At 41.3% G+C, this 71,894-nt stretch overlaps 3 protein-coding genes across 4 annotated transcripts in view; 1 reads left to right on the forward strand and 2 right to left on the reverse strand.

Moving 5' to 3' along the window:
• Positions 1-1,137: 1,137 nt before the first annotated feature.
• On the forward strand, positions 1,138-16,855 carry Ccdc90b (coiled-coil domain containing 90B). Its single transcript, XM_041652935.1, has 9 exons — positions 1,138-1,514; positions 5,941-6,060; positions 6,851-6,954; positions 8,446-8,547; positions 9,942-9,983; positions 10,065-10,136; positions 11,005-11,058; positions 12,900-13,014; positions 16,311-16,855. The coding sequence occupies exons 1-9, from the start codon at positions 1,415-1,417 to the stop codon at positions 16,364-16,366; spliced, it is 765 nt and encodes a 254-aa protein (XP_041508869.1). The 5' UTR covers positions 1,138-1,414; the 3' UTR covers positions 16,367-16,855.
• A 2,524-nt stretch (positions 16,856-19,379) lies between these two features.
• On the reverse strand, positions 19,380-56,878 carry Ankrd42 (ankyrin repeat domain 42). The gene is made up of 13 exons (XM_041660192.1): positions 56,824-56,878; positions 55,524-56,561; positions 49,933-50,096; positions 47,057-47,164; positions 43,209-43,328; positions 41,655-41,790; positions 40,830-41,030; positions 37,165-37,290; positions 35,129-35,234; positions 31,712-31,887; positions 25,968-26,094; positions 23,786-23,930; positions 19,380-19,732 (listed from the first exon to the last, which is right to left on the reverse strand). Exons 1-13 carry the CDS (start codon positions 56,876-56,878, stop codon positions 19,646-19,648), a joined length of 2,589 nt encoding a protein of 862 aa, XP_041516126.1. The 3' UTR covers positions 19,380-19,645.
• Positions 56,879-63,130: 6,252 nt separating this feature from the next.
• Positions 63,131-71,894, reverse strand: part of Pcf11 (PCF11 cleavage and polyadenylation factor subunit) — a 25,681-nt gene continuing 16,917 nt past the window's right edge. For both annotated transcript variants that reach the window (XM_041644021.1, XM_041643937.1), the window contains exons 10-16: positions 68,789-68,908; positions 68,243-68,348; positions 66,970-67,153; positions 66,076-66,231; positions 65,513-65,605; positions 64,858-64,893; positions 63,131-63,655 (exon numbers count right to left, since the gene is read on the reverse strand). In XM_041644021.1, coding sequence (XP_041499955.1) covers positions 63,440-63,655; positions 64,858-64,893; positions 65,513-65,605; positions 66,076-66,231; positions 66,970-67,153; positions 68,243-68,348; positions 68,789-68,908 — 911 coding nt within the window. In that variant the 3' untranslated portion in view covers positions 63,131-63,439. The remainder of the gene's footprint in view (positions 63,656-64,857; positions 64,894-65,512; positions 65,606-66,075; positions 66,232-66,969; positions 67,154-68,242; positions 68,349-68,788; positions 68,909-71,894) is intronic.

Raw genomic sequence — 71,894 nt, forward strand, 5'->3', positions numbered from 1 at the left:
TCTTTACTCCCCCAATAACTGTTCCTTTTCCTCTCCCCTGGCGCTTTCCAAATAGCCCTCCCCTTCAATTTCGTGCCATACGTATACACACCCCCTAGACTGCATATGTAAGGAAAAGCATGGGTTTTTGTGTTTGTGGGTCTGGCTCACTTTGTTTATTATGCTGCTATCTTATTTTCCCCACAGATGTCATGAGTTTGATTTTCTTGGTGGCTGAATAAAACAAATTGTGCATATGATACATTCTTGTTGTTGGTGGACTCCTGGGCTTCTTCCACAGCTTGGCTATTGCAGATACTGCCAATATCTCGCTCTGGGCGGGGCGAGAGAAGCTGTTGTTCAAACGCTCACGATGCTCATATATTACTGTTTGTTTTCTATGGAAGTCTATTTTCTCCATTCTCCTGCTCTAGTCTCTCCATTACACACTCTGAAGGAGCGGAAACCCTTGTAACCCCCACACAGCCTAGCAAAAAATTCCTGTACAGTAAGAATTTGAAACTGATTTAATTTTATGTTCTTCGCAATATTGATCCTTAACCTAGCTGGCATTCGCATATTTCTGAGAATGAAATTGAAAAATTAAAATTTAAAGTCTACTTTGAGTCCCTAGAGTATTAGGGGTGTGCTACTGTGCAGCAGACGGCAGATGTGCCTCCACCTCTGTTCCCTATAACCGCCTACAGAACCGTTTGTTTTCTATGTGGGGTCTACTGAAGCGCTTGCTGATGGAAAACAAGTTTTGTTTTTAATGAACTTCAGTGCTTAGAATGGTGACCGGGAGGTAGCTGATTCTCACAAAGTTAAAAACTAAGGAAGCCGCTGATAACGTTATTTTCAAGATTTTTACCAAATGGAGCCATTACTATGGTAATTGAAGTGGGAGAGGCGTAAATCGTAAACCTACCGACCCAGTAAGAGGAGAATTTTCGTTTCCCTTGAAGAAAGGGCCTAAAACAGTTGGTCCTCCAAGGCACCAGAGGGCCAAGTAGAAAGACGGGAAACTGCAAAACGGCGTTGAGGGATGGACTTGCACAAGTCTCCTGGAGGAGGTTACAGCGCGGTCCCTCCCTCCAAGGCTGAGGAGCGAGAACTGCAAATCCCAGGATGCTCTGCGGGTACACAGTCTCCGGAAAGCTTGCTGTGGGATTGGAGCTCAACGCCGGCAAATGGGTGCCCGGAGAGGGCTGGGGAAGGGGCGACAGGCTAAAGGGGTACGCTCGGAGTCGTTCGTGAAGTGTGACTGTGACGAGGCTCAGACTCACGTTGGAGACCCCGCAAACAGATGTTTTTATTAAGAGAACGGAAACTATATTTCCCAGCATTCTTATGGTGAGAGAACTACATTGTCAGAAAGCCTCTGCGGGATTCATCTGTATTCCGTTTCCGCTTACTGACGCGGATCTCCGGGAATATGAGGAGCCGCTGGCTTTGGCGGCTCCTACGCCCTGACGGCAGTCGAGGCGGCTGGACTTCAACGCCCCGCGGGCGTCTGTCGCCCGCCCTGCGGAGAGGTGAGAGAAGGAATTGCTCAGGGAAACGATTCGGGCGGGGCGGGGTGGGCGTACTCGAGAGGACACGCCCCCTGCCGGGCCCCGCCCACAAGGTTTATCTAGTTTACTTCTTTAAGATTTTCTGTAACTCTCGTGTTATTTCCAGATAATCTTTATTCCCACAAAGGATCAAATGTCTCTCTTCCCCGGTGGATATATTTTGAAATCACATCACAAAAAACACAACCTCAAAAGTCCAGAGCAGAAGTACACAGGGCTAAAATGGAATCATCTGAGCCCAGCTGTTGTTTTTAACAAAATCCCCATCGGTCGATTTTACCAGTAAAGACTCAGGAGCCAATGCTGGGGTGAAAGCCTGCTAGTTCAGAGAGGCAGAGATGGCCTTCCTCGTCCTCTGATGTCCCAGAAGCCTTCTCTCTCCTACCTCCTCAAACAAAACCTCCTCAAACTCCATTGTCCCTCCCTTCTACTTCCTGTGCATCTCTTTATCCATCATCCTGACTCACTCGTATTCTCTTTTCTTTTCCTTAATAAGCCTCTGTTCACTTCCTATCTGCGGGTTGCTTGCTCCACCTCTTGACCTATGACTGACTGCCTTAAATCCTGTTTACAAGAAAGCTCTTGAATTAAAGGTGTGTGCTAGGGCTGAGCCACACCACAACTGGAGACAGGTTTTCCCAGTACATATAGCAATCTCGAGGTTCACAGTGTGATCAAGTACCCTGCAGCCCAGCAATCTGAGGCAACGTGAACAAGTCTCTGACCCACATTGCACATAAAATGCAAACACAACACCTTTCATCCAGCACATAGCTTTAGGGCACCTAGAATTGTCGGGCACTGGGAACTCAATAGAGACCGAGAACAGATGTGTCCCCTGCTCTCAAGGTTTACTTCCGTGGTTAGCTTACTTTCTGTAAAAGAGGCAAATAGTAAATACTTTAGGCTGTGTGGCTGATATAGTTGAATACCACTTCTCTGTTGTTGAGAGCAGTCGTAGATAATAGTTCCAATAAAGTTTTATTTATGGAGACAACTCTGAAGACTGGGTGTTGGTAGCCAGATAGCAGCAGCTCACTAATGCCTGGTTGAATGGGGGAACTTACAAATCAGTGGTTTCATAATATGAAAATTGTGAATGGCGTTATGAGAGAATGTTACAAGGTACTTTTAAATCCACTAGGAGAGACCTGACCTCGGGAATCCTTGCACAGGTCCCACCAGAACAGACATTTGTGCACGGCTCTGAAGAGTAAATAGGAACAGGCAAACGAGAGCTTTCGGAACACAGACTGAGCAAAGGCCCCAAGAAGGGAAAGCAAGCAGATGGCATGCTTGTATAGTTAAAGTCTAGGAGCCAGAGTGCATAATAGGACGTGAGCTTAGCTGTGCCCTGCGGAGAGTTGTTGGCAATGTTAAGGTCTCTATCCCAAGGAGCTAATGTTTGTATGAGCATTCATTATTTGTTGACTGAAATCAGGAACTGTACCAGTTTGACTACCCATGAGACCTAAAACCTAAGATATCATACTAGACTCTGAGCATCACTTTCCTCCATCAATAAAATGAGAATTTTAAGAATTTGGTAGTAAGCATGAAAACATTAAAGTGTGATGTAAGTATTCCTAATTCTTTCTAAACTAGAATGAACTTCTAGTGAGGAAGCGGTAATTAAGGGTAACAAGCATTACTCCTAACGTAGCTGTATAGGGCAGCTACTGAAATCTACAGGTCTGATTTTTATTTTTCTCTCCTTTGGGTGTGACACACAAAAGCACATTTTTTACCCCTTTCCTAGATGGCACTCAGCCAAAAGAAGGCTGACTGTGCTAGTCTATTTTTAAAGCATAGGTCCACCTTTTCCAGCTGCTGCTTTTATTGGTTAAACAGAATTCAGATGTGAAGCTTTCATTTTTCTTTTTTTTTTTTTTTTTTGGTTTTTCGAGACAGGGTTTCTCTGTGGCTTTGGAGCCTGTCCTGGAACTAGCTCTGTAGACCAGGCTGGTCTCGAACTCACAGAGATCCGCCTGCCTCTGCCTCCCGAGTGCTGGGATTAAAGGCGTGCGCCACCACCGCCCGGCTCATTTTTCTTAATAACGCCTATTTCCTGCCTTCCAGTCGATAAAATCAGTGAAGACAGCAGGAACGCCTGACTTCAGTGTGTATTGCCCTGTGTGGCACAGACCTAGTGCTTAGTCTACATTTGTTGACTATAAAGATATTTAAGAAGAAATCACATATGCCCTATAAATCACTAGCATAAAGTAATGCCTGAAATTGAGGCTGTCATTTAAGTACCTAGATATATAAGTACCTTGGGATAAATGAGGCAGACCACACAAGGTGATGGAATGTGAGCTTTGTAGTCAAAAGAACCCAAATTGAAACCCTATTACCTGCCATGGGGTCTTTAACCTAAGCAAATTCCTTTGCCTTTCTTAAGCGAGGTATGGTTTGGTCTAGTTTGATCTGGTTCCATTATGTAGCCCAGGATAGCTATATAACGGTCCTTCTGCCTCAGTCTCTGTGCTAGAATCACCATATCCAGCGTGAGGTACCATATCCAACTCTAATAAGTGTTTTGTTTTGTTTTTAATTTAAAGAAGTGAATAATACTACCTTGCCTTGGCAGCATATAAGTTATCTGCTATAATACCTTGCATTTGACTATTACACTGACAGTTATTATCTTAATGTATCATAATAGTTTTATATGTGCAGAATTCATCTTCAGAGGAAATACTTTTAATAAAATTAATCAGTAACAGAGAAAAGGACTAATCTGTGTCTAAGTGAAGCTTTGGGAATTAAATGGAGCAGGACCAAAAGACTTCAGAACTGACCAGTAAATGCTCCAGGACTTAAAATCAGATTCATTGATCATGACTCACCTGTGTATCAAAGTGCTGTATGACAGAACTTTTCCTGGGTAGACACAACACACACATCTACTCACTCCAGTTAGAGAGCCCATGACAGACCAAAGTACAGATAATACCGAAGTCCAACTTGGTGACCCATGAGTTTTATTGTGGTTACTTACAGGATGGGTGAGGGCTTGCTTATAGGAGCAGAAATGACTCAGAGACAACTGTATCAGCAGCTGTCCCACCCCCACCCCAGCCTGGGTGACAGTGGACAAACCTGGGGACTTAGAGCACACTGCACAGCCTGCAGGCAGCTCAACAGGTTGGAGAGTGTCCTTTCCCAGTGCCTCGGTTGGTCTAAACCTCCTCCAGGCAGCTCAGCTGGTCTCTGCTTCTTTGGGGCATCTGTTCTAGTCTGAATCATCTTTGGAGCTTTTCTCCTCTTTCAGTTTTGTTTGCCCGAGCCTTCTTGGCAATTTGACTTCTCCTAGAATCGTCTACACAACTTCCTTCCATTCCAGGGGGACTCTCAGGTTATATCATTTACCCTGGCAGGAAGGGGGGCCTAGTGAATCTGGTCAGTTTCAGGGATTTCCTGAAGGTATTTTGAGTTATTTTACCTTCCTGTTTAAGAAGCTTCTCTACAAGATGGAATGTTCCAGTCTCAGAGGAAACTGTTGCACAAGTGTCCTTAGGGGTCCTAAAGACTGAGTAACAAAAAGTACAGCCCACAGCAGCACAGGGCTCATAGTCTAGGTCAGAAAGAACAGCCAACATGCTAACTGTATCTGAGCTGAACACGTAGGAAATAGGTGATATGGGTCCATAAGAGAACAGAGGTTACATTAGATAAGAACATACACATAGAAAAGTTTCACAGCACTAAGAAACTTGCAGGCACCGCAGAAAGTGGGGATACTTTTGGTAATTAGAATATGTCACGTTAGGATCTAGACCAACTCTGAAAACACTTCTGAATGATGAACATGTTACATGTTTGCTATGCACAGAATACATCAGAGACTTTTCAGATGAAAAGGGTTCAGAAGTGTTGACTGAGTTTTCTGTCCTGCCTGTTTCTGCAGTCATTAAGTCCCAAAGAAATCACACAGAGGTCTACATTAACTATAAACTGATTGGCCCATTAGCTCAGGCTTCTTATTAACTCTTATAACTTATATTAGCCCATTATTCTTGTCTGTGTTAGCCATGTGACTTGGTACCTTTTTCACTGTGGCAGTTACATCTTGCTTGCTCTGTGGCTGGGTCAGGACTGCACACTAGGACTTCTTTCTTCCCAGAATTCTCCTGTTCTCATTGGCCTGCCTCTACTTCCTGTCTGGTTGTCCTGCCTATACTTCCTGCCTGGCTACTGGCCAATCAGCGTTTATTTAAAATAAAATTGACAGCATACAGACCATTGTCCTATACCACAGAAGAGCCAGTTAATCTGGGTGAGATTACAGGACTGTATTTATGTAGGTGAAGAGAGCTCTTTAGAAGCCTAAGTGTGATATCACTATACATTATTACAGGATGACACTGTCTCCTCTTTTCAGGTTTCTTGACAACCATAACTAAGGCAAGTTATGACAGGAGGCCAGTGGACATAACTCCTCTAGAACAACGAAAATTAACTTTTGATACCCACGCGCTGGTGCAGGACTTGGAAACTCACGGTGAGAAATGAGTACTCGGAAAAGGAAAGCAGCACTCATATAATAAATTCCCAAGTCAAGACAGTGGCACCGTTACCAACAGTGAAGGGGGATTTTTGAAAGAGAGGTGGCCACTGTACACACAGTATTTTATAGTCACTTAGAATCACAATGTTGGGAAAAGGCATACTGTGACGAGAGGCACTGTATGATATTATATGCACAAAATAAGTTCATTGAAGTAAAAAACAACAAAAAACTTTTAAAAGGCTAATGCTAAAGTCTGGATGGAAGTATAAATGTTGAAGAATAAAAAATTGAAGAATTTAATATTTCCAGATATGGTAATGTATTACAAGTGAACAAGTGATTAATACTGCAGAATGGCATTTGAAACCATTAAATCTGCTTACTGAAATTCTAGATAAGGCTAAATGGTAACGAGTTCTTAGGAATCAACAAAAGAAAGATTAGTAATTTCATAGAAAACTAGGCAAAGGCCACGTAAAACAGTACACCAGAAATTAACTAAAAATGTACATGAAAGTGTTAGCCGCACCATCCACAAAGTACAAATGGAAGTCATACCACGTATTGCCAGTTATATAATCTATCAAAAGAGACTAGACATGCTGGGTTTTGCTGTCCATCTAGCTCTGTTGGGAACTAGAGCACTGTTAGATAAGATAGCATCGTCTGTCATATTTCCACTGTAACTGCTTTAAGTATAACAGTTGGGGTGCTGAAAGGGTGTTAGCTCTCTCTTCTGCTAGTCATGCCATGTTTAAATTGTAGGTTTCCTTGTATACAGGGTTTGACAAGACGCAGGCGCAGACGATTGTGTCGGTCCTAAGTACGCTATCGAATGTCAGCCTGGACACCATCTATAAGGAGATGGTGACTAAAGCCCAGCAGGTAATACGTTCTTTGTCTTATCGCTCCTGTCGTTTCCAGGGAAGGAGGAAAGGAAGAATTGGAAAGGCCTTTCACAGTCTGTCTAGAAACAGGACTGGAGTGTCCCTCACAAGAGTATGGTGTACCAAGTGTGGAATCTGGCCATCTTCCCTTGAGCGAGATAAATGTAGTGTTTCAGTCAGGAGATGGTGGAACACCTTTTCCTTTGGAAAACCCTCCAAAATAGAAGAGCTAACCTTTTTACGTGACACATTTACTGTTTTTATGTATGCATGGTTAATCTTCACAAACTTCGAAAGCTAGAAGGGACTAACGTCGCTAGAAAAGACTTTATAAATTACCTGGCTAAAATGTTTAAATCTGAGTGGATATGAAGTTGAAATTTTTGTTTGTTTGTTTTTCCAGACAGGGTTTCTCTGTGTAGTTTTGGTGCCTATCTGGAACTAGCTTGTAGGGGCCGAATTATACAGCCCATATTTTTATATTGTATGGCAGTCAGAATTGTGGGCAACCTACAAGGCACAATTTGCACCTGTCACACAGAAGGTGGTCACCTAGCTTTTTGATAGTAAAACAACCTGACACCATTTTAAGCAATTGGTCAGGATATGTTAATGTTTTGGGTTTTTTTTTTATTGTAATTTGAAAATGTTAAACTTAATTTTACCCATTTGTACAGGGTTTATTACAGAAACTAATAAAGTATTCTCTAAGTATTTTTTAAAGTTACGTAGAGCAGGACCTTTTCTCCAAAAATCACATTTAAAGTTCTTTATAAAGCAAATGCATATGATTCTTTCCTGTAGGAGTTACCTTTTCTTTCATATTTTCTCTGTAGTGTCAAATATAGGAGAGTCCAGGAAATTTAAACAAAACTAAATATGCTCTCCTGATAAAGGGAAATATATAGCTTATTTTCTTTAAAACCATACCTCTGACTCCTATTTGATATCTTAGTATTTTCATGTGGTAGAAAAGTCTCTCAAAATCAAAACAACAAATATTTAAAAAAACAGAACCAAGGGGCTGGAGAGATGGCTCAGCAGTTAAGAGCACTGGCTGCTCTTCCAGAGGACCTGAGTTCAATTCCCAGCTCCCACATGGTGGCTCACAACCATCTGTGATGGGATCTGATTTCTGCCTCTGGCATGCATGGAGACGGAGCACTCATATACATAAAACACATAAGTTAACCTAAAACATCCGTGAAACACCATTTGTTGAGGAATGTAAGCACTTTTCTTAGGATTCTCATCATGAAAAGACGTAGGTACTGCTCTTCACTGTGAGAAAGTGAGAGTTTTTTCCTTGAATTTCCTCGTTTTTCCTTTGCTACTTCAGACAGGTGGGTTCCATGTGTAGTAATTACATGTTTGCATGTTGGCATACTCTTTTACAGTTCCATAAGGCAATTCAAAAATAGAAGGATGCCACCATTCCATACATGACATTACATTACATTCCATACATTGTTTTCATTTTATGTTCTAGGAAATAACAGTCCAGCAGCTAATGGCTCACTTGGATTCCATCAGGAAAGACATGGTCATCCTAGAGAAGAGTGAATTCGCGAATCTGAGAGCAGAGAATGAGGTGCTAGAACTTTTAACTTACTACTAGTGATAGAAAAGTAACTGATCTCACAATTATGCCACTTTATTAAATAGAAAGACCCCAAAATATTATGTACTACAAGTTTTTAGATTAAAATTTCACTGTTTAAAGCTGGCCATGGTGATACACACCTTTAATTCCAGCACTTGGGAGGCAGAGGCAGGGGGATCTCCGTGTGGTTTAGGCCAGCCTGGTCTACATAGCACATTCTAGGCCAGCTAGGGCTACAAAGTGAGATCCTGTCACAGAAACCAAAAACAAAATTTACTGTTTAACCTTAGCTAATCTTTATCTGTAAACCATTTTTTTGCATACATATTGTAAGTTGTTTTTATAAAAGGAGAAAAATTTAAGCGCCAATATAAATTTTCTAGTATAGCTTATCATATATTGTTCTTTAAACTGAAAGTACTGTGATATTCTCCATTTTATTTAATGCTGTTGTTTGACAGCATGAGAAAAATGTATTTTAAATATTTATTATTTTTAAATTCTGTTTATATGTATGTGGTTGTATGTGTATGGGTGCAGGCGCCAGAAGAGGGCATCAGATCCTGTGGAGTTGGAGTAACAGGCAGTTGTGAGCAACTGGACTTGATTGCTAGAAACCAAGCTACCACTAGCCATCTCTGTAGACCCCCAAATGTATCTTTGTGGTTAAGTCAGAAATTGAGTTCTTTACTAGCCAAAGTTTAAGATCAATTTGGAGAGGGTTGGGAGGGAAGAGGAGGGGGACCGTAGAGAGAGATATACCCTATGATACCTTCAGAGGTCAGAAGAGGGTATCAGAGTTACAGGCAGCTGGCCCCTATCAGACGTTGGTGTTGGGAACTTTAAACTCAGTCCTCTGAACTAGGAGCGTGCAGTCTTAACCACTGAGCCACGTCTCCAGCCCTAGCTTAAATATTTTAGAATTGAAAACAACATGGGGTTGGAGAAATGGCTAAGAGGTTAAGAGCACTGGCTGTTCTTCCAGAGGACCCAGGTTCAATTTTCAGTAGCCACATGGCAGCCTGTGTGTGTGTGTGTACGCGCTCACGCAAAACACCAATGCACATAAAATAAATCTTTTTTTAAAAAAAAAGCAAATCATTTTAAAGGTAGAATCTAATACCAGGACTAAATGTTCATCAATAGACAAATAGACAGAAATGGGGTAAATTTATACAAAGGAATATTCTCAGCATTTAAAAAAAAGGAAATCATAAAATTTATAGGCAAATGGGTGGAGCCAGAGAAAATAATCCAGAGTGAGGTAACTCAGATCCCAAAATACAAATGTAATATGTATTCCTTTATATTAGTTTTCAAACTTTTAAAGTAACACTCGGGACTTTTGGATTGATGCTAATTGTCACCTCTTTTACACTTAGAAAATGAAAATTGAATTAGATCAAGTTAAGCAGCAGCTGACCGTAAGTGAAATTTATTTCACTGATTTTATAACAAATACCCACTACAAGATAATTGTTAAAAATACTGATTTTTCTTTAAAGCATGAAACCAGTCGGATCAGAGCAGACAATAAGCTGGACATCAACTTGGAAAGGAGCCGAGTAACAGACATGGTAATGTGCTTTTTAAAAAATTAATTACATTTTATTCATTTTGTGTATGTGATTTGTGTGGGCACACTGGTGAAGGTCAGAAGACTGACTTATGGGAGTTAGGTTTCTCCTTCCACCATGTGGATCCTAGGGATAGAACTCAGGTTTCTCCTTCCACCATGTGGATCCTAGGGATAGAACTCAGGAGTTAGGTTTCCTTCCACCATGTGGATCCTAGGGATAGAACTCAGGAGTTAGGTTTCTCCTTCCACCATGTGGATCCTAGGGATAGAACTCAGGTTTCTCCTTCCACCATGTGGATCCTAGGGATAGAACTCAGGTTGTCAGGCTTGGTGGCAGGTGTCTTTAAAAGCTACTCAGCCACCATCTCACCAGCCCAGTAATGTGCTTTTGTTTTGTTTTGCTTTTTAATATTTTTTTTAGTTTTGCGTAGATGTGAGGATGTTGTGTGACCACATGTGGCTGTCTTCATGAGCACAGATACCCTAGGAGGTCACAAGTGTCAGGTCCCTTGGAGCTGCTGTTAGAACGGCTGTCAACTGCACCATGAGGGTGCCAGAGATCAAACTGAAGTCCCCAGGAAAAGCAGCAAGCACTCTTGATGACTGAGCCATCCTCCCAGCACCTCCAACAATGTGCTTTTAAATGAATTTTTTATTTTTTTCCCTTTTAAATTATGTATAACCTTTTCCTGTTGTCGTTGTGACACATGGAAGGTGAGGGATGACGTCACAGAATCAGTCTGTCCTTCGCCCGCCTGTGGGCTCCCGGGACCCTCGGGTTGCAGGCCTGTGTGGCAAGTGTCTCTCCCCACTGCAACATCTTGCTGCCCCTCTTTCTTTTAACCTTCTGCCTCTATATCCTTTAGTTCACAGATCAAGAAAAGCAACTTATGGAAGCAACCAATGAATTTACCAAAAAGGTAAGGTTACTATGCAAAAGTTCCCCTCCCCTTATGTCATGTCCCTTGTTTGTGTGACACTTTGGTGTGCATCAGTTTGTAAGCTTGGACTTCACATACCGAGCCTGTAGGGTCTGGTTTCATCGCAGCTATTTCAGCCCGCCAGCCTCTGGGGAAGCTGCCCTCTGAAGCGGGGCTGCATGAGCTGCACCCTTGGAGTAAGAATGAAAGCCTCCCAGGGCTACAGCGGCCACTCAGCATGCTACACTCGCAGGGACTAGAGTTTGGTTCCCAGCACTCACAACCACCTGTACGTCCTGTTCCAGGGGATCACATATCCACACAGACACAATCTAAAATAAAACAAATACTTTGAAAAACTGAAGTAAGGATTGGGCATGGTAGCACTGCTAAATTTTAATCTCAACACTTGGGAGACAGAGGTGGATCTCTGTGAGTTCAAGGCTAGCCTGATCTCTACATAGTCAAGTCAAGGTCAACCAGAGCTACACAGTGCAACTCTGTTCTGAAAATAATGCCCCCTCCCAAAGAATTAACTTTTTCATGACATACTTTTCAAATTTTAACTTTTTATATAGACAATAGCTACTTTTATAAAAAGAAATTCACTATTGTTTAAATAAATGTCTAGATTTAAATAAACAATTATCTTTAAAAATTTTAAATCATAGTAAATATTTACTATTTATTATATACTAGCTGCCATTATACATATACTTGTGTCTGCTACGCATTTAATCTTCAGGCCAGCCTCTATAATGAGTATTATTTCTACTTTACAGTTTGGAAAACCGTACACGAAAAGGTTAAAATCACACAGCCAGTCGTTGATAGAGTTGAGAAAAGAACATGGTGCTGGAGTTAAGAGCACAGGCTTCTCTTCCAGAACCCACGTTCAAGTCCAAGCACCCACGTGGCAGCTTACAACTGTCTGTAACTCCAGTTCCAGGGGACCCGACACCTTGTACAGACATATACAGGCAAAACACTAGTGCACATGAAATACAAATAATTTTTTTAAAAAAAAAAAAGAACTCAGATTCTAATCCAGGTGTGGTTTGTAATCCCAGAACTCAGGACTGCCATGAGTTTGAAGCCAGGCTAGATTACTATGCAATATCCTGTCTCAAATAAAGAATCCAGACTCTGAACCCTATACTTAGAGGTCTGTTTACATTCTCATTAATCCTGAATATATTAATTAAACAATAAGTAAACTGTAGCCTTCTGATTTAGCCTCATCCTTTTCTTTAAAAGTTCTCTTGCTCGGAACTTGGAGAAGGAAAGATCACCTGTGCTCTTTCAAGAATCCGTTTTCTTGCACTTCTTAGCCAGAGAAAGTAGATAATTAAGAAAATGAGCAAATTCTCTCAGCTAATTTCTGTAATTTCTGAGCGCTGTTCCCTGTACTGCAGAGTTACCCACCAGGTGTATGCCAGTTCCTTGTATATTCATTTCCGTTCATATTATAAACTTGCATGATTTTTTGGCAAGATGTATTTAAAATATGTCCTTATGTTTAAAGTATTAATAATATTCCAAGGACTTTACCTATAAAACAATAGGTGTGACTAAAATGTTTACTTCTTAGTTTATCATATATATTTAAGTCTCAAATATCTTAGGAGATTTTTAGTAGGTTATGCCCAGGATTGAATAATTCGAGGAAATTACCTTCAGATACGAAATTAGAGGAATTTTTTGTTACTTGGCAGCTTTCATTTACTATTAAGACTTTAATAGATGCACAGTTAGCACACAATTGAAGGTTTTAATATAAATGTTTTGTTCATATTACATAGGGACAAAAATATAATTCTGTTTATTCTGATTTGCTATAGGATACCCAAACCAAAAGTATTATTTCAGAGACCAGTAATAAAATTGATACTGAAATTGCTTCCTTAAAAACACTGATGGAATCGAACAAACTTGAGACCATTCGTTATCTTGCAGGTAAGTCTGTCAGAAAGGAACTTCTGCTGACAGTTTTTGGATTTGTTGGTTCCTATGTGTCTGGATAACCATTCCAGGAGAGAGAAAAAGGAGCCAAAATACTCTTTACTGATTGAAGAAGGTTTCAGTTTCAAGATTGAAGTTTATCAGGCAACTGGGCAATTCAGTTAGAGAAAAGGGTGTCTGGCTATTGAGAAAATAAACCCAAGAACAAAGTGGTAAAATTAATTGGGTAAGTTCCACAGTGGAAAAAAATCATTTTATAGTTTGAATGGCATTAGAAAGATCACTGAAGTAGATGCAGGCTGTTAAAACACAGCAGAGAGGAGTGGAAGGTCCGGAAACATCTTACCCCAAACCGACTGAGCACACAGATACCATCCCAAAATTAGATTGTCTCCTTTTGAGATCCACAGCTTCAATCTGACCTAAGATTTCACGGCCCCATGTAATAGGAGAATGCACTGGTTACGTATTACTTGTCTTTCTTCTTTTTCATAAAAGCAGTGTGTTTTTATTTAAATTATCCATATAATTCAAGAGCAATGAAAATTCCCTTACCTTCTTTATTTACTATTTGCAGTTTATATCTTGTCTGCTGTATACAAGTTATATGTCTACTTATAGAAAGGAATTACACATCATAATTAACTCTGTGTGTTCAAATGTAACTAAATGTCTTAAGTATATTTTAACATTAACACACATCTTTTTATTATAAAAGATAGTATTCTGTTGTTCAAAATGTTATAATTTCCCCAACAACGTTGCTTTCAATTCTTCGTCCTGAAGAGCAGTCTAGTCTGCACACCCATGTATGTGCATGCTTTCTGAGGACACATATTGCTATACCCTTGTTGCTATACGCTTAAAAACTTGGAGTCAGAAGATACACCTGTTTTAAATGTGTGCATTAACAAAATACTATAAAAACCCTGATCATAGTGGTTTTCCAGCCAGCCCCTGACTTGGTGATGTCACCAGTTAGAGGATGGAGTCAGCCCTCAGCTGATGTTTCTTCTTTCTAAGTTTTTAAAATTAAAAAATTTTTAAAAAGCACCTTCTTTCTTTCCTCTTAATTTTTTTTAATTTTATTTTTATTTTATGTGCACTGATGTTTTGCCATGGGTGTTGGGACCCCTGGAACTGGAGTTACAGACAATTCTGAGCTGCCATGTGGGTGTTAGGAATTGAATCTGGGTCCTCTGGAAGAGCAGTCCGTGCTCTTAACCACTGAGTCATCTCTCCAGCCCAGCAACTTCTTAACTATGAGAGCTCTGTTTTTTTTTTTTTTATCTCCTCAACATTAGGGTCCTTTTTAAAATTCAGATTAAAAAATAGTTCTAAGACAGCAGTGGTGGCACTCGGGAGACAGAGGCAGGCGGATCTCTGTGAGTTCGAGGCCAACCTGGCCTCAAAAAATTGAGTTCCATGACAGCCAGGGCTGTTATGCAGAGAAACCCTGTCTCCAAAAATCAATAATAATAATTCTAAAGCTAGGCTTTGAAGACCCCTACTCTAGAAAAACCAAAGGCCTTGAGCTTAACTGTAATGCTATCTAATTCCAAACAGTCTTTGGGATGCTCATCCTCTTCTAAAATCAGTCCCAGCAACAAAGGAGTGGTTTCGATTGGAGCTGGCATTTTCCAGTATTCTCTTGCATATTTACTTACAGAATACCACAGTTAAAAACAAATCCCCTTTTACCCTCCAAGTTGAAGATGGTGACATTTTCTAACTTTCACTTAGCAGTTTAGATCTCCAGGGTAAATCTAATAGGCTTAGTGGTAGCAAAAGGGAAAAGCAAATTAGCAATTGTTTTAAAAAAGATTTTCCTGGGTCTAGAGAGAAGGCTCAGTGGTTAAGGGCATTGGTTGTTCTTTTCAAGGACCAGGGTTTGATTCCCAATACCCACATGGTGGCTCACAATCTTCTGTAACTCCAGTCCCAGGGGATCCTGTGTTCTTTTCTGGTCTCGATAGGCACAAGTCACACACATGGTTCATAGCCATACATGTAAAATACACATACACACAAAAATAAAGACTTTCCTGGTCATTCTTCTTTTGTTTTCTTCACTGAGGATTTGAAATCAGTAATACTGAGGCATTTTCTCCTTCCTTCTTTAAGTATGTTTTAGTACTGTTACTGGCAAGCATTTTAGGAAGCCACAATTACGTATTTTTAAATAAGTAGGAAGATACGGCATAAGTGGACCTAGTTTCCCTAGAATACCTGAGATGTTGCTAATAAGACAATAAGGTCCCATTTACTGAAGGTTCACAAACACTGTAGGATTTGGCTGTCAATTTGACCAAAACTTCTTGGCTTAGCCTCCCAAGTATCTGGAAGTATGGGGCACAAGTCTGTGCCCAGAAACCTCAACCTTGACTGAGAAAATACCTCCATAAGGTCAGCCAAGCCTGTGGGGATTTATTTATTTATTTATTTATTTATTTATTTATTGGTGGTCAACATCCATTTCAGAAAGACTTTATTATAACTGCATTCTATAATGACAAATATTAATTGTGTGGTAGGCATGGGACTCCCTGGCATGATGGCAGTGTGAGGACTGGTCCAGGACATTCACCTTCCCTATGTAAATTTAAAGTGCCAGTCCTTGAAGGGAAGTCTTGGGCAGGCTATCAGCAGTGCGGGTGAATTCCTTAAGATACGGTGTGTGGAATAGCCCCATCGTGTACACTTCTGGAGTTGGATTCTATGGAACCTTAAGAGAAACCCTGAATATGTAATCAGACTCATGAAGATGAGCTAAGCTAAGAATTGGCCAATAAATCTGTTCGCATATTTTGATGTTTGATGTGAGAGAGCTCAGCCCACTGTGGGTGGTACCCCTGACCTCTGGGCAGGCTGAAGGCAGGCCGAATATGCCAGTGAGCAAGCTGGTTCTGCTTCAGTTCCTGCTCCATGTCCTGACCTCCCTCAGTGATGGAGTGTGACCTCAGAGTGTAAGATAACATAGACCCTTTCCTCCCCAGGCTGCTTAGCTACAGTGTTTATCACAGCAGTAGAAACCCTAAGACACAATGCTAGCAACTTTGAAGTACTGCTCACATAACTATATTTTAAAATTATTTTTATTTTTACTCTCTGCAATACAGGAGGCTATTGATATAAATCTTGCTTTACAAATGCCTTTTATACTTAGTTTAGTTTTCTAGGGAATAAAGAACATGGGCTATAAATATGATTTTGTTTCTGTTTATTTAATTATTTTACGACCCGAAATTAATTAAACTATAACTTGTAACATAGCTTCTTTTCTTCCACAGCCTCGGTGTTCACTTGCTTGGCAATAGCATTGGGGTTTTATAGATTCTGGAAGTAAAATTGACACCCCTGCTGTTGCTGCCCATCACGCCTTAGAGTGTACTACTACAAATTCTTCAAAGTGCCTATGGACTAAATAGCAGTATTTTGGTATTTTATTTTTGTGTTGTATGACGTTATTGTATTGAAGAGCTGTCTCCCAAAGCCTGGTTTGAGATAGAAGAACATTTTGTCCTTTTGGTAACTACAGCAACAGAAACAGTTTTTACATTTGAGTTTTGCAGCTTTGCAAATGAAGTAGGATTTGTTATCAGATTGCATACTTGAAAACAATTCCATATTCTACATACTTACTGGATTTTATGTCCCTGCTGATTATTGCAGTTAGTTTTTTTATATAAAATAAAAGACTACAGTGAAGTTGGTTGGATTTTCTAAGTAACTGCCTATGTAAGTGGAGTTTTTTTGTAGTGAATAATAAATTTTAAAATGTGTACCCTATTACAAATGTGTTATATTTAATATGAAATATATAGAGATACTCTGATTTTTATGTATATGCCTTTTTTAACTTTTCACATATGTACAGCAGTTTGAGGGGTGGGTTTTTGTGTTTTGTTTTGTGTAGACAGATTTTTCTTTGGGCCTCCTTTCACAAAAAATGATACAGACTTATTATTAATTATGAACGCTTGGCCTTAGCTTACACTTGTCCCTAACTAGTTCTTAGAACTTAAATTAAGCCCTATCTTTGAATGTACACTCTTTCACGTGGCTCGGTTAACCTTGACTCTGTACTGCCCACCCTGCTTCTTCTCCCATTTGACTGGCACCCCTGCTGTTTTCCTCTCAGAGTCCTCTCTGACCCCAGAAGTCCCTCCTACCCTCTTCCTGTCCAGCTTATGGCCATTCAGCACTGTATTAACCAATCAGAGTGACACCTCTTCATAGTGTAAAGGAATAGTCCGCAACAATTCTGTTTGTTTCTTGCTCCCAGGGACTAAGCCTAAGCCTTAATGCAAACCGGCTGATCAGATGTTTGCCCGCAACCTCCATTCCCCGGCGCTTCCTCTCACCTCTCAGATTCACTACATGAAACAGACTTTCTCATCACCCATTTAAATTCGGCAAACATCTCATAGATAGAGAGAGAGAAAGAGAGAGAGAGGTAACCATATATGTAGATATATGAATATCCATCTCAAAGAGAGTTAGAGATTGGAACCCTAACTTCCTGAACCAAAAAAGAAAAAAGGAAATTCAAATTTTATTGTTTTCTTTTGTTGTTATCCATCCAGTCTTCTACATTTTTCTTACTTTTCATTTTTGGGGGGGGTTTGTTGGTGTGTGTTTGTGTGCGCGCACACGCGTGCTACTACATGTATATGCATGTATACAAGTGTGTTAATACATGTGTATGCTTGTGAAGGCCACACGTCATCAGTGAGTATCTTCCTTATTCATTCTCTTTCTTACTCTTCGTGAAACAGGATCTCCCCCTCCCTCCACTTCCCTTCTTCCCCCCTTCCCTCTCTCCCTTTCCCCTCCTCCACTCTTTCTCCCCATCTTCCCCTCTTCCCCTCCCCTGTTCACCCCCCAAACTTGGGATTTTCCATTTCTGCTAAACTGTCAAACCGTAGGAATCCATCTGTCCCTGCCCCCAGTGCTAGGATTACAGACAAACTGTACGCCCAGGTTTTACAAGGCTGCTGTGCATGCAAGCTCAGGTGCTCCAGACAGTCTATATTTTTCTAACTGAAAGACCCTACAGACCCCCTCCTCAAAACCCGCAGCTAGCATGCTCCCGGGGGAACGTCCTGTTTGCTTTAAAAAAAAAAAATTCTCCGGATCAGCAGCCAGCCTGCTCTCGTAAGAACATCCCACGTGGTTGAGAGAGCAGGATGTCTATGAGATAGGAAGACTGCAGGCAGGATGTCAATAAGATAGGACAAAATAATTCAAAATAATCCTGCCAGTTTTTAAGACACAAACTATACAGGAGATAAAAGGTATCTCGGTGTCTTTGAAAGAGGTCTCATTTAGTCCTGGCCTCAGATGGGCTACATAACCAAGAATGACCTTGAACCTCGCACGTCGTGGCCAGTGTGATGTGCTGGATAGTGGACCTAGAGTCCATGCGTGCTGGCAAGCATCTTCCAGCTGCTCTTCACCCCACCCCAGCCATGGCGCTGTTAACACTGGCTTACAGACTGGATTAGAATGAGCTGATCTCTGCGATGCTGATGACCCCATCGCTGGCTCACCATAGAAAGAAAGAGGGATCGAATGGATATGCTTAGGAACTACATCAGAACCACAGCTGCTTTTTCACCAACAAAAAACAAAGTCTCTAAACTCAAGGGATTATGGGGGAAAGGAGAAAACAAGCCATGTGCTTTGTCCTGCTGAGTGTCTCTTAGCTATATTCCCATAAAGCTTGCAGCACAGAGCGAAGATGGAATTCTGAACGAGAATATTTCCTAGCAAAGGTGTAGCCCAGGCTTTTGTGAGAGTAGGTTGTCAGTCCTGTCAAGCTGCTGAGTGACATCTGGTAGTCGTTGTAAAGCTGTTCTGGGTAAAAACTGGCTATGTAAAATTTCCTTCCAAGTCTAGTCGTTTGAATAAAAACGTTTTGTCAGGATGGGCGGGTGAGTTTCTGTGCGTGTATGCATGTTTGTGCGTCTTGAGATAGTCACTAGAGAGCCCAGCTGCCCAGATTCATGATTCTCCTTCCCAGACACCTAAATGCTGGGATTAGAGGTGTGCGCTGTAACACCCGACAAAGAACAACTCTGAAAATCATATGCACATTCGCATTCGTAGTTGTTCATAGCGCTTTCTAGACACTGAGAGAAACACAACTTTAGCAGGGCTTGGTGGCGCACACCTTTAATCCCAGCACTCTGGAGGCAGAGGCAGGTGGATCTCTGAGTTCAAGGTCAGTCTGGTCTGCAAAGAGAGTTCCAGAACAGCCAGGGCTGGTAAATAAAGAAACCCTGTCTTGAAAAACAAAAAGAGAGAGAGAGAGAAAAAGAAAAGAAATACAACTTTATTATGAAGCCATAGTGTCATTTTCATAATTTTATTATCTAGAATTGGATTTCCTTTGACTATTAGATTGTACCATCTTAAATTTAACAGTTTACATGAATACTTGTGAAATTATTACTCATAAATGATGGCTTGCATGTATATGTATATAAAAAGTATCCTGAGTCCATGGTTTTTTTATAATCCCTTTCACCTTCAGAATGGAAGGAGCTTTATAGATTTACATTTATATCATGTTTAAGTAAAGGAAATCAAGCATTTATCTGACCTTCCTGCATGGACCTTCTCACAACCTTCTCACAAAGGCGCCCCCAGGAGACCCTTTCTTTCTTGCTCTCCTGGGCTCTCTGTTGGACTCACAGCAGGTGTTTTCCTATAGACACAGAAGAGAAGAGTCAAAGCCTGCTAACATTCTTCTACAGTGTCCATGAAGGACAAACAAGCCATGCTAAGTACTTTCCTCTCTGATTAAATTCCTTTAGGACTTTGTATAACCACATCCCCAGATCCAAACTATGTGTGCTTCGTGTTGTGCCGGATCATATGGCTGGGCGACACCCTGGAAAGTCATTCAGTGCCATCTCTGCTTGATACAACCTCAAAGGGAACAACTTGTCACTCCTGCCTCTATCTTGGCTAACATTCCATACATCACTGCAGGGTAGAATAATGTGCTAATATGACGTCATTTGTACTATTTTGGGAGCCCCACAGAGCTAGGATTTCTGTTGACTTCTCCATTCCTGAGTTTGTGTGTGCAGTATTATTTACGACATTTTTCATTTTCCACGGTGCCTTTCTCCACTGTTTCTGACTTTCTCATCATCTTGGTATTCACAAGACCTAACACAGAAGAACCAACAAGCAGATAGGAAGGAGCAGAGGAGGAGACAGGAGCACAACAGGTGTTCACTCGATGTTAATCATTGCAGAATAATTCTAGTAAAAAAAAATGCTGTGCGTGCCATTTACCCTGGGCAGGCTGCATGCTCAGGAATAGTTGGCCAGCGCTAAACAGACTCCATGTTTTGGTTTTGTCTCTTTTTTTGTCTTATTCGTTGTTTGCTTGGTTTTGGGTGTGTGTGCGTATGTGTGATGTGTGTTTGGTTCATATGAAGTAGGGGGAGGTCTGGAAAGAGTTGGGGCGTGGGGAGGAATATGATCAAAATGCATAAAAATTTTTAAATGAAGTTTAAAAAAGAAAATGCCTTATTTAGGCAAGACAAATATGAACACAGGTGTTCCTAAAACAGTCTTCCGGCATGTGTCCTTAGGGAGAGCTCATGGCCAGAGTTACTTCCAAAGGCATTCCTGCCCTGCCATTGCTCATGTGCTCAAGAGTTAACTCTTGTACCCAGCACGTGAAATGGAAGCTGCTACTATCTAATACAGCCTGGAAAAACAAAACCATGGCCCCACACCCTTCCCTTTGCTCTGTTTCTGAAACTCAACTTGGAATCATACAAGTTCTTAAAGGTAGAATTTGTCAGAATTTTTCACAAGTTCAATAAGAAAATGAGAGCTAATGGCTTCTAAAGGCAAGAACAGTGATGGTTGTGTGGTGGATTTGGAGCTGGGCAGATTAAAATCACACCTCTAACAAACTGCTATAACTACAAACTTTTATCTGGCGCTGTGTTTCTCAGTTACTGTTTATGAAACAGTGTATGCGAAACAAAAAGCCTTGACCTTAAGCCTAATATTTAAGCAAGTAATAATGCCTAATATTGATGATGCCTAAGATCTCAAAGTGTGTTAAATGATCTCATGAAATTCAAACTTCAGTACTGTGGGTAAAGCATCAACCTCAGGAAGAAAGACTCCCTCAAAGCAGAAGGAAGGGCCTAATACCCTGGAGCAGGAGGATTTGATGGGGGACCCTGTGATATAAATGAAATGAACAAAGGCTCGGTGCAGGAAAGTGCACGAGGTTTGAGAAGGCTCACCTACATAAGCACTAACAGATGCGGGGCTGATAGGAAAGTTAGAACTGAATCCACACTGAGGAATCCACTTCGTTCAGGCAAAAATTTTCAGAAGAAGAAATGACAGGAAACCAAGCTGACTGGTCACTCAAATGGACTGGACTGGACACGTAAATTCTGTACTAAGAGTTCATGTTTCAGGGCAGCAGCAAAAGGTAGACCATGCTGGTGAGCCACAGTTCATGGCTGGAGGAAAAGTTATGTAGGGAAAGCCTCAAGAATCCCAAACTGGCCAGGCATAAGGTCCACCTTTATCCCAGCACCTGGGAGGCAGGGACCAGTCTGATCTATATAATGAGTCCTGGGCCTGCCAAGGCTACAGAGAGAACCTGTAGCAAAAGAAGAAAAAGAAAAGAACCCAAAACTAGGCAGTTAAGAAACTAGATCTGGGGATAAAAATCTTGATGTTAATTTTGGTTTCATTCAGTTTTGAGTTAGACACTGCTGGGAATTTCAGGTGGAAATATTCATCAGAACAAAGGAAGGAGCCCTCGCATTATACTAAAAGTACCAGTGAGAGTCTTTGTCTACAGAACTAGAGCTGCGGCCACAGGGCAGGGTCTGGGTTTGTCCCCGCTTCACTCTAGCTGTGTGACCAACACACCTCCCACCCTGGCCTGACACTGGCACAGGCCTGCGGCACAACACATGGCAGACTGAGGCTGGACCCTGAACGACAGCAGCCTGGGCTACCGAGTTCACGTGAACGACAGCAGCCTGGGCTACCGAGTTCACGTGAACGACAGCAGCCTGGGCTACCTAGTTCACGTGAACGACAGCAGCCTGGGCTACCGAGTTCACGTGAACGACAGCAGCCTGGGCTACCGAGTTCACGTGAACGACAGCAGCCTGGGCTACCGAGTTCACGTGAATGACAGCAGCCTGGGCTACCTAGTTCACGTGAACGACAGCAGCCTGGGCTACCGAGTTCACGTGAACGACAGCAGCCTGGGCTACCGAGTTCACGTGAATGACAGCAGCCTGGGCTACCGAGTTCACGTGAATGACAGCAGCCTGGGCTACCGAGTTCACTTCAGGGTCGTGCTCTAAGACCCGGTCTCAAGGAAAGAATACAGGGGAGAAGAGGAAGGAGGACACATACGGAGACGTAGTCACAGATAAGTGGAAATGTTTCTATGTCTCAAGAACTGTTGGTAGTTTAGCTCATGTTGGTAGGCTTCATCTGGAGAACATTTATCTGGTTTCAACATTTTGCAAGCAAATCTATTGTGTCATATTCTCTGAAGTGATTAAGGGGCTAACGATTAGTTTGGATAAAATAAAAAGCCAGGGAATTTTGTTATAGATCAGACAAGGTAGCAGAAGTCTGAAACAATTTATCCATGATGACCAAAGACAGAAACTCTAAAGGATGAAAATGTTAATGTTTCTCAGTCCACATGATGTCAGGATAAGCTGTCCCCAGGGCCACATCACAGTGGTTTTTGAGACACGGCTTCTCTGTGTAGCCTTAGCTGTTCTGGAACTCACTCTGTAGACCTGCCTGGACTCAGACTCATAGATCTGCCTGCCTCTGCCTCCCAAGTGCTGGGATTAAAGACATGCGCCACCTCGCCCAGGTCACAGCGTCTTTTCTTACGGAAGACTGGGAGTCCAAGTCTAGTCTCATGAGACTGAATGGCTCTAAGTCAGTCCCCTGCTGACAGAGAAACTATTTTTTTTGTTCTCATCCTATGTTTCTTGTGTTGTTGATATGGGTTTTGTTGGGAGGTTGGCTTCTACTAGAAAAACTAACACTGGGTAGAATCACTAGTTAGATTCTTGTCCTTTTGATTTTGGCTTTTTTTCATAACAAAAATGTATATATTTGAAACTCAAAATACAGCTCCAGAAAGTAAAAAATAATGCTTATTCACAGTGGCAAAGAATGTCAAATTCACAATCTTGATGGGAGTTCTAGAAAGTATTATTAGCTCTAGTTTGCAACGCAAGCTCTAACAAGCCAAAAGCTTACCCACATCAAAAAAGATTATAGACAAGACTCAAATTCAGCCCCAACCCAAAGCTGACAATCTCAGCCTTTTCTATGTTCTGTTTGTTGTAATCTCCTGGCCTGGTCTGTCACCTGGGTACCCTGTCCCTTTTAATAGACAAGCTCTGCCCACTCCCAACCTTCCCACCTTCCCCACCCCCAGGCAAGCAAATCTCTCTTCAGTCCTCCCCGACCCCTTCTTTTGGAGAGGCAACTTCTGCCTCTATCCTCTCTCCCTTCCCCTTTCCCCCCTTCTCTCCTTCTCCTTCACTTTCCCCTCCATTACCCACTAAATAAACTCTATACCCAAACTTTCCCTCAGCACGGGTATCTGTCCCTCTCCCGCAGAAGCCTCAGGCCACCCGCCAGGACACACGGGTCCCCCACCATATCTTTATAAATGATAACACTATTTATCAACAAGGATGAATGTATTAAGAACACCAACCGTAACCACGACAGTGGGGACCTGGACTTTCTCCAGTGTTTCCTTGAGTTGATCCATCTCTGCTCGATATTCGTCCAGCTGACACTCTAACTTTTCTCTGCGGAGTCGCTCATAGGCCAGCTGGTCCTGCAGCTCTTTGATGGTCCTATCAAAAATGTTTCTTCAGTCAATCCCCATATACCTAAGAACTGCTTTAGTTAACTGTGGGAAGCAACTATACTTTAAAGAAAATAAAATTATTTATTTGTAAACTGTATTTAGGGTCTTATAAGAATCAGCAGTAATTTAAGTACTAGGGACAAATAGCGACCAACAAATAAATAAGCAATACACATGGTATGCAGGAAGGGAACAAGTACTAAGAGGGAAATAAAATAAAGCAGGAAACAGTAATATAAAATGTGAAGCAGGTGATTAACACGTCTGTGCTGGTTAGTTTTTGTCAACTTGACACAAGCTAGAGTCACGTGGGAGGAGGGAGTCCCAAATGAGAAAGTCCTCCCACTAGACTGACCTGGGGACATGCCTATGGGACATTTTTCCTGATTAAAATGAATGGTATGGGAAGGCCCAGCCAGAGCCACCGACAGGTGGTCCTTAGGGAATAAGGAAACTGGTTGAGCGAGCTATGAAAAGCCAGTCAGGAAGCAGCTTCAGTTCCTGCTCTGGGTTCTTGCCATGAATTCTTGCCCTGACGTAAAGACAGGTGTGCCCCCAGACTGGTTCCGGTCAATGTTTCACCACAGCAACAGAAAGGCCAACTAGGACAGAAAATGGTACCAGACACTGACTGTCACTGCTGTTGGCAACAGGCAAGAGTGCCTTGTCCCCAGTGCTGCCATTTTGGTTTCAGATTCCATTTTACCTGCAGGGTAAAACGAAGTCCCCCTTCCCCACCCCTAGGGGAGCTGGGGACCTTCCAAAAGATGACCCATCTCCTCCTTAAACAATAGAAACAGTCTGTTATGCATCTTTAGTGCTCTAGACAAGTTATAGCTGTTCCTAACAGATGGAACAAGTGAATCTGATTGGTTGGACTGAAAAGCTTACATTCTACATTGCCTGACAATGATGGAACACGAAGGGAAAACCCCTAATCTTTGAATCCCGATTGGTGGGAAAATGAACTGTATTTTGGAACAGATGTCTCTTAAGTACTTGCTGAAATGACCATGGGGAACACAGTAGATCCCACATCTAGTACTGCCCACAGTAAATCTTGCTCTGCGGAACCTGTGTCTGCTTGGGTTGACTCAGAGCCTTGGACCCACAGCACTGTGACAGACCTGGCCATGTTGTTCTGGGGAGGATCGTGGAAGTTTCTGGAACTTTAGGCTCTAAGTACTAAAAGCTTCGCGAGCTGTTGTGGGAGTTTGGAAGGAAGAATTCTGAGAGATGTAGGGTGATCTGTAAAGTTTCTGAAAGAAGCAGAGACTCTACTGGGCCAGCATGACTGCAACAGTTGAGTAAGACAGTGATGTACATTAGCAGTAAAGAGAGCCAGAACAAAGACAGCCCCATCGCTCATAGGAAAGACGGCTTGTAGGAGTAAAGCAGGCAGCCAGGACAGGGCATACACTGCACCATCATGGTCTCGTTTAAGCTTCCGAATAATTTTTCTGGATGCTGAGTTAAGAACAAACTACAGGGTAAGGAATATGGGTAAGAGCAGGGTCAGCAGGCTGAGAGAGCTATGAAGAAAACATGACAGCTATCCAGATAACAGTGCTGTGGTTAGAGCCAGAGATTTTGTCGCTGTAACTCGACGGTGAGGACAGCACAGTGGTAGCCATGCTGGGCCTATAATTTAGTGAACAAAGAAATGGATTTCATCATTTTCTGAGTGGGAAGTTCAGTCTAATAAGAATATTTACAGATCATGTTACCTATGCTGGCTGAATGATTTAAAATAGCTGTGGTGTCAAAAACTCCAGAAATAAAGTCAACTTTACAAGTTGAAAATAGTCTAGAAGATTGGAATCACAATGGCCTGAGTGTGTTCAACACTTGGCTGATGGTATGTGAAGTCTATGATTTCACGACTTGAAAACATCTCAAAGGATTTGGGGAGGAAGGATGGGACCTAACTCTATGGCAGGATGGACGCGCATGTTTCCAGGCAGAAAGCCTCACGTGGGATTCACAGGTGCTGAAATACAGAGCACGGGTTTAAGGACATTACTTCTCAGACTGCAGCTGTTCTTTCTTCTGCTGGAGATCCTCCTCTGTTATCCCACCCAAGTGTTTGAAGTTGCTCTCCGCGATCTCCAGAAGTTGTCTCAATTCCGCAATCTTCTTGTGGGCTCTCACTGAAAGACAGTTGAGTAGGAACTGAATTTAGATGACAGGATATATGCTTACAGGATGGTGACTCCCTCCCAACATCTGCTTCCTTTTTGTGTGCAACAGCCTTATAAAATAGTTATTAATTTTCTTTTATGTACATGAATGTGTTGCCTGCATGTATGTCTATGGACCACATTTGTGCCCAGTACCTGTGGAGGTCAGAAGAGGGCCTTGGACACCCCAGAACTAGAGAACAGTTGAGAGCCACTGTGTGGATGCTAGGAACCAAACCCAGGTACTCTTCAAGAGCAAAAAGTGCTCTTAACCACTGAGCCATCTCCATCTCTTCAGCCCTATTTACTTCCGCTGTTTATGGAAGGAACTGATGGGAGTGCCATACATATGTACAAGGGTGAATATCAGTGATTCAAGCAATGAAGTGCCAGTGGGAGGATTCTTTACCTGCCATTGGAACATGCATCAGATGCTGATACTGATGCTATAGGCAAGATGGCTTAAAGAAGCTTAGCAGTGTTTTAAGATGAGAAGTACCAGACCATGCATTATCTACTGCATGTTCAAAAATTGGAGAAAACCAATGCCAGGATCTTCAGGCTCTCTCTTAGTTGAATTCACAATGGAAGGATCTCACAGGTCCCTGGAAAATAAGCCTAAGACTGTACTGGAAGGTTTTAAATCTTTTTAAAGGAAAAAATAAATCTAGACATGAATTTCAAATTTTTCTTAGAAAATACTTTAAGCACAATTATATATTCCAACCAAAATAACAAAAGCGCCCTCCAAAGATCAAAAGAAAGGGGAACTGACATTTTTTTGAGCCTCTGCCACAAGCTAGGCAGTTCCTATTCTTTAGTGTATGAAATTAAGCCTTATAACAATTCTGTAGGGGTAGCAATAGCAACGTTGTTGATTTTTCTAGATGAGGAAACTAAGCTCTGAGAGCAACAGAGAGAGCTAAAAGTGGTGAAGCTCTGGTGTCTGAATTCCCTGCCTAAGACCTACTGTTCACGCCCTCCATGGCTGCTTGTGCTTTGATTGGTCTCAACTCAAACACATTCAGAGAGCCACAGAAAGCATCCGTCTCCTTCACTAGAACAAACGACGGCTCCCTGACCAAACACAGACATCAAGGTTACATCACATGAAATACTCTCTACAGGAATCAATGGGTGTGGTGACAAGGGTGTTATATAAAAAAAGTCTAAAAAAAAAAAAAGTCTAAAGCCTTATGTCCACTTACCAGGTGGCTTTAGACAAGTAACTTAGCATCTCTAAACCCAGGCCGTTTTATAAATCAGATAATATGATAGTCTATTAGTGTTTCTTAAGAGAGAACACAGATATTATCATTCCCATACACTTACTGTGATCAATAACTGTAAAGTTCTACAGAAATGCAAACCTTTCACTGGAGTCAAATTTCTGGCGGAAGAGTTCTATACCATCAGCAGAAATGCCACAGAAACACAATTTGCTCTAATTACCAGACTTCGGTTTAATTCAATTTTTTTAAAGCATAACACCAATAGAAACCACAGCCCCATTGGCTTCTGGGTGTCTATTTGTACCAACATGTATTCTGCGGGTGGGAGGGGCACTCTAACCTAACTAACTTAGAATGTTTGAGTAGTTATCCATTTGCTAGAGACTGAGTCTCTCTCAAACTCACGTTCAAGCTCTGTACTCCAGTGTGATGTTATGTGGAGACAGGGCTTTAGAAGGTGGCTGGGGTTAAAGGGCATGACAGCAAGTGTTAGTGAATATTATATTAAGGTTTGTTGCGTTTGTTTATGCTGCATTTGTTTAACTCTGTAAAGCTGTGATTCTTTGCCTATCTAGAACATCTGATGGTCTAATAAAGAGCTGAACGGTCAATAGAGAGGCAGGAGAAAGGAAGAGGCAGGCCAGCAGGTAGAGAGAATAGGAAAATCTGGGAGAAAAGGAGAAGTAGCCAGAAAAGGAGGAGGACATCAGGCGCCAGCCCTCCAGCCACACAGCAATCCAGAGTAGGATTTACAGAAGGAAGAGAATGGGGAAAACCCAGAGGCAAAAGGTATCAGGATAATGTAAGAAAGCCGGCTGGACACAAGCCAGGCTAAGGCCAGGCGTTTCTAAGTAAGAATGAGCCTTTTTGTAAATCATTTGGGAGCTGGGTGGTGACCCACAAGAGCCTAAAAGAGCAAAACCATCATACTACTACTACAAGCAAGGGTACTGTTCCCATGAGGTTGATATCACTAGAGAAAAACACTTTAGGGCTTCAATCGCATCCGTGTTCTCTAGATGCTCCTCACTCTTCCATTTTGAGTACATAGTCACATCAAAGTCGAAGTGGACCCTTCTCCATAAAACAGTCATGTTAGACTTTGATCTAGGATCCAGTCCCTAATGGTAAGAGATAAATTTCTGTTGTTTAACTTTCTCGTGTTTAATTACAACGGCCTGAGCACATTAAGACATCATTAAATGGAATCAGATTATCCTCCAAGTGGTCATCATGAAAATAACTGAAAGGCTAGGAATGTTATATTCTTTCTCATCTTCCAGTCTACTATATCCCCAGTAGTGAGAAAGATAGTCTTTAACCACAAACCAATTAGCATGGTTGCCATGGTTTAAATGACAGTGTCCCTAGGAGGCTCTGGTATTTGAACACAAGGTCCCTAATTGATTGCTTGAAGAAATCCAGCTGTGCATCCTTGCTGGAGGAAGTCACTTGAGTTGGACTCTTAAGAGCAAAAAGCCTCCCATCACATTGAGTTTGCGCTCGCTCTCCTTCTTGCTTGGGTTTGATGACATGCGCTCTCAGCTTCCTGCTCCAGCTGCCACGCTTGTGGCTTGCAGCTTGCTACTCTAACTACACCCTACCAGGACAGACACTCTCACTCCTTCTCTGAAATGTCTGGTCGGGGTATTTAGCAACAGAAAAGTAATTAATACATGCTCTCAGATGTTAGGAGCACTTGCTGCTCTTCCAGAGGATTCAAGTTCGGATCCCAGCACCCACATTTAGTGGCTCACAACCTGCAACTCCACCTCCAAAGGCTTCCAAGGACACCTGTACTCATGTGCACAGACACACAAATGCGCACACGCATGCACACACACACACACACACACACTACATACACACATAACTTAAAATAGAAAATAAAAATATTCTTGAAAGAAAATGACAAACACTTCCATGGTTATAGAAAAATCAGTTCCAAAGCAAGGAGAATGGTTTATGTTCATCAGTGTAACTCTAGTGCATATACACAGCCTGACACCAAATTATTCAGGAAACCATGCTGGATGATAGAAGAGAAACTGAGAAACCAGTCTCAGGAACATCTCGTAGTGCTATGTTGACTTCAGAGAAATGGCCTTTTTATTCTCTGGAAATCTAGATACGTAAACAAGCAGAACTGGTCAGATACTGGTTTTCTCCACAGCCAACCTCTAGACACTGTTATGGCCTTACTCCTGCTATCTGGTTAAAACCTCAAAATGTGTGTGTGTGTGTGTGTGTGTGTGTGTGTGTGTGTGTGTGTGTGATATCTTAATGGGAAAAGAATAGTACTAATGCAAGCTCTGCTGGAGTGAAAATTTCTAGTACAAAGAGCCTGGAGCAAAACAAGAATGTGTCTCTAGTAGTCATGGGCCTCCATCACAGACTGTAGGCTAAGGAACTATACAGATACTACTATATCTTGCACAATTCTAAATGAGTGTCCTTGACACATTCTTACATTAGAAACCTCACCTCTCCTAATTAATGACCCATTTGAACTGGCATACTCTCCTCAGCCTCCAGTCTGTTACATCCCCAGTAGTAGAATAATAGTCTTTCACATAACTCAAATGACATCACCTCTGCTCCAAACTCCCCCAATGGCTTGGAAGAAAACCTAAAGCTAAATTCTTCATATGATTCCTACTGGGCCCACTCAGCTCTCGACTGCCTTGTTAACTTCTCCCTAGTGAGTCCTCTCAGCCTTTGCACACACTGTTCAGGATTTTCTCCTAAGATCTCAGTACAGTTCCTTCTCATCACTCAGGTCTCTTCTGGAATGTTACCACAGAGTCCTAACCATTACCTCTACCACCACTTCATTTTCCTTATACTCCTATTTTCTTACCAATTGTTTATTATCCTCCCCTTGACTGCCATCACCAAAGAGAGGTTCCTTTGAATTGATCCACTTTCTCCAATAACAACTGATGGCTCAGTAGACTATCGGTAAACTTTGAGAATATATGCAATAACAATTAGTGACAAAAAGAATCTGCCATGAATTTAAAAGAGAATGGGAAGGAGTATATAGAAGGGCTTAGAGGGAGGAAAGAAAGGGAGAAATGTTGTAATTATAATCTCAAAAATAAATAAATACTGGTGCTGAAGAGATGGCTCAGTGGTTAAGAGTAGTTCTTGAGGTTTGATTCCCAGTACCACGTGGTGCCTAGCAGCCATCTGTAACTGTAGCTCCTGAGGATCTGCCGCCTCCTTCTGGACTCTGAGTACCAGGCATGCATGCAGTGTACAGACATGTATACAAGCAAAACTCCCATGCATATTAAAATAAGTCTTTAAAAAAATATCATTACCAACAAACCTTAGAAATCACTGAGAGGCATGTGTGTATGCGTGCATGTGTGTGTGTGCGTGTGTGTGTGTGCATGTGTGTGTGTGCATGTGTGTGTGTGTGTGTATGTGTGTGTGTGCTCACGCTGGAGCAGGAAGGAGTTGAAGTCTTTCTATGTAGCCCATGCTTGCTCTGAGCTCACTCTATAGTCTGGACTAGCCTCAAACTTGTCGTCCTCCTACCCAGCCCCAAGCACTAGGCTTAGCACTCCTGAGTTGTCCTTTCCCATGTTTGTGATCCACTTAAGTATGTCTGTCTCACTTAACCTCTTGAGCTTCCATATTACAGTCTTCCATTCCAAAGGCCGCATCATGTACTTGTTTATATTATCAGTAACTCTTAGGACAAAAATACCAAATTACTTTTCTCTGTAGACAGTGTCATTTGAATAATTTCCAAACTTATAGCAAAGTGTAGGCCTTCCTGTTCATTTTTATGTCTGTATCTGTTGGGAGAGGCGTCCCCTGGAGCTGGGGTTACACTGGAAGTGGTGCTGGGAAATCAGCCTCTGAATGAGCAGCAAGAGCCGTCTCACCAGCCCCAGTGGATTTTTTTCTTTCTTTCTTTTTTGGCAGTGTGTGCATATGATATGTGTTGTCTGTGTGCACACAATCATATGTTCGCATGATCTTTTATGTGCACTGAGGCAAGCATATGCTACAACACATGTTTGGAGTTCAAAAGACAACTCTGGGGTTGGTCCTTGCTTTCCACCTTACTTGAGACATGATCTCTTCGTTGTGCATGGATGCACACTCCAGGTTACCTGGTCCTCGAGCTTCAAGGATTTCTCCTGACTTTCCTCCCATCATGCATTGAGAGCACTGTGATTACTGAAGTGTGCCGCTATGCCACCTTCATATGAGTGCTAGGGATTAAACTCAGGTCCTCACCAGTGCACAGCACGTGCTCTCCCACACCGAGCCATCTCCCCAGCCCACGGACACAGTGTTTCTGAATGGCTAGTTCATGACAGAGACAGCATACTCACTTCTGGCGTTTGCTTTGTCTGCGTCACTAAGACACAAGTCACTCTTGGCATCGGTGCTGCCCTCAACACCATGCCTTATGAAGAACTGTGTGTGACTGTCGTCAATTCCAACCTCGTCATCCATCTCGTATTTCTGCAGCCCCTCTAGCAGCTTCACTGCTGCCAAATGGGCAAATCTGTAAAAAGGAATTAATAATCAACTGGACCCACAAACTTCCATACAGTTAAACTGCAGTTTCATACTGAATTTACAAAACTTCGCCATACATGCACTTCTAGTAACCCACCAGCAAGCAAGGATGCGAACCTGTCCCTGAAGGGCAGGGAAACCTGACGCACACTCAGCTCTGTGGAAATCTCCATTACTGACTGCTGTGAAGGATTGCTAAAACTACACTGGGAGAAGAGATCGCATAGATCACCTTCAAACAGAATCACTCTAGTGAATACAGAGCCTAGAACCATCCTTCTTGATTCCCTATTCTATCGCCTTTTGTTAGCCCGAGACAGGTGAATTGAGTGTGGTTCCAGTTTTACAGTTAACTATACCTCTTACCATACTTACTCTTCGTCCTTCAACCCAAAGCACCTAGCTCAATTTTGAAATTTAAAGAAACAATTAATGCCCTTTCCTTCTGTTTTCTATTCTCTTTGCTCTTTCTCACATTTCATGAAGCCTCTACTAATAAATTGTTTCTCTTAGAGATTTTTCTGTTGTGAATAAATAAAACAAGCATACTTCCCCACAATGCTGTTAACTGAAATATGTAACACTTTCTTCTAGGACATGAAGAATCACCAAACGCCAAACACTATTTTCCACATTGTTATAGTAGTTCCAATTTTTCCATACACTCTTATTTTGAACACCAGGTCAGATCCCCAGCTTGTGGTGCTGTGTGGAAAGCCTTGAGGAGATGAAGTCTGGCTGACAGAAATAGGCTGCTAGGGATAAGGCTTTGTAGATCATATCCACCCCTGGAGAGGCAGAACTGTCTGCTTCTGGCTTTCCAGTATGTATATAACTACCACATACTCTCACTACCATGCCTTGGCTGCCAAGCCTTCCCCGGGATCAGTTGAAATTCTCTGAAGCCATGAGCCAAATAAATTTTTCTCCTCTCAAGTTGTTGGTTATGTATTTTGGTTACAGCAATGCAAATAACAACAATAATAATAATATACTCATATTTTAAACTACACATTTATGCATATTACATTCTTATTTTTATCAGGTACAGCAAGCACATTATTAACACCGTATCAATATGGCTGGGTGGCACCGCACTTGCCTAGCATGTACAAGTACCCAGGTGATGAGTCTATATAGAGTTGTGCAGCTGACCAAAGGAGAGAGCAAGGGGCTATGGGAGACTGGAGACAGCCAGAACACTCCTGTATCTGTACCAGATTGAACATGGGGTATGGCTGCAGGTGTGTGCAACAGTTAGTGATCAGGTCGGATCCAGACACATTGTACCTTACACTATGAACTACATGGGATAGAACAGCTGGTCTTGAGCTCTACACGTTTCCCATCCTTGCCTTCAGAACAGTGGGCATGTCTGCTATGCCCACCTTTGTTTTTTTAACTGCTTTATTTTCTTTTCCCTGTTACTTCCCAACCCTCAATTACACATACCTTTCCTCTCTTGCCCATCTTCCTGCTGCTTTTCCCTTATCCATATTCCTCATTTTACTAGTATTTTACCTGAATTAAAATTTAATATCCTAATTTACCCTATAAATTACTTTATTTGTCCCTTTTTATTCTTCTTGGGGATATATTTCTTATTTTCTTTTTTGTATTTTACTATGTTTAAGTATTATCTTAGGTTATGATGGCACATGCCCACAATCCTGGCACGTAGGAAGTTGATACAGGCAGATTGCAGGCTAGTTTGGATTATATGGCAACTTAAAGCCAGCCTGGAATATGGAGAAAGATCCTGTCTCAAACAAGCAAATAAAGTTGTTCTTGACAAAGTCACAAAAGAATGAATAAAGTATAACATTTTCAATAAATAATACTATAATTGATATCTATATGCAAAAGAATGAACTTGGTTGCACACCTAATATAACACAAAAAGGAAATCACAGCGGACCATGGACATCACAGCCAAAAACTATACAACTTCCAGAAGAAAATATAGAGTCAAAAAAATTTCAAGATCAAACACCAAAAGCATAATTCAAAAAAGGAAAACTTTGTTGAGACTCACTTCCAAAGATATTTTAAGGGTATGAAAAATATCTCAAAGTGAGACAAAAATCTTACAAAGGATATTTTCTGAGAAAGAGCTATTCTAGAATATATAAAGAGCCCTTAAAACTCAACAAAAAGAAAAAAATCCAAACTGAGGATAGTGTGGCATAGACCTCTAATGCCAGCACCAGGAAGGCTGAGACAGGAATGCAAGTTGATGGCGATCCTGAGCTACACACGAAGTTAAGTGGGTGACTGGGCCCCAGCCAGACATCAAATCAGGCCTCACGGGCCACTGTAGCCCATACTCATGATATAAATTCAAGCAGTTCTGAACAACTAAAATGCAAGATATGTTACAGCATCTCCTCCAAGCATCAATATAAATACTGCTTCTTCAGATAATGTTCTTGACAACCATCCAAATTCTATCGGCTGTGATTTCTTTTATATCTCTTACTATCATCTATACCATTTCCAAACCCACACCATTAACGAAGAGAAAGAGTTGGGAGTTTTCCTTATTTATAGATAGCATGTAATATGGGTGGGACAATGATTATAATTATTAAGGACTTTTGTTTATATATTCATTTTCTTTGAAGTATAAGCTTCTAGGGCTCCCATGATCATAAGCTCCTGGTTGGCAGACACTGTGTATTCCTAGATTTACAGTCACAGTACCTGGACCATAGCAACTACACAGAACCCACTGAATAAACAACAACCAAATGAGAACACAGATACGCAGTAACTATTCCTCGAGGGCCTGACCTGAAGGAGCTCACAGAGTTTCGTGATAAGGCTACATTCATTTCTCACATAAATTTCTAAATATGATTTAAACCCCTTAGAATTACTTCTCTATTATCACTGTGATTTTTGCTTTTTGCCAGTGTTTCTCCACAAAGTATCAAGGATATCTGGGTGAAGGAATGCATTGTGCACACTATTAGAGTACTGCAGAAGGCCTAGGAGTCCTCAACATGACCTCCTTATGACTTTTGCTCTTATTTCTAAATGTCCCTTCCCCAGAGGAGAGAGAACTAACATGACCGTACAGCTGATAATAATTGCTTTAAAGAACGCAGATCAACTTAAAAACTGTGATTCCATCAGCATCTCAGTGAGTCCCCCAAACTTGCACAGGAAAGCAAATGCACAGCCTTAAAGTCCAATTCAGGAGCACAGCAGACAGGAGTTTATACCTCTTAGCCACATCGCTGGGTCTCTCTCCTGCCTTGTTGGTAATATTGCTGTTGGCTCCCATCTCAATTAACCACTGCAAACACTCAAGGTGGCCTTGTCCAGCAGCTTTTTAAAAGAAAAAAACAAGAAAACATGTAACACGTATAGAGAAAGAGGATATTGGAAACAGCTTTCTGAATTTTTGATATTGTAGTAACTAATAAAAGTAGGCTGTGCAAATATTTTCTTTTTCACTTGTACATTTATTAGACAACAAATCAAACATCTGTTGTGTTCAGATAATTTTGGGTACACATATAAAAATTGGAGCTCACAATTCAAACAAGCAAGTCACAGATTTAAAACTAGGATCCAGTCTTTCCAGCCCTACCCAAGTGCTATGTCATACTGCATAACTCCTAAGTAGAAGTCTCGTGCCACACACCAAACAACATTGTACATTCCAACACAAGGGCCTCAGGGACATCAAAATCTTGCTCTATGCCTACTTACTGCACATGAAAATCACACACAAAACAATCTCTTCTCAAAAATTTTACATCTTTTCATTTACTTTGTGTCTGTACCTGCACACATTTATGCCTGAACAGTGTCAAAGTGGAGGGCAAAGGACAACTTCCAGATGCATCCATCATGTAGATTCTGGGGATCAAACTCCCATCAGCAGGTTTGGCAGCAAGCACCTTTACCCACTGAACAGTATCACTGACACACACACCCACAATCATACTGTAGTGTAGACAGACAGACAGACATACAGACAGACAGACAGACAGGTGGGGTCTCAATACTCAATGAATGTACTGGGAGATAGGTACTGTTAAGTGTCATAAATATATGACGGCTACTAAGGCCCATAAACACAGCATCACTTTGGTCTTTAGCAACTTGTTCTGTTCCCCCAATTCCTACTCCCTTTCCTCCTTTCTCTCTCTTCTACCCAGAACCAGCTGACCAAAAAAATGCTACAGGATTGGCCAAAGCTCTGTAAGTAAATACCCATTAGACAAACACAGTAACATATTCTGTTCTTAAATGTAATCAAAAATATTATTTATGATCATGAATAATGGTATGGTTGAAAATAATTAGTTTAGCCTGATATTTCTATCACAGGCAATATACAGGGAAGAGGAAGGATAAATAATTTATCTAAAATAGAATATAAGGCAAGTATTCTGAGCTAGAGGGAGAGCTCAGCCATTAAGAGCATTTGCTCTAGCAGGAGGAGCTGAGTGCAGTTCCCAGCACCACATGGCAGCTCACAACCATCTGTAACTCCAGTATCGGGATCTGATGCTCTCCTCAAGTTCGTTCAGGTACCAGGCATGCACATGGTGCATATCCATACATGCCAGCAAACACTCATACACATTAAATAAAATGAGTATTTTTTAAAGAAAGAAAAAAGAGCAGGGCATGGTGGCACACGCCTTTAATCCCAGCAGCCAGGACAGAACAGAGGGAGGTGGATCTGAGTTCGAGGCCAGCCTGCTTTACATATATAGCCAGGGATCCTTTTCCCAAAATAAAAGTAAAAACAAAAGAAAGAAAGAAAGAAAGAAAGAAAGAAAGAAAGAAAGAGGAAAAATAACATAAATCTTCCAGGTAGTGTTGGCACACGGCTTTGATCCCAGCACTCAGGAAGCAGAGGCAGGTGGACCTCTGTGAGTTCAAGGCCAGCCTGGTCTACAAGAGCTAGTTCCAGGACAGCCAGGCCTACACAAAGAAGCTCTGTCTTGAAACACCAAACAAATAAATGAATAAATAATATAAATCTCTTTAAAATATTGCTGTAAGAGGTTTCCTCAGCAGTGTATTTCACACTTTACCATAAGAGCAATGTCACCAAGAAACCTGACTGGCATTACCCTCACAGGTATACAATCTGGCCTCATAAAGGGCACTTGAATTAGGAATCAGGCACTGTATATTCACACACCACTCACTAATATCCACTAGGGAAGAATTCTGATCCATAACTGCTTTAAAAGCTGAATAACTCACCGAAACTGTAAAAATGAAGCAAGCTCACCTTTGTGCATAGGAGTCGATCCATTATCATCACGCTCATTCAGATTGATTACTCCATCTCCGATCAATTTCTTAAGCACTTCTAAATCACCATTAAAGGCAGCCACATGACCTGGAAATGCTAAATCTAAACAAGAAGTCAGCATTTCAGTAAACACAGGGATTTGTTCTTTTCCCTACCTCAAGCTGTCATATAATTCAGATTTCAAGATTATCTCAAGTATGACGCTACTCAGGTGAGTTCAAATGACATACTGACAAAAAGAATTATAAAATACAATACTACTAAATGTACTTCACTATCTAAAACAGACAATTACAAATTATAACTAAATAAAATTTAATTTTTTTGCTTTTTGAAAACAAGACTGTGAGTGGGAGAAAGTGTTGGCAATTCACACCCGACAGATTATGTCCAGAATCTGTAAAACATCTCAAGCATCCAAAAATTAGAAAAGCGCTGGGTGGTAGTGGCACACACCTTTAATCCCAGCACTCAGGAGGCAGAGGCAGCCCAGTCTCTGTGAGTTTGAGGCCAGCCTGGTCTACAAGAACAAGTTCCAGGACAGGCACCAAAAACTACAGAGAAACCCTGTCTCGAAAATCCAAAAGAGAAAAAAAAAATTAGAAAAGCTTTATCTTTAAGATGTCAGAAACTAAAAAGACATTTCACTACAGGAGTGATATAAATGGCCAATCCAGGAAAAGATGCTCAAGCAAACATCACGCACCATTAAAATGGCTACAACAGAACAGACTGATGATGACCTGTGTTGACAAGGATACAGAGCACGTTGGAAAGAGTTTGAAAAGTAGCTCCTTAAGCTAGATATGCCCATCATATGTTTCACTCCTAAGTACTTACCAAAGAGGGATAGAAACAGATATGTATGCCAGTGGTTCTCAACCTGTGGATTCTGACCCCTTTGAGGGTTGAAGGGCTCTTTATTAAGGGACGCATATTACATACCCTGCATATCCAATATTTACATTTTGATTCATAACAGTAGCAAAATTACAGTTACAAAGTAGCAATAACAATAATTTTATGACTAGGGGTCACCTAGTCATAATAGGAGGAACTGTAACAAAGGGTTGCAGCATCAGAAAGGTTGAGAATCATGGTCTACATAAACATATTAGCTACTCGTATTGATAGACAAATCCAAACTGAAAGCAATCCAAATGCTCACCTCTACTCAATTCTTCACGGAATGTGACATAGCAATAAAAAGAAATAAACTATAAATACACATAACATGTACGGATTCTCAAAATGACTCAATACACAAAGCTCTAGACATGGCAAGCTAATCTGTATTAACACAAAGCATATCAGTGACTGCATGGGGACAGAGTAAAAGGAGCAGCAGTCTGGAAGAAGTCTGGGAAACCCAGGTGTGATGGAAATGTCTGTATCTTAATTGTTAGGATGGGATCAGAGTGCATACATAAATCAAAAAATCATAAAATTGTATATTTGAATGCACTCTAACTGAAGTAAATTAAAAACTGATATTTAAGGGTATCATAATCAAAGAGAAAGAACAACCCACTTGTGAGAGAAAATCATATATGATAAAAATAAATGATTCATACCAAAAATACAGAGAACTCAAATTAGAAAGAGAAATGAAGTGCAATTTTCAAGAGGGAAAATATAGGTATATGTCACATATGTATATATCCATAGGAACACAGAGCACATACATAGCACCATGTCCCCACAAGCAGAACCTGCTAGTTATGAGTTTTCCCAGAATGGTCAAGACCTTAATGGTGTAGGAGGTCCTTCTGTCTTTGTGTTGCTTTCATTGGTTAATAAAGAAACTGCTTTGGGCCTGTTGATAAGGCAGAACTTAGGTAGGCAGGGAAGACAGAACTAAATGCTGGGAGAAAGAAGGGCAGAGTTGGAGAGATACCATGGATCCACAGGAGACAGACACTGGGAATTTTACCCGGTAAGCCACTGCCACATGGCAATACACAGATTAATAGAAATGGGTTAAATTAAGATGTAAGAATGAGCCAATAAGAAACTAGAGCTAATGGGCCAAGCAGTGACTTAATTAATACAGTTTCTTTGTGGTTATTTCGAGGCTAAGCTAGCCAGGTGGCCGAGACGAACAGGCAGCTCGTTAAGCTCCTTAGCCTTTATCCAATGATGCCAGAGTGCAGGACAGTGTTCACATTCAGAGTGGGCTACGTACAACATAGACAAGGAGTCGATTCTCTAAAGAAACTCTGACCATGTACACAGGGAGATACATACAAACATATTTATTACACGGCCACAGTTTTAGCAAGAAACCACAAACAACTTAAAGGCCTAGGGAAGACAGACATATTACTATATGCTGCAATAATTTAGTTTCTTACTATAACAAATACACAATATAGTTTTATATAGTTTGTGAATGCATTATATATAGACAGAATTGTAACTAAGATCAAAACCATAGAATGGACCAATAAATCCCAAAGAACATCATTCCCTTGTCCTAGCTATTATTTAAGTCAACTTGTCAGAAACTAAAGTCATCTGAGAGGAGGGAACCTCAACTGAAAAAATCTTCTATAAGATCAGGCTGTAGGCAAACCTGTAGAGCATTTTCTTAATTAATTTGTTATTGATGGGAGAAAAGTTCAGCACATTGTGGGTGGGACCATCCGTAGGCTGCTGGCCCTGGGTTCTATAAGTCTGTAAGCACTACCCCTCCATAGCCTCAGCATTAGCTCGACTTCATGTTCCTCCCCTGTTTGAGTTCCTGCACTGACTTTGGAAGTGTAAAGCAAAATCCTTTCCTCCCAATCTGCTTTTGGTCGTGGTGTTTCATCACAGCAGTGGTAACCCTAGGACAACCCCCTCAAGGAAAGAGAGAGAAACGCTTCAGCCCTGTAGTATTTTGTTCTTAAGTTCGATGTCACTGTCTTCGTGAGGGTTACTTGGAGTATGAGCTCTAAGAGGTCTGAAAGTCCAGAGTTGAATATAGGGGGAAATGCTGAGAGACCAGAGACGAAAGAGCAAACCACAGCCACCTACCTACTCAATTTCCCAGGTGCAAAGAGAGGGAGCTCCTGTCTCCTCCTGCCTTATCACTTTCTCTCCTACAGGCCTGGAGGTCTGTACAATCAGGAAGTGATATGGCTGGGCAGTGATCGCTAATTTAAAACAAAAAAATGCCTGGGGCTGGATAGATGACTCTGTGGTTAAGAGTGCTGACTGCTCTTCCAGAGGACCCAGGTTCAATTCCTACCACCCACATGGCAGTTAACAGCTGTCTGTAACTTCAAGATCTGACATCCTCAGATAGACATACATGCAGGCAAAACATCAATGCAAATAAAATAAAAATAAATAAATTATAAAAAAAAGATGCCTTGCAGGCTTCCTACAGTCAGATTTTATAGAGGCATTTTCTCAGCGGAGGCTCCCTCCTGTCTAATGACATGCCTGTGTCAAGATGACAAGACTAGCCAGCACAGCCACAGTGTCCTTTATGCTACTGTCTACGTGATTTGTCCAAAATGTTTCATAATAAAGAATCTGGATGCATTTGGATAGTAATATAGATTTTGATGTAACATTTGCATACAAAGTCTTTGTCTTTGGGTTCCATTTAATATTATCATTCTCTGCCAAAACATGTGGGGTTAATTACTTACGGTCCTGATCATCTGGATTGCATCCTTCATACTCAGCCCCCTGGATAAACTGTAAGATGTTCTGCTTCAAGAAGCGCTGGGCTAGGTCCAATACATTTTCTCCATTATCGTTGAAGGCTTTTAAAGCTTGTGTTCCACGGGTCATTCGACTCAGTAGGAATTTAAAACAATGAAGGTGGCCTTCCATGGCAGCTAAGTGAACTGTAGAGAGGACAAAACAGGTGGCGTTAGACCCAAAATCATAATACAATACCTCAAAAAGCTGGGTGTCAGGGCACCTGGTTCTAACACAAGAACTCCTAATGGGAGAGGCAAAAGGATTGCTAATTTCCAGGCCATCTTGGGCTGTGTAGTGAGTTCCAGGCCAGCCTGTGACTGCATAGAGAGACAATGTCTAAAAATATTTTGGAAATAATTTTAGTCAGTGGTAATTTTGCACAGAAATTGAGAAGCAGAGGCAGGTGGATCTCTGTGAGCTGGAGGCCAGCCTGGTCTGCTACCTAAATAGTAACATAGTTGAAAGCACAAACCCTGGGGATATAGCCCAGTGACCAGACACCTGCTTAACTTAAGGGCCTCTGCTGGATCCCACACGAATACTGAAGAAGGAAAGGAGAGAGAGGCAAAAGAGAAGAAGGAGCCAGTTTCTCTACTGCTGGGATGGCTCTAGAAAAGAAATCATGATGGGTGTATAAAACAGGCATGACAGTAAAGAGGATCAGGTGATCACTATTTTAACTTCGTGAGGAAGCAACAGTTTAAGTTTCTTAGATGTATTAAACATTTTATCACTGAAAGACTAGAATGTTCACTTTAGCTCAATACCTGGAAGGTTCCCATTGTAGTCCACATCTTCTATGCCACACCCCCATTTGACCAGAAGCTGCAGACAGCCCAGGCGCCCGTGAAAAGCTGCGTAATGCACAGGTCTCCACTCCCTCTTGTCAGTCACACTGGGATCCTACAAGTGAAATTCGCAAGAGCTCAGTTTCTTGCCATTTTGTAAGAAAAGCAGTAAGTCTAGAAGCTTGATTCTGCAACTGGAAATTAGAAGCTATTCTTAAAATTAAACAGCAAACATTCAATCTAACAAAACCTTGGCTGCACCCACTGACCTGAACACAGAAGCAATGAAGGTTTCAATGAACTGTGATAAAACAGCATTTTAAAAAGAAAACTACAATCGCATGAAACAATGCTTTTTTTTTATATTTATTTATTGGTTTTTTTCAAGACAGGGTTTCTCTGTAGCTTTGGTGCCTGTCCTGGAACTAGCTCTTGTAGACCAGGCTGGCCTCGAACTCCCAGAGATTCTCGTGCCTCTGCCTCCCAAGTGCTGGGATTAAAGGCATGCACCACCACAACCTAGCTGAAGCAATGCTTTCAAAGAAAGTAAAGGAACTGTCTCAGAGTCCCACTCTACGAAATCAAAAGGACAGGGATGGCTTTAAATCATGTCTCATCACTGCGCACATAAAGAATTAACCAAAAGAAAAAGTGTTTCATGTTTCTATTTCCTAGAAAACATTCTTACTATAATATCTTCCTTATTGACAGTGTGTTTCTTCCCTCAGCCCTTTCTTTGGAGGGATGTTGAAACACTGTAGCCCAGGCTGGCCTCAGAGGCGTGTTCTTGTCTCAGACTCTCAAAGGCTGAGATTACAGGCAGGAGCTATCATACTCAGTAGAAGCTCTGCTCTTTACAAAGTTATACAACCAGTGAGCACTATCAAAAATAAACATTATGGAACTGGAGGTTTGGCTCAGCAGTTAAACACAGAGAGGACCTTGCTATGGGACAATGGTCTTGTACCCTGCAAAGCCTTGTCAGTTGTATTGGTTTAATAAAATGCTGATTGGTCAGTAGCCAAGCAGGAAGTATAGGCTGGGAGATGTCTGTGAGAATCTGAGGTCTCTGGCCTCTGCCAGCTCCTGTAGTCATATGCACATACATATAGCTTAAAAATATTTTTTAAAAATGATAACCAGAGGATAAATAAATTAAAACCTGGAAAAATCAATCACTTCCTAAACTGATGTACAAAATAAAAAGGGTTTTTTAAAGCATTTTATAGATACACACAAATTCATAAAGGCATAATTACCTGGTGAAGATTTGTTTAAGAGCTTCAGAGTCTTCCCAGTTAAGCTCTGAACCAGCAGCCAAACACAAACCCTCTGAAACAGTTTGTATTACTGTTCATTTAGAAGATAAGTCTCAATTACTGCATCCATGTTTAAAAATGGGAAAGCTAAAGGAAAAAATACTTCCCCAAGTCATAGGAAGGATTTTAAGAGTCGGGGAGAAACAACCAGATTACCAAATTCTAGTCCATCTACATGATCACACACGACCACTAGGTAAGAGGAGTCCCTCACCACTCCACTTCGCAGCATTATCTGTAACGTAAAAGAGTGCCCGTGAGTGGCAGCGAGATGTACAGGGGTGCATCCACGGTCATCCTGAGCAGCCAGGTTGGCTCCGTTGATTATAAGAGCCTAGAAAGAGAAATGGGAATAAGCGTGCATGAGAACAGGTGTTAAACGACGAATTCCAATACAGAGTAAAGGTAAGCAGTTAGTTAACCTATGACAAAACTACTATGTATGACCTACAGGCAAAATATGATACATTCCTTAGGTAACCCTAAATGGGGCTGAGGTCTTCTTTAACATTGCCTGTGAGACCTTAATTGCCTAACTCTAAATTCCTGGTCAATCTTCTAAGACGGTTTTGTCCAATGTGCAACTGAGCCAATGTCCATATAGGTTATGGGCTATAGGATTTCTTCCTACATAACAGACAGAGAATTAATTTCACAAATCTATCAGTCCCATTCAAAACCCATGATGTGCTTTCTGGATATCAACAAACAGATTTCAAAGTTTACAGAGAGGCAAAAGAACCAGAATAACAAGACAATATTAAAAGAGAAGAACGAAGTTGAAGGGCAGACACTATCCTACTTCAAGACTCACTTCAGAAAGCAAGACAAACTGGCATTGACCAAAGAACAGACAGACATTGCAATGAAACTGAGGAGAGCATGTGGGAATAGAACCGCATAAACACAATCACCACTAACAAAGGAGAAAAGGCAGTACAATGAAGATTTGTCCTTTCAACATACAGGTGCTCAAACAACGGAGGATTCACATGTAAAAATACTGAACTAAGCACAAACCTTACAAACACTGACAAAACATTAACTAGGCCAGGTATGGTGGTACACACCTCTAATCCCAGGTATGGTGGTGCACACCTCTAATCCCAGGTATGGTGGTACACACCTCTAATCCCAGGTATGGTGGTACACACCTCTAATCCCAGGTATGGTGGTGCACACCTCTAATCCCAGGTATGGTGGTACACACCTCTAATCCCAGGTATGGTGGTACACACCTCTAATCCCAGGTATGGTGGTGCACACCTCTAATCCCAGGTATGGTGGTGCACACCTCTAATCCCAGGTATGGTGGTGCACACCTCTAATCCCAGGTATGGTGGTACACACCTCTAATCCCAGGTATGGTGGTGCACACCTCTAATCCCAGGTATGGTGGTGCACACCTCTAATCCCAGGTATGGTGGTACACACCTCTAATCCCAGGTATGGTGGTACACACCTCTAATCCCAGCATTTGGGAAGCAGAAGTAGAGGAACTCTGTGAGCTTGATGCAAGCCTGGTCTACACAGTGAGTTCCAGGACAGCCAGGGCTCTATAGAGAGACCCTGTCAAGAGAGAGAGAGAGAGAGAGAGAGAGAGAGAGAGAGAGAGAAATGAACTGAATCACACATAGGAAATACAAAACTATAAAACCCCTAGACGAAAAATCTAGAAAACTAGGTGCTGCGAGATAGGCTACGGTGTTTTAGATACAATACCAAATGTACAAACTGTGAAAGAAAGAGTTGATAAACTAGGCTTCACTGAAATTAAACACCACTACTCTAAAGAGATACTAGAAAGAGAATATAAAAGATAGTTCACACACAGAGAAAATATTTGTTAAAGGCATACTCGATAAGGGACTATTACCCAAGATACAAAACAAATTCCCTAAACAATGAGAAAAAAATCAATGTTAACATTGGTCAGAGTGTAGCTGTAACTTAGTGGTAAGTTTCTTAACCTGCAGCAGACCCTGAGACCAGTGTCCTCTACCAAAGAGTGCTCAGAGCAACACTGACCAGAGAAGATAACCATATGAAAAGTCACTCTGTATCAAAGGCCACCAGAAAAATGCAAATTTAAACAACAGTAAAATGCCACTATCTACCTATTAGAATGGTCGAAACCCAGAACACTAACAGCACAAAAGCTGACAAAGAAGAGGAACCAGAGTACTTCAGAAGACAGGAGGGCAGAGCCTCCTAGGAGGCTAAAGCACATCTTACCGTAATGCAACCATCATACGCTCCGTGGTATTAGGTAAACACCTAACAAAAGTGAAAACTTCCATCCGATGAAAACCTAACTGAATGTTTACCAGCTTCACTAGCATGGCAGGGACTGAAAACAGTAGAGCCCTTGAGTGGGTGAGACTAACAAACACTCAGACAAGGAGATGGTGAGTGCCAAAGGAAATTAGTGATCCAGAATCAAGGGACCAGGCCTCATGGGGGCTCAAAGAGATCGGGGAGCCTTAGCGGGCTGACCTAGGTCCTCTGCATATACATCATGGCTGAAGAGCTCCGTGTTCTTGTGAGACTCCCAACAGTGGGAGTCTGGAGAAGAGGAGGGTAGCAGGAGAGGCTGGGGTGGGGAGGAGGGGAAACTGCAGTCAGGATGTAATACATGAGAGAAGAATGAAAAAGTTAGTGATATTCAGGTATGCTAGGGTCTATAATCCTAGAACTTGGGAGGCTGAAGCAGGAGGATCACAAGTTCAAGACATTATCACTAAAACAAGCAAACAAGTCAAACACTGTGTGGTTATACACCTGCTCAAACACAGTCTGTACAACACCAGGCGTGAACCCCAGTACAATCCGCAGGTGTCAGGTGATTATGCTGTACCACCGGAGATTCACTGGTGGGAAAACAATCTAACAGTTTGAAATCTGTGTACCTTCTGCTCAATGTTGCTGAACCTACAACAGTTCCACAAGTTAAAATCTGTTTTTACAAATGAACTTGTACCTTTTTCTTTCTTGGCACTGAGGACTGGACCCAGACGGAACCTTGGCCATGCTACCCCTGCCCTGTGCCATGCAGCTACACCCCCACTCCCACCTAGTCAATGTTTTTAATTGTTATTTCTCACTCAGCATTGGCCAGTCTTCATCAGTACCTTAGCAAAGGATTACTCAGTCATAATACCTATCTAGGGCTTTAAAAAGAATCATCTTCGCCGGGCGGTGGTGGCGCACGCCTTTAATCCCAGCACTCGGAAGGCAGAGGCAGGCGGATCTCTGTGAGTTCGAGACCAGCCTGGTCTACAGAGTGAGTTCCAGGACAGGCTCCAAAGCCACAGAGAAACCCTGTCTTGAAAAACCAAAAAAAAAATAAATAAATAAAAAATAAAAAGAATCATCTTCATGACCTTGTCTAACCTAACCAGTTAATAACAGTCATAAATGATATGCTGAGTACTTACTGTGCTTTAAGGATCACAACAACAATAATAAAACTTATCAACTCAGGGAATCGGGACATTTGTGGGGACAGGTAATCTTCTACACAAAGAAGACCTTGATGAGGAGCAAGCAGACAGCATAGTACCAAATAATGCAGCATAAAAACTCTAAGAAGGAAGAGACCACTGTGGGCAGGGAAGAGAATCAAGGTCCGAGGAGCAGCTTGAGCTAATGCTTGTTGGAGGAACACATGGGAAAAGCTTCTCTTGACCCAACTTCCCCAAAAGTTACTACTGTATTTTCTCTTCCCTTTTATTGCCTACTTCTCAAGGTAGCACCCATCACTTTGAGAGTTAAGATTTGAAAAGATTTATATTATCCCAATACAGACATCTACACCACAGCCTGAACTACAAAGAAGACACTCTGGGCACGACTGTGACCTCACTCAAGACAACCCAGCTACTTCAGAGACTAAACAGTCTCCAGCCACATATTCATGTGGTTAGCTGGTATCTGTCATTCCTTCTTTACAGCATATAACCACATATGTTGGATCAGATAGAATAATGGCAAGACTCCAACAGAACTGTGTTAAAATAACTGAACTCACTTAATTGAAAAAACAGTAACCAAAATTATTACCTGCATACAGGCATCCTGACCCCGGATTGCAGCTATGTGAGCCGGGGTCCATCCTCTTGGAGTTCCCTGTGTGGTATCAGCGCCATGCCAGAGTAGCCAGTGAAGGCACTAAGAGGATAATAGCATTAAAGGGTAGTACAGTAGACACTTTCAGTGTTTTTATAATTTCTAAATTTAGTCTGCTATAATAAGACTCCCACTGTAGCATGAAAAACTACAGGCATTTCTTGCTGTGAGTGAAATAAATGCTAGCCCAATAAATATACCACTTGGCGAATATTGTACATGCCTAGCAAAACCAATCTGTGAGCCGAGTTTCCTCAAGAGCTGCCGGTCTGCTGTTGCTATTATCTTTTCTGTTCTTCTCTTCTAGAGCTAGAAATGGCTCAGCAGTTAAGAGAACTTGCTGCTCTTCCTAGAGACAGGAGTTCAGTTCCCACCACCAATGTCAGGTAGCTCACAACCTCTATCTGCATCTCCAGGAGAATCCAACATTCTCTTCTGGCCTCAGACAGCAACTGCATTCACATGCATTGCACACACACACACACACACACACACACACACACACACACGCACACACATCTAATTAAAATAAATATTTTTTTAAGAGTTGTGATCTTGTGATGTTCTCCAAGACAGCCTTGAACTCCTGGATTCAAATGATTCCCCGCCTTGTTCTTCTCAGTAGCTGGGAGGACATGCTAACCCCAACACTATGCCTAACTTCTACCACAAATATTTAAATGGATCCAGAAACTTCTGTATGGAAGCAAACACTGTTACTATGATAGTATCTCTAAAATACAGCTACTAGGGACTTTAAAAAGGAAGGGCAGCCAGTGAAACGAAACCTGAGCATTTTTAAACCAACCAAAACCTCACTTTCCTACTGCACCTGGAGTCTGTGCTGCATCTGGTGTTTAATCTTTAAAGACTGATCTTTGCCCCTTTATGTCTAAGAAACATCTTCTTCTTAACAGAATTGACTGCCCATGACTCGTTTCTATACCACTCATGACCTGTTATTTGCTAAAAGACTTATTATCATTTAGGTATCATTTGTCTACCACCAAAATTAATGACCAAAAAAATGTTTGTCACCTTTTACATGTTTATTTAGAAAAGTGTGGGTGTTTTGCTCACCACTCTCTTCTTTGTTGTTTTTTATTCTATTTATTATTTTGTCGGCATGGTTCTCACATGCCCCCACACGGAAGTCAAGGACAAGTGTGGGAACTAGCTCTTCCCTTCCACCGCGTGGGCTCCAGGGCTCCAACTCAGGCTGCCACGTTTGGCAACGGGCACCTTGACTGGCTGAGCCTTCTTGCTGGCCCATTTCTTTGAAGAAGCTCAACCTGACTGAGCTTCACAAGTCATTCATTCACTCAGCCAATATCTGTGGAGAAACCCCTCTGTGTTAGCACTGTTAGCACCTCGAAATTAGAGCCCCCCACCTCACATGGTGCTTCAGCATCTCTGAATAAACATGTAATGAAACTGCTGTAGCACAGGAAGAATGCGTGTTTTACATTATCACAAAGTACCCAAATGTCTGCTGGAGTGTCTATTTTATTTTACCTTCTCCCCAGCAATGCATGAGTGTCTCTGGTTCTCCACATTCTTAGCCAAGGTACTGTCATCTGGAGACTTTCTTACTGTCTCATTCATAGCTATTATGCACCGGTAGCTTCTCACTGTGGTTTTAACTGGGTTTCTCTAGTGGCTAATGATGCTGAACCTTTCACAAGGCTCAATTGCCATCCATTCGCACATTCTCTCTGAGAAAATGGCTATTAACGTTTGCCCATTAGCAGAGAGATTTATAACTGGACCTACTAGAGCCTACAGACAGTAAAAGATTAGAGCTAAGTGAGCATACAACCTTGAAACATGAGAAACTCCAGTTGCCCCTGAACAGATCCCAAGAATAAGACCTGTAGAAGATATTCACTTAGCATTGTTTATACAAACTAAAAATTGAAACCAACTAAGAATTGGAAAGTGAATAAATTCTATTACTCTAAGAGTGAGCCATTACCATAAGACTGAAACAAATGGGCTAGAATACATATATGAAAGCACATGATCAAACTCAAAAGCAAATTGTTGGAGCAAAATGGAGGGATGATACCCACAGAATGTGGTATCTGTATAGCAGTCAAAGCAAATGCATACTGATGTACAATAATTCCCTCAAACATTAATGAGCTTAATAAATGCCAAACCTGTACAATATTTAACTTTCTGGAGAGGAATGATCCTAAGTGTTCTGCGGGACTTTAATTTTTATGCAAAACATGAGCATGGTGTCATTGCCAGACTCTTCAGGTTAGCTTCTCTGCTTGTCTTTAGAACCTAGTCACCACATTGCAAAGAAGCACAAACTAGCCCCAGCAGAGAGGAGTCAGCAAAACATCTCCTAGGAAATAAGGTACTCAGTCTACATCTAGCATGGACCACTAGCTATGTGAGTGAATGAGACCTCAGGGGAGTCTAGCCTCGGCACACTAGCTCAATACTGGAGACTGAACCCAGGGTCTCACGAACACGAGGCAGAGACTCTCCCATTGAGCTACATCCCCTGTGCAGTCTTCAAGTCTTCTAACGAAAACCCCGGACGTCATGGAGCAAAGACAAGCTGTCACCGCCACTCAGCGTCTTAGTTCACTCACAAGCATTAAAAATGGCTACTTTACAACACTACAGTTTGGGATAATTCGTTAGTAAGCCCTCCTAAAAAGCACTCAGGTAACAGATGGAACTGAAAAGAAGATTATTTTGAGTGTCAAGCATGAAGTCTTATCCCTATCTGCTAAACTTATAAAACTATCATTGTCAATTATTTTACTTTAAAAGCAGTTAGAGTTTCTTACCTCCAGACTCCCAGAATGCGCTGCCCAGTGTAGAGGGGTGAACTGATGGAGAGCGTCTGCTTCGTTAAGGTTGGCACCGCGTTCCACTATGTCTGAAAGCTGCTTAACATCCCCAGTCCGCACCGCATCATGTAGGCTACCAAAATGCACCTTCTTCCTGGAACCTAGGGGAAAATCACGTTTCTTCACAAATCTTACAAAACTGCTAAAAAAAGATTACAGCATTGAACCAAAAGAAAGCATATCACTTTAGCTTCTGAATAATTTACTACAAAATTTAGATTAACCTAAACTAAAGTAAAGAAAAACCAAATCATACAAACAGCCATGTTCACAGAAAAATGTTTATATGCATGTGTGTTGGAGCTAGATAAGACAGAGAGCTTTGTGACTAGGGAAAGATCATAGCCACCAATATAACCATGCAGCCTTGAAACATGAGAAATCCCAGTTGCCCTGGTATACATCTCAAGAATAAGACCTATATGAAACATTTACTAAGCACCGTTTGTATAAACTAAAAATTGAAACCAACTAAGTATATCTTTTTTTTTTATTTTTTATTTTTTTTTTATTTTATTTTTTTTTTAACTAAGTATATCTTAATCAGACATTAGGTGTTAGTTCTGAGATAAACAGCATGCCCACTGACCCACCATCCTTCCAACAGCCACGATGGGAGACACTTGGGAAACAGAGGCAGGCATATCTCTATAAATCTGAGGTCAGTTTGGTCTATAAAGTGAGCTCCAAACCAGCCAAGGCTATATAGTAAGACTCTGTCTGGGAGGGAGGGAGGAAGGAAAGGAGGGAGGGAAGGAGGGAAGAATTAGCCTTTCTTGGTCCTAACAGACAACTTAAATGTCAGGAAAAACTGGCATTCTAAATCTAGAGAAACGAGCATATACAGAGAAACAGAATTGAGTTCAGCTTACACTTGAAAGATAATTCTGACGACCTGCCCAGGCTCAGTATCATAGTTAGGGTTCCCATTACTGTGATGGAATACCATAAGCAAAAGCAACTTGGGAAGGAAAGGACTTATTTCAGTTTACATGTCCCAGTCACAACCCACCATGAAGGGAAGTTGCTCTCCAACAACAACAAAAAGCCAAGTTGCAAAGAACCAGCACCGGAACAGGGACACAAAAGAACCAAAGATGAGTTGGAGAAGAGAGAGTACATGATCCTGGCTATGGGCCCAAGGAATGCAACTAAGGCTGAGAAGCCTGGGCGGGACAGCATCTTGGAGGAAATTCCGAGAGTTGTCCTTTCCTGTATGTGTGTACCAGTATGTCTTTATGCTGTGAGAGCAGTTACACGGTTCTTGCAATAGGTAGTGAGACACACGGTTATGGCTGGGCCATCAGGATTGAGAGTGTCTGGGGGAGAAATCCCAGGGCTGCAGCCTTTGTCTATGTGCCGTGGGGCAGCAAGCCTGCTTGATGAGGGATGTGGAGATGCTCTAAAAAACAGCTAAAGGTTTAGAGGGAATTTTGCAATTTTTGAGATTAGCACACAGCACAAGGGTCAAGATTGCCAGCAGCAGCAGCAGAGGTTGCCTGGCCTCTGTGGGGTGGTGGTGGCCAAGCAGGGACTTGTTTGTGTAAAGGAGCGATTGCCACAAGAAAGGGGAATGCAGCTAGCACCCTCCATGTTAGGCTCTGATTTGGCATGTAAAAGAAATAAACATGAAGATGCGATAGAGGTATTGGCTTGCCTCTTCAGGTTTGGGAGCCAGAAGGAAAAGAGTACAAGTTAGATCTATGCTCAAAGGCCCTTTGTGGGCTCCGTGAACATGGAACCCATGGGAAGATTCCAAGAGTGAGGAAAAGATGGTAAAAGCAATAGAAGATAATGCACGGGTTCCATCTCTAATAGAATAAAAGGGGAAATCTATAAGTCTAGCACGAAGATAGGGGTTTCAATAATGGTCTAGTGCAAGAAACTACGGTAATCGGGGAATTATTCTGTGCCTAAGCCACTGGAATTGGGGAAAACTCTTAAACAAGCAATGAAAGAGCCTGTCGCAGCCTGAACTGTGAGGCTGTGGGCCATGGGAGTGAACCCATCAGTCTGACCGCTGTGGAGGCAGAAAAACTGAAGACTATAACTCCCTATCCCTCCTAAGGGAAAAACTGCATGGCCTGAGGCCCTACAAGGGAAATCACCCCTAACAGACTGGCTTATCAGAGCCATTAGGAACATTTGGCTATCTCCAGCTGAAGTCCCCAGAAATGTCCAGACAGGCACTACTGAGAAAAGTAGGAATGAGAGAAGCCGCGCATGGACCTCAATTCTAGGCCAGATAGAACTGTGTTTATCCTAATGGAACGTAGTGGATTTGCTGGGCCCCATGGTGGGACAGAATCTTTCTGAAGGAGAGGCTTTGGCACCTGGCAATCTAGACCACCGTATAGGAGGAGGTGAGAAGAGTGAACAGGCAGGGTCCTGTCTGAATCACCCAAAGCAGATGTGTCAAGCCAGAGTTCCTAGGGAAAATACTGATAACAAGTCAACTTGCTATACTTGTGAGTCTTTGAAGGGCCTTACAGCAGTGGTTCTCAATCTATGGGTCGCAACCCCTTTAAAGGTCTAATGCCCCTTTCACAGGGATCACCTAAGACCACTGGAAAACACAGACATTTACATTTCAATTACACTTAGGAAGTAGAAACAAATATAATCTTATGGTTGTGGGTCACTACGACATGAGGGCACATGCATTAAAGGGGCACAGCATTAGGACAGGTGAGACCCACTGCCTTAAACAAGCCTGACTAGCAGTCCACCAAAGGGTGAAAAACAAAAGACAGGGAAGACAGAAGGTCCCCACAATACCTCTTATTAAAAAGGTGTCTCAGAGGGTGAGCCACCCAAGCCACTCCTCTGATGGAGAGGCCAAGGTTACCTACAAGTGAGGACCATGTGTAATGACCAGAGGCCTCACGTGGAGCTATGATCTATTGGTCCCCCAGTAAAGGTCATATTACTTGGGGGATTTGGTGGGTACTAGAGTTCAGTTTACCTTAATTCACGGCAATCCCCAAAAGCATAAGGGAGGTTTGGGCAACAGTAAATGGGTATGGTGATAAGACAGTACAGAGAAAAGGGATTGAGCTAGTTCTTGGCGGGGAGTTATTCCTCCCATGAGTATATGGCGTGTATTTCACCACTGCAAGAGAACATTCTGGGGATGGATGCATTGCCGGGTATAACACTCTGGGGGAGTATTACCCAAGAGTCCACACAGTGAAGACCAGTCATGTGTAGTCAGGCCAGACGGCAACATGGAAATTAGCCCACTCTTGAGGGTGGTGGAGGCCAGACACCCAGGGGGACTGCCCAGGGGCCACGATGAAGTTACAAAAACCATTAGAGAATTAGAGAGGGTAGAGATCAAGGCATTAAGAGCCCAATGTGGCCTGTAAAAAAGTCAGCTTGCTCCTTGAGAATGACTGAGAATTATATGAGGTAGCTCTCCCTATCCATGCAGTTGTGCTAAACATTGTTCAACTGAACACTAGTACAAGTGATGGGGTCTTTCCGTGCTGTATTGGACCTTGTTTGTGTTTGACTTGTTAATTTCTGGGATCACATGACCCCTGAGAACAGAGACGACAGACTTTCAGAGCGCTTCACCAAGGTTATCTTTGGTATGAGGCAGAGGTTGCCTTGCCCTGCCTGTCCCCTGGAAAGGTTTTATTATACATACGTAGTGCTAACTCTGCAAGTTTTACAGAAAGCCACTGGAGAGACAACCAGGGACAATGGTACTTCCACCCACCTTACCATCCTGCTGGGGCTGAGTGAATTTAAAGGAAAAGTGGGTTGTTAGAATAATAGCTGCAGAGTTTAAGTCCAAAAGGTGTACCCTAAATGGGTGAGAAAGGGCATTCCCAGAAGCAATAAAATTATTAAATAAAAACTCCAGTGCCCGGGTTGGGGAACCTCCTAGGGAGTTGTTGTCCAGGGAAGCCCCTGAGGCTCCATAAACCATAAAGGCTATTGCTATTGCTATTGGCTGTTTGCCAGAACTAGACAAGAAGACCCCGTTGCTGAAGGCACAGCATGTGCACGCTTTTACTGTCAGATGCAGAGAAACAAAGCTTAGGCTGAACTGAAAAACTCCCACCCTGATGCTGGCTTTCAGAGGGCCAGAGGCGGCCAGGCAGGCTGCTGACAGAGACCTGCTACCCACCTTCCTGCTTGGCTAGGAATCCTGGATGTTAAAATACTGATACCCAAGGCAGGGTGTGCCTGCATATGAAATAGCGGCTCTGCTATCATGGGCAAAACCAGCAGCCTTCCAGCTGGATTTAAGGCCCATTCCCCAAGAGGGAGTTCGTGTCTGGTACTGCAAGCCAGGACAAAACCTATGGCTTGGCAGATCATGTCCAAAAGGAGAAGCAACTTCTTTGGTTTTTCTAGATGGATGTGATGTCCCTGTCAAATTGTCCTTTAAACATGTTTGTGCCCGTAGATCGTTGTGGTTGTCAGCCTCACCTCATAACCGCTGGTAAAGCTCCTGAACAGGCAACTGTTACTCTGGCAGAGTAGCCTTTTTCTTAATCAGAGGTTGATATCTAACAATCACCCTCCCAAGTTTCAGGGATCACTGGGAAAGAGGGTATGGAAAGAATGTAAGAAGTAGAGGACGGAGTGAGAGATTCAAAGATTTCATCCTACAGGAAGCTCCTTAAGCAGGAAGGTACACAACTCACAATTGCTTTAATTTTTTATATCATTTTAGGAAGTCCCTAAAACTGACCAGATTCACTGGGCTTCTCCCTGTTAGAGTAAACAAAGTTGAGAGTCCCTCTCAGACAGAAGGGAGCTGAGCCACAAAGAAGATTCTCAGACAATCTGAGCTGCAAAAAGACTCTAAGAGGAAAAACCTGCAAAGCCTCTGGGACCAGCAGCCTGGAGAAGAGGTTCAGACCAGAGTCTCTGGGAAGCCATACTCTCTAACCTACTGAGCTGCCTGCAGGCTGTGCAGGACTCTCCAAGTTTCCCAGCTTTTCTGAACAGTCACCTGTGCTGGGGAGGGGGGTTGGTGATGCAACTGTCTCTGAGTCCTTTCTGCTCCTGTAACTTCTCACCCATACTCCTGTACGTAACCCCAATAAAACGCACTGGTTCACAAAGCTGGAGTTTGGTGTTATCCAGCACTTGGGTCTGTTGTGGGAGCCCTGTCTGGGGTGAGTAGACATGTGTTGTGTATCCCCAGGAAAAGCTTTACCACACAACACCCATCCTCGCAAAAAGGAGGAGGGAAAAGAACAGGCCATAAAGGAAGTTCCAACAGAATGAAAATTAGAAGACTAGGTAGATCTAATTTGTCATCTCCACAGTATCAAATGCCGCAGAAAAGAACTTACAAAAATCCATAATATTTCAGAAATGATGTTTGATCTGAGTAAGATGTCCGTCAGACATGTGAGGTAGACATAAGGAAAGCTCAAATAAGGGGATAGAGGCAATCGGTGAAAATAAAAGGGAATGGATGCATGAACATGTCAGCAACGCTGATGTCCCTCAAGTAGGAAAAGTGTTGTGGCCAAGACAAGGGATGACAACAAGAGACTCACATGAGTCTGCAGCCTCCCTAGAGGACTTGGAGGGGCCTGAATTGGCCACACCAGGCATGGTACGGTCCTTCTCCCTCGGACTTGGGCTCTGGGGAGGAGTGGAGCCCAGGCCCCTGCTGCTGCGTCGGTCTTCACTAGATCCCACGCATGGGTCACTGCTGCTGCAGCAACTGGATTCCTTGTCGCTGGCGCTGGGCCCCTGATCCTCCCTTCTCTGCCAAGAGCCCCTGAAGCGGGAATCTTCTTCGCTTTCTCTCTCCCAGAAGCCACTGAGGCGACGGCTGGCGTCTTCGCGGATGCTCACCCTGGAGGAGTCACTGGCCTCGTAGCCCAGGTCCTCACTTACGCCTCCCCAAGAACTACTGGGGCAGTGGCTGCCATCGACGCTTGCTCCTTCGCTCGAACCGCTGCGGCCGTCACTGCCTCGATCCCCCGAGTCGCTGGTTCGGGACCCTCGGGCTTCGGGGACGCCGCCCCAAGCGTCTTCGCTGACAGCTCCCCTCGAGTCGCCTCTCACGGCCAGCCATGGGCTGCTCGGCCGGGGGCCATCGTGTCCCCGGGCTCTCTCCTGAGACACACTGCGGGGCTGGCCTAGGTCTTCACCGACTCTTCTCGAGTCCCTGCGGGAAAAGCCGCCGTCCTCGCCGACTCGGAACGAGGAGGCCCTGGAGCGGCGGTCACCTTCTTCGAGGCTTCCTTCTCTGTGGCGGAGGCGACAGGCTGCCTGCTCTTCCACCACCCTCTCCCCGGAGCCGTGCGGGATGCGGGTCGCACACGCGCGGCGAGCGGCGCGGAGGCCGCCGTCTTCGGTCTCCGGGAACAGCGGGTGGCTGTGGCGGCGGCTGCCGTCCGCAGGAACGCTCGGCTCGGAGTCGTTGGCCAGCGTCTCCGTTCCTGCAGCCCGGAGGGAGCTGGCGGAGCCGTCGCCTTGGAAACAAGTACACTTCCGGCGTGCGGTCACTTCCGTATCCTTTATGCCGGCGTCACTTCCTGCTTCCTTCCTTCCTTTCACCTTTTTTTTTTTTTCCGAGGCTTCGCCTGCGGGAAGTCGCGGGACACTAGTACCGAGTCTATTTTGGTGGAATTTTGTGTTGTTTGGTTTGGTTTGGTTTGCTCGGTCTCCCAAGAGCCCTTCGGGACCTGGCTCTGGAACTCCCTGTCCTGGATCTCGCCCCCACGTGGAGGTCTCAGGACTGCGGTTCGCGTGGCCGACCTGGGTGCCGCGCCTGCGAGGCCTCCTCGTCCTTGGCAAGCCGGCTGTACTACTTCAGGGTTGGTTTGCAGGAAAACCCATTTTTACCCTCTGGCTTCGCAAAGAGAGAAACGGGGGCGATAGCAGGGGCAGCCCCGGCCATTGTTGAGTGCGTGGTTGGTGTCGGGTTCTTTGATGTTCGCTTGTTAGGTGGCTTCACCCAGTTTACAGGTCGACAATCAAGATGCCAGTAGTTTCCTCAAGCCAAATAGCGGGTAAGTTCTAAAAACAGCAGTGGTGGCTCAAAAGACGACTCCGGTCCTCCTACTTTAAATGCAGCGTTTCTTTCACTGTGACATTGTGTTGAACTGAACCAAACCTTTCCAACAACGTTGCTCAACGTGTACTCCTCCACTTCAGCTTTAGGAATGTCAGCGAGTTTTGTACTAGCCGCTGAGACTATACAAACTGTAAGCTTCGTCCAACTTGCTTGCACTTCTCAGTTGGATTTTTGTGTGCACATGCTTTCTCCTGCCAAGAGTAATGAGTTGGGGCCCTCTAAGCGAACTTTTCCATTTCTCTGTCTCTGAATATGTTGTTTGCCCTCCAGAAACTATTCTGCCCTCCCCATGGTTATGTTCCCTGAACGTTTGGAAAATTCCTGACCATGTACCTTCTCTCTTGAGGTAAATTGATTTTCTTTGACATAGCTTTTTAAATAGTAATAACTGACATTTCTCGAGTTTTTATGACCAGTCTAACTTTGTATTCATAGTTCCGTTACTAAACCCTGGCCGTTTTTGTCATTCTACTTAATTTAAGAAGCATCAAAGTTAATTACTTGAGGATACACAGTGAGGAGTAAGTACCTGCATTAGGATTCCTTCCACATCCTTGGTTTGTTTGTTTTTGCACATTCCTCTCAAAACCTGATTTCTCGAAGCCTTTCTTAGACATTGTAATCAACTCCGCATTTGGTTATCATCCCCTCCCCGAGGCGGTGAACCTTCTGGAAGGTAAGCGGTCTATCTGCAACAGTACCTAGGACATTTGCTTCAAGAGAAGGGCTGCGCGGTCGCTAGTGTGTTGGTGAGGGTGTGGGGTGAGTGAACCGATGATGCGAACAAACTTTTTCACTGTTGGAAGGGGATATGGAATTATTCGTACCAGTCTAATTTTTTTTTCTTTTTCCTTTTAGAACAGGGGCAGTTGCAACCTTTTGTGGGACAGGTATTTACTGAGAAAACAGCACCTGTGAGAACTGATTTGCAAATGATTTTAACCCTAACCTGTATTGTGTTTATTTCTTACAGATGAAGAAACAGGTCACATATGATCAGGATGACATTAGTAGGAGTTGGGGATTTGGAACCTACTATAACTAACTCTAACAAAGTGCTTTTAGCTACTTCAAATAGCAAAGGCTGCATTTCTGGGCTATGCTATATAGAATAGATAAACCTACACAATGGACACCGCAAATCTGAGATAGAGAAGAAGAAAAAACTGTCTTGGAAACAAGGGGAGCATGTTATAGAGGTCTTTTTTAAAAAAAAAATCAAAAAAATGATTATTTGACATAACATATACTAATAATTTGGCAAATTGACTTGGATAATTTAGGAAAATACAAATATCCAAAACTTGAGTCAAGAACTATATAATCATAAAAGAATATCTCAAAGTAATCTATCCTTGGCAGATATGAAGCTAACATAACCATAATTCAGAATTTAAATATAAATTACAGTGACTATGTAAAGTCTTCTAAATGCACTGCTCAGATAGATAACTGTAGTCACTGGAACACTTGACAATTAAAGGACATTTATAAGACGGTATACAGAGACAAGAAGGTGACTCAGCGTGTAAAAAGGCCTTGATGACCTGTGTTGGAGCCCTCCAAACCCACAGAATGGTGGGAGAGAACTGATGACTGCAAGTTGTCCTGTGCCCTCTGCACACTTGCTGTGGCACGTACACACGCATTCACACATGATGTAAACACACACTCAGTGCTTGGTCTTTTTAATTAAAGGGATAGAAAATACAAAATAGTAGCAGACATATGATCTACAGGCATTAATTCATGTTATGATGCAATGGAGAACAAATAGAGCAAGTGCATGTAATCTCACTTCGTTCTTAAAAATTAATCTTAAGGGAATTTTAAGTTTGGAAAGACCCTATAACAAGTGAAGGGAATATCTTTATACTTGTTATTCAATTCTTTAGGATGAAAAATAAGCAAATAAAAGCATGCACCACATATAAAGTGGAAGGTAGTTTTAAAGGTAATGGTTCACAATTAAGCTAAGGAAAAGCACACTGGTTTTGGCAGTCATTGGTAACAGCAGTTTTAATAAAACCATCAAGATACAAAATCGGATTGCATAAGATTTTAAGGTAAGTTGACAGTAAAATCAGTTTCTCAATTGAAGCAAGGCAAATTCCTACTAGAATGGACATAGGAACATTCCAGAAAATAGAAATTATTTTCAGATAGGAAACTATAGTTCTAGTTAATGACTATTAGGTGTCCACACCTGGCTTGTTTTTAATTGGTTTCTTTTTAAAACTTTGTGTGGGATTTTTGTGTGTCACAGTGTGCATGGTGAGGTGATGAGACACGCCAATCTCCCACAAATCAGCTCTGGGCATTATTCCAGAGCGGGGCCAGCTTAGGGCAGTTTGGTGTTGACAACTATCTCTATACCTTTGTCCTCATGAACTCCATAAACTTATTTTAAAATTAAGGAAGTTTCACTGTTTTGCCCAAACTCTCTGGGCTCAGGTGGTTTTTTGTCTTGGTCTCCCAAGTAGCGAGGACCCTGCCATTACACCCTGTTGTGCCTATGCACTCTACACCTCTCCCTGATGCCCTCTACCATGCCCTTGCCTTGGACATACCTTGGATAATTTTGGGCTCTTGGTTTACTCTTTGTTTGCTGAATAACATTCTACCTGCCTCTAGGAACTGACCCTGTTTTGAATTAGAGACCTGATACCATCATCCGAATTGAGACCACCATTTTTTTTCTCAATTTCACATTATTTCTGTGAATGTAGTAGAGGATCATACATGCTGCGGTGCTCATGTGGAAGTCAGAGGACTTGTGGGAGTCCTTCTATTACATGGGTTTTTTAGTATTTAAACCTAGCTCATAAGACTTGGTTGGTAGCACCTTTACCTACTGATCATCTCGCTGGTCCACAAATTGAAGCTATTCTTGACAATAGTCTGCTAATTTTCTATTCCTCTCCCTGCCCATTTTCTCTTTTTGTAGCTCAAACAAAGGGCCTTACACGTATAAAAATGTTGTACCACCGTGTAGTCTCAGCCCCTGTCCGATAATGAGTTTATGTAGTTTAGACTGGCCTTTAACTTTTGAACTTCCCAACTCTGTCTTAGAAGGACTGGAATTATACCACACCTGGTCCGTTTATCTCTTTGCAGCCATACTTAGAAGTTTCCTTAGAATTTCCTCAGTAATTTTTACTAGCCTCTTTTTTGATACAGCTATAATGCCAGCTACTCAATGAGAAATTACGTAGAATATAATTCTCTTTGAGGCATTCACTATGAGTGTGTGTGTGTATGTATAGTGAATAGCTTAAAGGATTTAGTGATTGTAGTTTCCAGAGCAAACTTCAAAATTTTTACATAGGAAAATTAACATTGTAAAGTCAACCTGAAACCTCACTTTAGGAGATGAACTATTTTTCTATGGTCTCAAAAATTTCAACTTTTTCAGGATCTTATGTGATTGCCTCCATTATGTGTGTACCATCTATCTGCCTGTTGTCTGCAGAGGCCAGAAGAATCACAGCCCCAAGAACTGCATTACAGAAGTTGTCATCCACTCATTGAGGGTGCTGGGATATGAACCCAGGTTCTCTGCAGGAACACCAAGTGCTCTTAAAGGCTAAACCATCTCTAGCCCCCAAAACTTTTAATTCAGAAAGTCTTCTGAAGCTTTAGTTTTATTGTGGTTGTTTTGCAGAGTAGTTGATACTCTTTCCTCCAAAGCTGAGGGTAGACATTTTCTATCTTTGGGAGCTGAAGTCTTAATTCTGGTCATTCCTAAGAGTCAACTTGGAGGTTTTTATTAGATGGCCTTGAATAAGAGCCACTTTGTCACGTTTGTCCTCTTACAAAGAGAGAGTAGAAACTGACAGTCCAAAATGTGAATACCATTCGTCATCCCAGAAAAAACCTAGATCTCAGCAGTAATGTCTCTGACCATTCATTGGCTTTGTTTCAAACCCATTTGTCCGCTCAGTTTGATTCCAATGCAGCCCTCTAATGTTACACCTGTCCATACTAGCAGTTGCACCTAGCCTAAGTACCCATATTAGCTCTATGTCCACATACTAGTTGTGTCTCACTGTGTGGTTCCTACTGGCCTTGAAGGTTTGTTTTTTTGTTTTTTTCGAAACAGGGTTTCTCTGTAGCTTTGGAGCCTGTCCTGGAACTACCTCTGTAGACCAGGCTGGTCTCGAACTCACAGAGATCCGCCTGCCTCTGCCTCCCTAGTGCTGGGATTAAAGGCGTGCGCCACCACCGCCCAGCTGGCCTTGCATTCATAGAGATCCTCCAGGCACCTCCAAGTACTGGGATTAAGGGTGTACACGATGTCTGGCTCATGTACTGTCTTAATCATACTATATTTTTGTAATTTAATTTACCAGCATTTTTCCATTTTGGTAATTCTTTATCATCTTCCTACCTACCAGTATTTTCTTTTTTTTTTTTTTTTTTTTTTTTTGGTTTTTCGAGACAGGGTTTCTTATTTATAATTATTTGGTAGTAGCTATCAGTGACCTTACAAGAAAAAAGAATGTGCAGCAGGACACATGGCCTTCATTATTGGACAGTACAATTCTTTCATGGCAAAGTTCATGTATAGCATCATTTGTGCTGTCCTATAATGAATGCATTTATATTTTGCTTTTAACTGGAGATTTGAGGGTTTTGTGCCCTTTTTTGTTGTTCTTTAAATGTGTATGGGTGTTTTGTCTGCTTGCATGAAAATGTACCATGTGTGCCTTTTTAGTCTCAAAAAAAGAATACTGTGGTTTAGCCATGTATAACATTTTGAAAAAAAGAAATAGGGGCTGGACAGAGTGTGCAAAAGTTTAAGAGCACAGGCTGCTCTTGCAGAAAACCAAGTGTGGGTCCCAGTATCCATACAGCAGCTTACAGCTGGCTGCAACTCAAGTTCCAAGGGGTTTACTGCCCTCATCTAGCCTCCTTGGACACCACGTACACAGATTTATCAAAAGGTAATTTTCCAACGGAACGTTCCAGCTATGGCCCTATTTTCTGTGCATTCCATCCTTAGCTGTCCTCTGAGGCCACTTCTAAACTGTTCTATTCCTGAACAATGTTTGGTAGTTTTATCTACTTTGGTTATAAAGTAAGACAGAATCAGGTTTCACACTGTACTTTTGGAGTAGCTAAATTGTAGTCATAAATTAAGAGTAACCTTTGGTGCTATAACTAAAGAAATCATACAAAGAACGCCCGCCAATTCTGACCACAAAACAAATCTTAATTTTTTTAAACAATGACTTTATTTCATGTGCATTGTTATTTGCCTGCATGCCTGTCAGTATGAGGGTGTAGGATCCCCTGAAGGTAGAGTCACAGGTAGTTGTGAGCTGCCCTGTGGGTACTGGGAACTGAGCCCAGATCCTCTGGAAGAACAGCCAGTGCTCTCAACCACTGAAACATCTCTCCAGCCCCCTATGTCCCTATCTTCTAGAAATGGTAAAATATTGTATCTAGGAGTGTGGCACTGCACTCATGTTTTAAAACACATGAAAGGGTCACATTCTAAAGTCACTCAAGAAATACAAACCAAGATTCTTCATCATTTAGTTTATTACATGTATGAATATTAACATCTCGTGGTATCCATCTAATTCAATCAAAACCAACAAAGGAAAAAGTTAACCATGTTTTTCATATGAACATTCTTACACAGAATCCCTGTAACTTAAAATTGAAATATGTTCATTTGCATTAAATTGACAATCCGAAAAATATTTTCTAAAGAAAAAAAAATCACTTTTAGTACTTGAATATATTTGTTAACTGCTTGATGGTATCAATGTCCAAGTTCAAAAGTAAGTATTACTGTTTCATTACGTACTTTCCAAAAAAAATGGATAAGTGGATGATTCTAGTTGGAGATACATATCTATATGTGAACACATATGTCCTTTTTTTTTTTTTAATTTGGCTTTTCTATTTGAGAAAAACGAAGTTTGAACTTTGTTTCAAGTCCTGGGAAGCTACTAGAAAAAAAAATCTCACATTAAGGATGCTGTTCAGTTCCATTCTTACCCAATAAAAGTATAGAAACACTGTCTTTATTTGATGGTGTGCATAAATATTACACTCCATGGATAGCAAAAATATTTTTTTATTTATAATTTACAGTTCACAAGTGAAAAATCGTACATTTTTACACATACAATTTCATTTTGTTAAATTTGCACTCATCTACAGAACTTTCACACAACAAGCACCTGAAACTGTGCAGGCAGTAGGAAATGCAAATACTAAAATGTATTTATTAACCAAATGGCAGCTGAAGGCCCTGCCTTAGCTGGACAATTTATATAGATATATGTCTCTATATACATAAAAACTTCACCTTCTACATCCAACAGCAGCTTGTGTTAAAAAAAGAAAACCATACCTTTCTCATTTTATTTAAACTGACTCAACTGTATCATTTTCTGTTTTAATTTCAGTGGGTGTTGCTACACTTTCTTCCGAGCAAGCTGGTGGGGCATCAATTTGCTCTTCCTTAACTTTGGGACTTTCACAGGGTTCTTGTAATTCATTTTTGACAATGTTCAACATAATGTTCAAAGGGTTTTCAACTGGTGTCTTGCTGGGAGATGGTGTACAGTCAAAAGAAGATGTCTACAAAATGAAAATCCCTATTAAGTACTAATGAAGGTTCAAACATTAAGTTTTATTCATTCAGACAAGAAACATGCCACATTCAACTACATTGCTTGCTTCCCACAAGTTAATAACATTGATCAGTATGCACTCAACAACGAAGTACATTAACATAAAGTTAGACAGGCTTCAGTATTGAACTGCTACAGAGGACAACCCTGGATGAACTTTGTGATTTTGTGTGTCTAGATTTAATTTTAAATACTCATGGGGATTTTAAGAAATTTTTAAATCAAAAATATACCCTAGGAAGTACTGATCTAGTGATCTAAATGCATACTCTAATCTCCATCAAACCCAGTATCAGCAGGCAACATGCCCCACTGGTTTAGAAAAGTCAAGTTACAAATGGAACAATTTCAATTTCTAAGGCTACTAGACTGCTATGCTTACAATTTTATATGTGGTCATTTAGATAACTAGAGCTTAGAAGAGATGACTCAATGGATGGAAGCAACCTGAGTTCAAATCTCCACAACACATAAAATTTGGATACACAAGAGAATTATCAGGAACCGGTAGACCAGCTAGCCTGGTATAATCAAAAAAACAAGACTCAAGGAAGGCCGGAGACTTAACACCCAAGGCTGTCCTCTGACCTCCACATAATGTGTAACTACCATTCAAATACATGAATGTGCAGACACACAAATTTTGTTTTTTTTTTTAAATTTTGAGGTGGTGTCTATATGGTCCTGGCTATCATGGAACTCATTATCAAGACCAGGCTGGCCTCAAATTCAAAAGATTCTCCTACTTATGCCTCTCTAGTGCTAGGATTAAAGGCATGTGCCACCACACCTAACATAGCAGTAAACAATTCAATAAATCTTGAAGTATCATTCCTCTATATGGTGACTAGACACTACATTAAAAAAAAAAAAAAGACAGGAAATTCTTCCTAGAGCCCTAGAAACTTACTGCCATTGTGATCCTTCTCATCTTTAGTTCAACAATTCTCTGACGGGCCAATAAAAATTATAAAGATTCAAGTAAACAGCAAATAAATTTTAATTTTTTTGTATTTATATTAGTGATAAATAATGTACATCATAACCTGTCTAATGCCAATAGTTAATGAACACCCTCTTCTTAAAAAAATATATGTATTAAAATTTCTTAATGTAAATAAATATATACAATATCCAAAAAGAACTTACATTTTGATAATCTTCATAACACGATGGATGATAAATCTAAAGAAAAAAAAGCAGCTGTTCACATGCATGTTCAATTCTAATACATTATTCTGAAGTGATTTTTCCTTTAAATTTTAAACTGAAGGATGAAAAAACCATTTGGTAAAAAAATAAGAACATAAATTTTAAACTTATCTAACTTGAATATGAAAAATTATTTCTCTTTAAACTTGGCTTTGTGCAAAATGTCTAGCCTTGTATTCAAGAGAATAATGGTTTTAATGGTGAAATGCAGTTAGGCAGAAATCTACTTCTAAGTCTAGAATCAGCCTCACGGCCTGCTATGTAAGGGTAAGCATAGAAGCATATGGTTGCTAGGATACCTCCAAAGGAAACATTCTAACTTTAAAGTCCAGTATCATTTTTACTAACCAAAAATCGTACATTTTTACACATACAATTTCATTTTGTTAAATTTGCACTCATCTACAGAACTTCCACACAACAAGCACCTGAAACTGCAGGCAGTAGGAAATGCAAATACTAAAATGTATTTATTAACCAAATGGCAGCTGAAGGCCCTGCCTCAGCTGGACAATTTATATATGAATCATCTTCAAAATGGTGAGTTTACTCTAACAAAACATGAACTTAACCTTCCATATAAAATAATTACCTTTCCGTCTACTCTAATAGCATTTTTTAAGTGCCATTCTTCCTCCTCTTCATCCCAGTATTGTTCAAACTGTTCTTGACAAATTTCACAACTCTAAAATAAAATCATATAAAATTGAAATGTACATTTGTCCATTAAAATAAAAACCTTTTAAGTTCAGTAAGAAATTTAAAATAAGAGAATTTTAAGCAATGCTCAATGGAGATTGTGGATTATACAAGCCTTCCACATAAAAGGTTAATATCATCTTAACCACTGTTAGTCACAGATGGCATCTACTCCAAATTGGTCATGAAACAGTCATGAGTGATTTTGGGTTTTTGTTGTTTTTTTCCTTTAAATTTCTGTTTTAAACAAATATATTTGTGTATATATGTATGTATATATATACACATACATACATATAAATATATATAATGTTTCATGTAGCCCAGACTGGCATCCAATTCCATATGCTGGGCCTGGTCTTGAACACCTGACCCTCTGTGCTCCCATAGGTGAATTAATAAATGTGTGTAAAGGAAGAAGAACACTGCCAGGGAATTCAGATACCGTTCTATTACCTCAACTGCTCCAGCTGGTCCAGCAGGTACACTTTGGAACTCCTTTTCTTTAGCTGCCTCCTGAGTTTTAAGAACAACCTCTTCATGAACCTTTTCAAAAAACTGGCTTTTTGCACGTTCTTCCAGATCAGCTATTTCTTCAAATTCTATCCAGTCCTTAAAAGGAATTAATATAAAAGATTATGTTCATTAATGTTCAAGCTTTTACTATTTTGTCTCCACTGTAATCCATCTAAAAGTTAAGGGAACACTTTCATACAAATATGCACTGATGTTATTTTAATATGCTTTTTTATAAGACTTGTACTAAGATTACAGCCATATGCCACCAAACCAGGATATGACTGAGACCTTAATGATAATGTCCTATTAATTCTATAGGCACCACTAACTTAAGATAAACTTCATGTATAAGAGATGACTCAGAGCATTTGTTGCTTTTGCAGGACTAGGATTCAGTTCTCAGCACCAACATGGTAGCTCATGTTCATCTGTTAATTCCAGTTCCACGGGTTCTAACACCCTCTTTTGGCCTTCCTCAAGCACTACATGCATGTAGTGCACACCATGTAAACATGTCCCACTCCAGTTTAAGAAACAGTTAAAAGCTCTTAGTAATAGTATGCATTACAAGGAAAAATTAGAAAAATACACTTCCTAAAGGTTTATTGTTTTTAATAATGTGTATGTGCACACGGGTGCAGCACCAAAGGAAGCTAGAGGTGTCAGATCCATGGAGCTGGAGGTGCAGGCAAGATGCTCATACACAAAATAATAATCTATATAAAAAAAAAACACCCTATACTATGGATCAAATTTTACAGCAATTATTTAAACTGATCTACTTCAGAATATAGCTGACATCTAGGTAACTCAGAAGCATGGGTTACTTACTGTTAAACTGTAGTACCAGCGTCTGTGAGTGACTTTTCTGCTAACATCTTTCTCAGTTCTATTTTGCCGATAATGCCAGTCCAAGTGATCTGCATAAACATCTGTCTGGGACGTCGTAAACCTCATTCCACAGGAGTAACACTGAATCCCAGTGTACAGCCGGTTTATAACACTGTCATAACGTCTATTTGAAAAACAAAGTCTCTCAATTTTGAAACATGGCAATGGTTAAAAATAAATAACAAATACTTAAGTTTTCCATATCTAAACAGGAATCAAACAGAAAGATTTAAGTGGAGATTAATGTGTCCCTGACCCTTTTGACTTTAACTCTGGTTAAGGGTGATGAAACAAAGAGCCTACTTTCTTATAAACCTGGCCCCTTATTTTGGTAATAAAAATGGAATAGCACTATAGGCTAACTAACAAGGCAATAGCTATTCATCTGCTTAGTGTGGAGTCACTATGGAGAAGGCATGACAAGTAGCGTTATGGCAAGAAATTTCAGCTCCCTACAATTTCAATGTTCCGAATAATTCAAATGTTCCACTCTAGTTTAAATAATAAGTAATAATATATGCATAAAAAATAGAAAATTGTAATTTAAGTTTATTGTTTTTAATGTGTATGTAAATATGTGCACATGGGTGCAAGTGCCATGGACATCAGATTCCATGGAGATTCAGGTTATGAACCACCTGATGTGGGTGCCTGGAATCAACTCAGGAACTTTGGAAAAGCAGTATGAGAGTCATCTCTCCAGCCCCTAATGTTTACATTCTTATTTATTTACATTTGTTTCCTTGGTATCTGATAGTAGAGCATAATGGCTCCCATAATCCCAACACGCAAGAGTTCAAGGTCAGCTTAAGCTAGAGACATCTCAAAAAAAGAAGAAAATGATAACAGAAAATAAAGATTAAAAACATAAAATAAATATATGAACAATTATTAGTGCCTAACATTTAACTTGAGCAGCAGATATATTTAAAAGGTGGAATTCAAGCCACTGTTATCTAAATAACTGACTCTAATATTAGATTAAAAGACCTGTGTGACAGCTCACTGATAAAGAGGTACTTACCACACAAGATAGATGGTTTGAGTTCAATCCCCACAACCCACAGTGTAAGGGAGAACCAACTCCCAAAGAGTCACCTTCTAACCCGCACAAACACTGCGGCATGCATGTACCTCCACTCTTACACATACACATTATATATCTATACAAACACATGCACATTTATAGTAAAAATTTAAAAACATTACATACTGTTTCAATTCCTCAATTGTGAAATTAGTAAGATCTGGAACATCCTGATCTTCATTCTGATCCTCCTCTTCTTCAGGAAGAGGTTGAGCAACAGCCTCATTTACCTCTGCAGTTGAGAAGATAAGTTTCTCAATACTACATTCCTTTATAGCATTCTTTATAGCAAAACACTGGTTACAAGCATATACAGAGAAATCTATCTGATATTAAGTACATTTGATATGAAGCTTATTGGCCAAGGTACTTAATAAAATTTCTTAAAATTTTGTTTCTTCAACATTCAAATTATTTTCAAACCCCAAGCTACTAAAGATAGACCAGTACACATAATATTTGTAGTAGTCTCAACTAAAACAACTGTGGTCATGAAGACAGACCAATCTTTAGAAATCGTTAAAATTTTCATTATCACTCAAATTACATTTGGTTTTCAAACAATACCACATGCCTAAAATTTCAAGTATGGAAATTTGTCATAACTTATTATATCCTGTAATGTATCTCTAAATTAAGCTTGCTGTATATGAAATATACAACCATACTCACGTGTTGTAGCTGAATCAGGCTGTGACAATTTGATAATTCCTGTTTTTAGTAGTTTTGAAAACAATTCATTTACATCCACCTGACTGAGATGATTATCAGGATATGACTTAGGCAGACCTCCTTTAAAAAAAAAAAAAACTTTTTAAAGGGAACATAAAGATTCATATTAAACATTTTTTCAAAATTGAAGCTTTCTTCAAGATATTCCACCAACAATAAATCTTTTTAATGATGGGCTTAATTATTTGAAAAGCTCAAGTTTTCTTTTTAACAAATCATTACTTGAAAAACTTCTAAAATATAAATATTTAATATTTATATGTATTTACATTAAAGAAAAGGGTATTGCTTGTCAATTGCTTGTCTAGTTACTTTTGCTCCAGATAAAAGCAGGCTACAAAGGACAATAAGCCTTATGATCCTTTTTATGCATGCAACATCATGCCTAACTCCCACTTCCACCTTTCTAATCTGCTAGTCCTGATCTAACCACCTCAAGAAAGTAACTCTCCAAGGATGAAGCAGTAGCGAAACACCTCTTTACACCAGCATTCGGGAAGCAGAGGCAGGCAGATGTCAGTGAGTTTGAGGCCAGCCTGGTCTATAAAGGGAGTTCCTGGACAGTCAGGACTGTTACACAAAGAAACCCTGTCTTGAAAAACAAACACACGAACAAAGACTCGAGTCAAAGCAGTGGTACTGCTGAGTGCATTGTTCCCAAGCATGATCAACCACAGGAACTGATGATACAGGAGTATGAGACCTACAGCCCAGAAAACACCTGCCCCTCTGATGTTTGTTGAATTGAACTTGAAAAGGAATTCAAACCACTGCTAAGTACTATGAACTTTACCAAAGCTTTATTTTTATTTGAATAAGACAGCAATTTTCTCCTTAAAATCACCCCCATTATTTTGCTAGCACTATTTTAAAAACTAATCCTTTAACTCAACTGTAAAAACAGGACAGCAGCTCAGCAGCAGAGGACTTCCCTAACATACTCGACAGCCCTAGATTTATCAGGCATTTTGGCACACCCCTTAATCCCAGCACTCAGAGGCAGGCAGATCTGTTAGTTTGAGGCCAGCCTGGTCTTACACAGCAAGCTGTAGGCCAGCCATGGCTACATGGTGAGACCCCATTTCAAAATAAAATTATATAAATAAATGTTTAGTATTTACCACTGTTACCCATCTGCCTATATCTCCATTCTTCTTAATGGCGGAATCAATTTGTATCCATATCCATAATGCATATATATAGTCTACCCTTAACTGTTATATATGCCCGTCACAGTGCTTTTATAAATATATGTATTTAGCTGTCTACTCAAATATCTGAATGCAGGAATATATCCATCTCAATAATTAATCAATTACAATAGCATTTACATACTAGTTCAACATTTGTATTCTATTAGAAGGAGCTATTTATATGTCTAAGAGAGAGAATTAGCTATGGACTTGGTCGGACGTATCTGAGGTCAGCAGTGATAAAGAACATTCTGATATCAACTCCTGGGATTGGTGAGACGTGAGCTTACGGCTGCCTAAATTTCCACTGCTTATAAAAGAATAGTACCTGCCAAAGGTTGATATGAAGTTAAATACTATTTGTAAGGCAATGAGGTACTATTTGGCACAGTATACAGTATTCAAGGGTGTGGGGGCAGAGGGTGGAGGATACAGCAGATCTGCCACACTTAAAAGTTCTTTCAAGGATGAAGCTTACTAACTTCCTCCTAGCATACATAATGCCTTTCTGCAGCGAATAAGTAAGAATAGAACTAAAGGGAAAGGGCACTTTTTCTTTCAATTAAAGAATATTAAAGGAACCTGAGAGACAGCTTCCTAATAATAGTTCATGCTTCTTAAAAGAACAAGTACAACTTAAGAAGAATACACATAACGCCTCATTCAGTATTCCCAACCCAGGGGAACAAAGCATCATTTCCTCTGCAACATTGCTCTCCCTTGACTGTATGTATACCACAGCTCTCTGAAAGCCAGAAGAAAAGCCATAGTTTTTACACGTCATTAACCTCAGTATAACAAACTTTTCCTAATGAGTGTGTGTGTGTGTGTGTGTGTGTGTGTGTGTGTATACCTGTGTGCAAATGTCCACAGAGGCCAGAGGCACTGGATATCGCTGAACACTACAGGTGGTTATGAGCTGCCTAACTGTGGGTACTGGGAACTGAATTTGGGTCTTCCACAAAGGCAAAATGCATTTGTAAATTCTAAGCCATCTTTCTATCCACAAGAAATTTCTATCCACAAAAAAATTCTTTTTTTGTTTTGTTTTTCAAGATAGGATTTCTCTGTAGCTTTGGAGCCTGTCCTGGAACTAGCATTTGTAGACCAGGCTGACCTTGAACACATAGAGATCTGCCTGCCTCTACCTCCCCAAGTGCTGGGATTAATGGTCTGGGCCACCACCACCTGACTCACAACAAATTCTTTTCTTTTAATTTTTTATGATTTATTTAACTTAATTTTATGTGCATTGGTGTGAAGGTGTCAGATCCCCTGGAACTGGATTTTCAGACAGTTGTGAGCTGCCATGTGAGTGCTAGGAATTGAACCCAGGTCCTCTGGAAGAGGAGTCAGTCTCTTAACCGCCCGCTGAGCCATCTCTCCAGCCCCAACAAATTCTTTATTCAACAAGAAAAACTAGTTTCTAAAGAAAAATATATTCATATGGCATTTAAAAGTTACAAAGTACTTTTGCACACCTCATTTTATTTTCTTTTAAGAAAAATTCCAAGAAATACTGATACTATCTCTTTTTTTTAATATTTATTTATTTATTATGTACACAATATTCTGTCTGTGTGTATGACTGCAGGCCAGAAGAGGGCACCAGACCTCATTACAGATGGTTGTGAGCCACCATGTGGTTGCTGGGAATTGAACTCAGGACCTTTGGAAGAGCAGGCAATGCTCTTAACCTCTGAGCCATCTCTCCAGCCCCTATCTCTTTTTTTATAGAGGAAAATAACCTGAATAGTCGGAACACTTGTTTATGACTGGCCCAACCACAACTATACAATGGGGGGCAGGGGAGGGGGACGACAACAACTACCTAATCCTAATTGTCCATCTAG

The sequence above is a fragment of the Microtus oregoni genome, unplaced genomic scaffold, assembly GCF_018167655.1.
Source record: "Microtus oregoni isolate MIOR12 unplaced genomic scaffold, Mior012 000000F_ref0000247, whole genome shotgun sequence".
In the NCBI taxonomy this organism is placed as follows: domain Eukaryota; kingdom Metazoa; phylum Chordata; class Mammalia; order Rodentia; family Cricetidae; genus Microtus; species Microtus oregoni.

Bases quoted from the DNA above. Each gene is read 5' to 3' on its own strand.
- Ankrd42 (XM_041660192.1), bottom strand. From the start codon at position 56,878: ATGGCCGGGGCTGCCCCTGCTATCGCCCCCGTTTCTCTCTTTGCGAAG. The intron at 56,562-56,823 runs GTAAAAATGGGT...GACTTCCCGCAG, and splicing joins TCTCTTTGCGAAGCCAGAGG to GCGAAGCCTCGGAAAAAAAA. The intron at 26,095-31,711 runs GTGAGTATGCTG...ACTGTCTTTCAG, and splicing joins AGACAAAGCAAACGCCAGAA to TGAGAGCCCACAAGAAGATT.
- Ccdc90b (XM_041652935.1), top strand. From the start codon at position 1,415: ATGAGGAGCCGCTGGCTTTGGCGGCTCCTACGCCCTGACGGCAGTCGA. The intron at 8,548-9,941 runs GTGCTAGAACTT...TTTTACACTTAG, and splicing joins ATCTGAGAGCAGAGAATGAG to AAAATGAAAATTGAATTAGA. The intron at 11,059-12,899 runs GTAAGGTTACTA...GATTTGCTATAG, and splicing joins CCAATGAATTTACCAAAAAG to GATACCCAAACCAAAAGTAT.